The sequence below is a fragment of the Canis lupus genome, chromosome 27, assembly GCF_048164855.1.
Source record: "Canis lupus baileyi chromosome 27, mCanLup2.hap1, whole genome shotgun sequence".
Lineage (NCBI taxonomy): Eukaryota > Metazoa > Chordata > Mammalia > Carnivora > Canidae > Canis > Canis lupus.
In genome coordinates this window covers 31,791,644-31,863,732 of record NC_132864.1, presented here as the reverse complement: position 1 = coordinate 31,863,732, position 72,089 = coordinate 31,791,644, and positions in this window count along the sequence as shown.

The following is a 72,089-nucleotide window of genomic DNA, read 5'->3' as shown; positions in this document are numbered from 1 at the left end:
CAGGGGCCACAGTCAGTGCCAGATGGTGTTCCCAGCTCTGATCAAACCTGACCCCTCATAAATATGCCTCAATCGCCTTCTGGCTTCCTGACACCACCTCACGCTGCATGACATGGGGATCAGTTGGCCATAAGACACAGGTCCTGTCTCCAGAACTCTATCCACTCTCTTCCTATGATCTGGACAAGTCTCCCCGCATGTGGTCTCCCATGAGTGTGGCATAGGTTTTAGGCTACACTCTCATTTCTCAGTGTGAGGGACTCCTGGGTGGCTCAGTGGTTAAGCGACTGTCTTTGGCTCAGGGCATGATCTAGGAGTCCTGGGTTCAAGCCCCCCATCCGGCTCTGTGCAGGGAGCCTGCTTCTCCCTCTGCCTGTGTCTCCGTCTGTTTGTCTCTCTCTCTGTCTGTCTCTACCATGGATCCCTTGGCTTTTTATAGGCCACTCAGGACTGAGGTGGTGTCTCTACACCAATTCGTCTGACATCACTGACACATCCAGAGGAGTGAAGATTCCCCGTGTACAATTGGCCTCTTCTGCGCAGGATGCTGAGACCTTCCTCCTATATGATGACCCTGGTTGCCGCCCTCTCCTTCTCTGAGTTTCCTGAAATACTGAAGACCCAGGGAGTGATATTTTCCAGGTTGTGGGTGGAAGAACTCGTGTGCTTTCCTGGAAAGTTTACACACTGAACATCGTTGTCGTCTCTCACTGTTTTCACCTGTTTTTTTGTTTTGTTTTGTTTTCACCTGTTTTAAACTTAGTTCTCCCCACCCTGTGGGCAGTGACTCCCTCCTAGTGTCTGTCCTCCCCCACATGGATACAGGTACGCAGGAGCCCTGTCACATTTGGTTGTGGGTGTGCCACTGACCTCAGAGCACAAGGGCAGACATGCAAGGGTGTTTTAGCAGGAAGATGTGACAGCTGGAGAATTTCTGCCAAGAATCCAGAGGAAGAGATTGCGTATTGGTCACCCCCTAGACCAACTATGCACATAAATTGGATGAATGTTCTTTTTAAGATAATCTTCTCAATGTGCATTGACTAAGACTCAATGGTGATGTCACTGTGAAGACGCAGGTGGAATTATGTGTATATTGTTCACAGATCTGTGTGGACAGCGTGGAGAATAACGATGGAAGCAGCATTAAAACCTCATTGCAGTTGCACCTGGTGGCTTAGTGATTAAGCATCTGCCTTTGGCTCAGGTCATGATTCCAGGGTGCTGGGATCGAGTCCTGCATCAGGCTCCCAGCGGGGACCCTCTTCACCGTCTGACTGTGTCTCTGCCTCTCTCTCTATGTGTGTCTAATGGATAAATAAATAAAACGTTTAAAAAATGAATGACTTTGGCTTTCATTTAAATAGACATTTATAAACATTTTATAAAATGATTTGTCTCTTTTTTAAACCTCATGATTATATCATGGTTCTGATCATGCACGGAGGAAAACCTGAAGTGGTGCCATGAGCCCCCATGAGGACCCTGTTGTATGAACTTCACAGCCATCTGAGTGCTGGAATTCCCATACACAGACGAGCTTCCAGGATGAGAAATTCAGGGTCCAACTCCTATGTGGGGTGGGCACAGCTGGCGCCCAGGCACCTGTGTCTCTCATGTTCAGGACAGAGCAATTGCTCATTCAGCCACCCATGAGGAGAATGAAGTTCTATGGGAAACAGACACCTGGATCCAGAGTTGTTGTCAAGGTCCCCTGTGAGTGGTGGAGAGTGGAGATGAGGGGCCACGTCCCTGAGGTCACAGACCCTGTGGTCCTGACTTGGAACAGATGATTTAGCAGAGGTCCAGCCTGGCTGGAGGTGCCCCTATTGAGACTGTTGGAGTGACAGCTCAACCCTGAGAGCATAGGGAGGGTGAGTCCCACATCCCCAGGGGCTTTGACCTCCGGTGGATCAGCTCTGAGGCTGGGGTCTCAGAGTCAATGTACTGATTAGCCTCAGGCTCTGATTGGGGCCCAGGATGGTGGGGGACTGAGCTGTCCATGGGAACAGAGACTCTTCCAAGGAATCCTGAGGATCAGCTTTCTCCCAAGGAACAGGTATTCAGAGAATATCCTGGCTGCCCAGGTGAGACGACCACAGTCCCTTGTGTTCCCTGCTACTAGGGATTGTGCCTTCTGGAGATTGTGACATCAAAGACAGCTGCTGAGCACAGAGTAGCATAACTTTTGGAAGGACGGAGAAGCCCAAAAATTGCAGAGTGCAGGACAGTATACAACCAGAGATGAGACAACTGTGAGTGTGAATGTGTGTGTACATGTTTGTTTGTGCACGTGTGACCTAAAATTAGGCCACATGGCCCTCATTCCCTTCTAAGCCTTCTCTACACACTGGGGTATTGCCCTTTATCTCAGGTCCTGGAGCCCAGATTTCAAGGCCCGTGTCTCAAAGCCCTTCTCCCTGAGAGAGGATTGATCCAGGCAGTGAGGACTCATATGAAAGCAGCCCTGTAACAACACCCCTGAATCAGACGTGTAGGTGCTGCTGAGTGACAGAAATGGGAAGGAGAATGCAGGGTTTCACAAGCAGCCCCAATTTCTGGTCATTCTTCTCCTCATAGATTGGCCCGGGTGACTGGAAACTTCAGCAAATTCATTTCTGGTTTTCTCTGAAATCCTGAGGTGGAGACAGAGCTCAGACCTGAAGAACCAGAGGGAGAGACAAGCCTGAGGGACAGGGGAGCAGAGGGCAGAAGGGGAGGGAGGGGGTGGGGGTGTTGTCTGGGAGAGTCTGCAGGACCTGGTCCAAATTCACATGTGTCTGGTTCAGAGAGAGGAGACTGTCTGTGACCAGGGTTATAGACAGTGTATCAGCCGTGGGTACATCAGGAGTGACAAAGGTCACACTTTATGGAATTAGATGATAGAACTGACTGTAGATGAATATTTGCTGGGTGGCAGGTTCAGTTGCAGACACAGTATTTATCCCTATCCATCTTCTCCAGCCCCCAAGGGGTGTGCAGTTGGGCTCTGATTCCTCATCTCTTCCTGTCGTCCTCGGATGTCCTATGAGGTGTCACTTTGCATACATCCCCTTAGTATTTCTCTTTTGTCTTTTGAATTCAGACCTTCTGGGGCACCGGGGTGGCTCAGTTGTTGAGGATCTATCTTCAGCTCAGGTTGTGTTCTCAGGTCCAGGGATGGAGTCCTACATCAGGTTCCCCAGAGAGAGCCTGCTTCTCCCTCTGCCTATGTCTCTGCCTCTCTCTGTGTCTCTCATGAATAAATAAATAAATAAAGTACTTTTTAAAAAAGAAGGAATCCAGACCTTCCCACATATATGTGCCCCCTGCATGTATCTCCAGGTAAGATACTCTGAGAAGTAGTTCCAGACCATGTCTGTGGGGCCAGGGGTCTTTTTCTCACATCCTCCTTATCTGAGATGCTGTGAGTATTGGGAACTGCTCCTACTGCCATGGTCTGTAGCACAGTGACAGTCAGTCTTGTCCTCAGGCTGCAGCCCAGAGATGAGCAGGAGCCCTGCATTGGCCGAGGTATCCTCGGAGCCAGAGAAGCGGCTGGGGACCCCGGGGCCCTGGTGAGTCACCGTAGACCATCAGCAGGTACTCAGGAGGCCTCCTGGCTGCTGGAACCTGCGTATGGACACCGCTGCAGCCGCTGCTAAGGGTGCAGGTGAGTCTGGCTGTTGTTCCCAGGGATGCAGAGAGGGACAGCACTGGGTCAGCACAGGCTAGGACGGGAAACCTGCAGACACATTCACAGGTGATGGAGCAGGGGCCAGACTGAATTTCGTCAAACCTTTAAGCTAGACCAGCTGACATAGGCTGACAGTGGCTCTGTGTCCCTGAGGTCAGTCCTGACCTGTGCCCTGACAGAGTAGAATGAACATTAAAGATCCCAGGCCAGGGTGACACAGTCCCTGGTCCCCTCCATGGGCTGGGCTGCCCCAGGCCTCCTCGTCTCCCCCCTCTGCCACAGGAGGGGCTTTCCATGCACATGGGCTCCACCCACTGACTGCCCAGCCCCTCCCTGGGCCCTGATCCTGGAGCTCTGCTCACACCACACACTGAGGAGGATTGAGGTGGCTTCAGCCCTGGGGAGAACCCAGGGGGGAAGCACCTGCTGAGACCACACACAGGCCCCCAGGGGAGACTGCCAGGCCAGAGGGGACACAGATGCTGAGACCCCATCAGGGATCTCAGAACCCAGTTCTCAGGCCCAGGCACCCTGAGTGAAGGGGTCTCACTGAGCAGCCCTGTAGGGACCACAGGGCAGTCCCTCAGCGCCCCCTCCTGGTCACAGGGCACATACCTCGGCAAGGCCCAAAGCCCTGATAGCCCAGCTGGTTTCCAGGTCTCACCAGTTCCCTCCCCATTGGCATGGCCAGGTCTGACTCTCAGAATGGGTTCCATCCTTGGGCATTAAAAACATGAGTTCCACATGTTCTCACAGAAATGTATTTGTTTTTTAACCTCCCTTTTTTGTTTATTTTTGTGTTTTTTATTGGAGTTTGATTTGCCAACATATTGTATGACACTCAGTGCTCATCCATCAAGTCACCCAGCATCAGAAATTGGTCTTCACACTGCCCCAGCTAGTGGAGACCCCACCCCACACTATTCCCCAAACCCCCTCCTCCTTCCTCTCCTTCCAACTCCCATCCTCAGTCATGGGTTCCTCTAGGTCATAAGGACTCTTGACTTTTGTCCCCATATTCCTCATATCCAGAACTCCTAGTCTGACTGAGACAGAGTCCACAGCCCCTGTTGGGTGTTACCTACACACACACCCTCCTGCCCCAACACTATCTGTGCAGGACTGGAAGGTCATTATGGGACATCAGGTTTGGGGTCCTGTATTAACCCCTCCAAGCTGCAGGTCTGCTCTATCAACCTTCCCTGTATTCCTGGGACACAGTTTTCCTTTATGATATGATTAACTTCTGTATCCTCTCTCTTCCCCCATATATGGTCAGCTCCCTGAGCATGGGGATCCTTTCTATCAGTTCCATCTGTGTCCCATATGCCAAGGCTCACATGGGGCACATACAAGATGTTCAGTAAGTGGTGTGAATGCACAGTGTCTGAACAGTGCTCTTTCCTCAGTCAGAGGCAGATAGAGTCTGTGTCTCTTCTACTGTCCTGACTTAACGGAGTGATACAGGATTGTTGATCCCAGTGGTCAAGAAAGAATCTTTAAGATATTTAAGTTTGGAGAAGGTGATTTTATTATAGCAGAGGGACAGAACCTGCGGGCATAAAACTGCACTGGGATTGTGAGGAGTGACTGATTCTATGCTTTTTAATGAGTGGAGGTTAGGGACCTTATAAGACTCTAAGGAATTTGGAACCAAGGCTGTCAGGACCTTCAGGGCCTACCTGCTGTTCAGGTTACTCTCAGTCTTTAATAAAATGTAAACAATAAGGTACTAAAGCAGCCACTAATTCCTTGAGCAACTCACTCTGCATGTATCAGGTCTCTATCAGTGGGCTGCAGGGTGTAAAGACATTTACTTTAAGCTACATTTCTCTTGCCTTTGTTTCTAATCCACAGACACTGTGATCCAGGCAGCCTGCCACTGGCACCCAGGAACTTCACTCAATAGGTGAAAACTATACAATGTGTTCATGCTGAGGACAGGAGTGAGAAAAAATATTGCTGATAGTATTGTATCTGTGTGTATGAAGAAAAATAATGCTACAGCCTGGTACTTTGTGTACTGTAGAAAAAGTTTCTGTGGTGGGGGATCCCTGGGCGGCTCAGCAGTTTAGCTCCTGCCTTTGGATTAGAGCGTGGTCCTGGAGTCCTGGGATCGAGTCCCGCATCAGGATCCCTGCATGGGTCCTGCTTCTCTCTCTGCCTGTGTCTCTGTCTCTGTCTTTGTCTCTCTCTCTGTCTCTGTGTCTCTCATGAGTTAAATCTTTTTTAAAAAAGTTTCTTTGGTGGATCTGCTGTCCAGAGCATTCATTGAAATGAGAATCTGAGGATAAGAAAAATAATGGCATATCTTAAAATATGCAGAACTTTTGTCCATGGATTTCTCCAAGATTCCCCATGAGTGAGCGCATCAGATAATTGTGAAGCACGTAAAAATCAGTAGATCCCATGTGCGAATACCTACAATAGATTAAAACATGCTTTCAAGGAAAATATAATGACTTTATTTTCATTTTGTATATTTTCAAATTTTCATATTACAGAGAGTGGGGGTGGGCATCTGTTGGGTGCAGTGGCTGAGCATCGACATCTGATTTAGCTCAGGTCCTATTTCCAGGATAGTGATCTGGAGCCCCACATAGAGTTTGCACTGAGCTCAGAGATTCCTAGAATCTCTCTCCCTCTCCATCTACCTCCCACCACTGCATTCTCCCTCTCCCTAAATAGAGAAACCTCTACAAAAATTGAAGACTGACTAGAGGTGTTGAGTACCAAAAAAATGGAGCCTGGGTCTGAGAGCAGAGAGGATAATGTGAGAGGTTGCATGCAATTCTACTTCCGATCATTCTCTTCCATAGAGATGGACTATAGAGACAAGAAAATACAGCAGGATCATTTCCAGTTTTCTCTGGAAACCTGACATGGAGATGGAGCTGAAGAGCCAGAGGGAGAGACCGAAGCCTGAGGGACAGGGGAGCAGAAGGGAGAAGAGGAGGGAGGAGGTGGGGGTGTTTCCAGGGTGAGTCTGCAGGATCTGGTCTAAGGTTCACATGGAGATGATTCAGAGACAGGAAACTGTGACTGACCAGGGTTGTGGTCAATACACCTGCTATGGATGTATCAGTTGTGAAACAAGGTCACACTTTGTGGAATGAGACGATAGAACTGATTGTAGATGAATGTCTGGAGTCCAGAAGTTCAGTTGTAGACAAAATATTTCTTCCTTATCATCTTCTCCACATTGAGTGGTGACGTGCCATGGGGCTCTCGTCCCTCATCTTCTGTATCCTCCTGGGATATATGATTTTCTCTTACTTTATGTACATTACAAGGCTGTTTCTGTTACCTGTGGAGGGATAAGTCATCATGCAGAAGAGACCACCCCACTGTCTCCCCATGTAAGTTTCTTCTGTATCTTTAGGTCCAGAGATTTGTCTCATTCTCTCCTTATCTGAGACTCTGTGAGTATCGGGAGCTGCTCCCACTGCCATGATCTGAATGCAGCACAGTGACTGTCATCCTTGTCCTCTGGCTGCAGCCCAGAGATGAGCAGGAGCCCTGCATTGGCTGAGGCATCTTTGGATACAGAGAAGTGGTTGGGGACACCAAATCCCAACCATGTAGTTGAGTCTGAGTAGTAGTACAGGAAATACCAGGGAGGTCTCCCTGGATTGTCCTTGATGAGTATGTGTAGTAGCTGCCGACACCACTCTGGGTGTAGGTACATCTGCCTGTTATCTCCAGGGATGCAGAGAGGGAGGGCAGCTGGGTCAGCACGGGCTGGGACAGGGAACCTACAGATGCAGACACACATGAGGCAATAGCTAGGTTCAAAGTAAATTTTCTCTAGGTTCCGAACCAGAGGGGTGATACAGGCTGATCCCTGAGGCCTGTCCCGACCTGTGCAGTGACAGAGGAACACGAAGAGGCCATGAGTCCAGACATGGTGACCTGGCTCCTGATCTTCAGAGTGGGCTGGGATAACCCAGGTGCCCTTTCTCCTCCACCTCTGCCACAGGAGAGACTGTCCATGCACATGGGCTCTCCCCACTGTCCAACCCTCCTTGAGCTGTGAGGCTGGAGCTCAGCTCACACTAGACACTGAGGAGGATGGGCAAGGCTTCAGCCCTGGGGAGAGCTCTGGGAGAAATCACCTGCTGAGACAACACACAAGTCCCCTGGGGAATCTCTGCCAGGACAGAGGGGACACAGCTGCTGAGTCCCATCATGGAGCACTGTGCCAGGCCTCAAGGCCCAGGCTGTTTGAATGCTGCTCACTAATGAGCTGCTTAGGGACCACAAGGCGGTCCCACATCATCCCCTGCTGGTCCAGGGCACACACCTCACCATGACCCAAAACTCTGAGAGTGAACTGGTGTCTCCACCTCACTAGGTCTCATTTCTAGGTACTAGGATCCTTTAGGCCTGCCCATAATACTGCTGAGTCTCACTCTCAGAAGGGGTCCTGATCTATGCCAATATCTATGAAATTAATTAAAAGGAAAATCTCTTTGGAAGGGAGTTCAGAGACCAATGGGGGCAGGGGGCTCTCATGCCCACCACTCCTCAATTGCAGACCCAGCTTCCAAAGAAGACATTTATTCACAACCCAAGGAAGTGAAGACAGAACCAAGGTACTTAGGTCCCAATTCCCCACATCTGCTTGTCACCTCTGCAGATATCTCAGCACAACCCGGCACTGAGCTGGCCTCTGCCAACTGCCCTGGGTGATTATCCATCCAGGATTATATAAACCAACATTAAGTACATAATTGCCCTGAAGGCTCTAAGGCCCCAAGTCATTACAGACATTCTCTTACATGTTACTGTGTTCTTTTTGCTGCTTTAGTTGTGTGAGGGTCTCCCGATAGGTTCCCTCACCCACAGGGGACAGGCCCTGGGCTCGCTTGTCTGTCTTTGCCTTGAGAATATAACACCAGTGGGGAAAGGGTATATTTTGCATCCCACTCAGGGTTTTAATTTTCTTATTGTTGTATTTTTGGCAACTCATTATTTTCTTCTGAATCAATGGCATATTTATGACTTTTTAGTCAACTTAATATTTGTATTGCATATGAAGAGAAATATGAAAAGAATGTTAGTGTATATTGACACAGCCTCCCTTTGGTATAGATTGTTCCTCCACTAGTGGAGAAGGGCTCCGATGGCCTATTATTGACAGCATCCTGGGCCCTGACTCATTGCATTGGAAAAGGCTTCATACACTGACCTTGAAAGAGAGAGGGACTTTCTGGAAATTGTCAAAAAATATTGAGATGATTTACAATAGTGGAACTGGAGACCAAGATTTAGGTCAAAAGTAAGTCTTATCCAATGTCATCCCAAATAATAGACTTTAGAGTAATATCAGTTGTGAAGAAAGGTATCAACCCATCTCAGCTAAGGTTCCAGAGCTCAAGGAATTACCAGGAAATCCAGGGACACAGGAGTGGATATCCAAGGGAGTGTTGTGTCCAAGATTGTGAATCCAAGAAAACCACCAAGGAGCCAACACCGATGCAAGTACATGAGGGTTTATTAACAAGCTGGAGCTTGGGTCCAAGTGTACCTGACACAGTGGAGCAGGGATTTGGACCCCGAGGGGGGTTACAGCTGGGTTTTTATGGGCTGGTCTAGGGGATTTTCAGAAGGGGTGGAGGAATTTCTTAAGCTCTGTTTTCATTCTGATATGGGACTCTCTGTCAACGGTGTTCTGCGGTTTTTCCTGTAAAGTTCAGCTCTTATTCACAGGGGCCTGAGATGGCTATACTTGTGCTAATGCTAAACTTGAGGTGGAATGGCATGAATTTTCTCAGCCTCTGCAGGGAGGGCGGCAGGAAACTAACTGGATTGTTGGTGGCACAGGCTGGACTTCTGCTCTTCTTGGCAACCCCTCCTCACTGACCACCTTGAGTGAGCAGCTATTTGCTCCTGCATTCAGACTGACCAGGCCTGTATCAAGAGACAAGTAAGACAGGAAGAGATTGTTGTACAACCTCTACATGGCCTTTAGCAACAGTGTTGGAGGAAGGTAGAACTTGAGATGGTGAGGGACTTAGTTGGGGACAGGTGAGTCAGGAGGGGATGGGAAACATGTATCTTACTTCTCCAAGTAGCAGTAGCTCTTGGGGACAAGGTGGTTCAAGCCAAGTGAGCAACACTGATAATAATTCCTTCTCAACATGGAACCCAGTGTTAAGGAGGCCATGCTGACAATGCCAGTGGCAGAAGAGCAGTCTGTAACCTGGAAGCTCAGTCAAGGCTGTGCTAGCTCACAACTCAGGGCTTCTCCCGGAGAGCTCTTACTATAGTAACATCCATTTCACTGCTTTTCCCTCTGCAAAAGGAAATTCTACATTTGAGTCTTCACAACTGATTCATGAGCACAGGGATTTGCAGCAAATACTCAGATTCCTCCTCCCCAGACATCCAAGCCATCCCCCTCCACCCAATGCTGTTGCAAAGCTCCACTGTGTAAAGGAGGAGAGAAGGCCACAAGCAGGCACTGGGGGATCAGGAACATGCCCTCACGAGGATGCCCATGGTCCTGAGTGGTGTCACCTGTAGGAAGTCACATCCACAGGACTACTTTACCCAGTGTCCCTGGAGCAGGTTCAGGGTTTTACAACTTTTCAGGACCCCAAATTCCCCATGCCTAACCACATCACTGATGTCACAAATGAAGCCTCAAGTACACAGCTCTGTGCCTGGAATTCCTCCTGGACCTGGTTCTCACACAGCATCTCACAACCTAGTACCTCATCCTTGGGACTCAGTGAGCCATGGCCAGTCCTGAGAAAAGAAGCCTCGGAGGGACAAGGAGGTCTCTGCTCTGACGGTTGGAAAGGCAGAGACTAGCTGAGGAGATCTTTCAACCTGCTGGGATGGGCCCAGTGCTCTGACCATTAAGTAGACATGTTTTATTTTTTAAAATAATAAATTTATTTTTTATTGGTGTTCAATTTGCCAACATACAGAATAACACCCAGCGCTCACCCCGTCAAGTGCCCCCCTCAGTGCCCGCCACCCAGTCACCTCCATCCCCCACCCACCTCCCCTTCCACCACCCCTAGTTCTTTTCCCAGAGTTAGGAGTCTTCCATGATCTGTCTCCCTTTCTGTTATTTCCAGTAGACATGCTTTAGGAAGAGAAAAGAACCACTAGGTCACCAGGCTCTAATTTTCAATTTGGCTCATTAGGAATATTTTTGTATCTTCTTTGTCAGTTTTTATTTCTTCTGAGAATTCAAAAAGGTAGAATTATAAATTAGGAGGAAGGACACTGTGATCCAGAATCTACTTCCAGTAAAATCAGCGTGTATTCCCATTCTGTTAAATTGGGAGACAGACATATTCGAAGGCCGTAGGCAGGCTGAGGTGTTGCCCCACATCCTCCTATGTGTGTCCCTGTGACCAGGACCACTGCACCAGATTGTACAGTAAGAGTCAACCTTGTCCTCAGGCTGCAGCTCAGAGATAAGGAGGAGCCTGCATCTGCCTAGGTGTCATTGGATCCAGAGTAGAGCTGGAGACCTCGAAGCCTGGGACATTTAGGGAGCTGCTCAGAGGAGGGCCTTTCACATTCATCTCAAGAGAGGAGTAACCGTGTTCTGCACGGAGTCATAGAAGAAAAAAACAAAAGAGGTTATGAATATCTTCAAATTCAGATGAGAGTCAGTGACTTCACAGGAGTAAGACCACCTGGTGATGATGGGTCAGGGAAATGGGAGGGTGGACAGAACAGGGAAGGACTGAAGAAACTCTGTGCTCAGGGCAGGGCAACTGAGGAAGGAATATAGCAGGTGGCAATGCAGGGGGCTGTGCTCCCAGGATGCCGTCAGGCCTGTGCAAGAGGAGAAAGGGGGAGAGAAGGGAGAAGAGGATGGTGAGAGCAGGGGTCTCTGCTTTGATGGGCCTTACAAAGAGTGCTACTGTCACTGCAGGGGAGCCTCAGGTAGGGAGAGGCTTCTCTGTGCTGAAGGAATGGAAGATTTGGAAAAGGAGAACAAACACAGATTTCCCAGCTCAGCATTGGTGGACCCTGACCACCAATGAGTGCCCATGGCTCGAGGCTGCTGTGCAAGCCTGGTGAGCAGACCCTGGAGTGGATGTGTAGCAGGTCAGGAGCCTGAGACTGAACTTTGGGCCTGAGACTGAACTTTGGGCCCCCTCTCCAGGTGCAGGACGGGGGACAGGAGTCTGGAGGCAGCATCCCTCAGTCCAGGCTGTCTCCCAAGGCTTTCCCTGCAGTGTCCTTGCAGTGTGTTGGGTAGTGGGTCCTGCCATCTGCTGTGGGTTCCGAGGGATAAGCCATGTGTCTGATGAGGTGAGACGTACCCCTCTTTATATCCCCCATGAGCATGTTCCAAGGAGGGCTGAGGACAGTGAGCATGTGTTAGGGGGGTTGTTTGCAAACCTTCACACCCAGTGGGGAGGAGGAGTCATGGACGAGCGTAAGCTGAATGTCCAAGGTCAGACTGCAGTGCCCAGGACATCAGGTGTCATGAATAAGTAGAGGATGGAGACGAACCACAAGCTCAGCACCCACCTGCACACCCCCAGGACCCCAGCCACAGAGAGACAGAACTGGGGGTCTCTCTCATCCCTTCATCCCCTGGGGGAGGAGCACTGCATTCTGGTAACTGCTCAAGACTCCCACTTCCTCTACCTGATGCCTGTCATGGGAAGGACCCCCCCTAAGGTCTGGGAGCCACAGGGGAGCCACGGGCTGATAGCAGGTGGGCCCTGGACCTAGACATACACAGGGGCTGCCTTCCCAGCTGAAAGGATCCAATGGTCCCCAGGGTCAGACTCCCAGTCCCCTGATGTCCAAGTCTTGGTCTGCCCTGAATGAGATGAGTTGACAGGAGTCCAGAGCAGAGCCCCCTGCCTCCAGTGCTGTGGGTCCCTTACCCATTGTGCATGGAGGACAGGCCACACCCAGGTCACAACCAGCCTTTGAGAGGCTATACCTCATGGCCCCAAATGGTTCAGAATCCCCTGCTGTGCCTCCTCTCTAGGGAGTGTCTCCAACTGTCACTACTGTCCTACTTCTTCTCTAGGATTACAGTGAGGTTTGGGGTCAGCATGTCCCCAGGGAACAAAAAAGATGGACCAAGACATCAATGATGCCTCCCCCATGGACTCCACTGTAGGTCCCCAAAGCCTGGTCTCCCTCTGTCTCTCTCTGTCTCTGTCTCTGACCGCAGCCCCTTCCTCTGTCAGCTGAGCCTCTGTACACACTCCTGGTGGGGAGGCCACAGGCTCGCTCTGTCTCTATGATGACCTCTGTGTGTGGCCCCAAGTGTGTTCTGTAATTTACAGGTTTATAATTAATCGACCCTTACTTTTCAAAGTTTTCTGAGTTGCAGCTGAAGGATCTCCTGCAGTCATCACCAGAACCTCAAGGGCAGGGCCTGACCTTGACATTGGTTATGGAGAGGCTGAGACCCTCACAACACAGGACCTTCTGTTCCTTTTTTTTTTTTTTTGGACCTTCTGTTCCTGAAGGGACAACACTGGCTCCCACCCTCTGTGACCATGGAGGTTGTGGTTCAATTCCAGGAAAGGGTCGGACTCATCACAAAGACTGACACCTCAGTCAAGGGGACACACACTGTCATCTGGACAATGAGCTCATGTGCAGTTTATTTGCTCCCTTTTCAAACTGTCTGTTTGATATTTGTCAGGTCCATCCTTCCTAACCTCCCCCTTCAGGGACATAGGGTCGAACCTCCTTGGATCAGTGGATGGGATATTCCCTGCCTGCACAAAGGTGCTGTCGCTCTGGGGTAGTTTGCTGAGCTGTGACAAGACATCAGGGTGGTGTGGCCGTGTAGGAGAGTGACATCACCATGAATACAGTCACCTCACACACTCACCCTTCTCCTCCGTCCCCCCACCCCCGCTGTCAATCCCTGGCCTCCTTCCCGCTTCTAGATTCCCACCTCTTCCAAAATACAATGAAATTCCAGTGATGGGGAATATAGCCTGTGGTATGTTCTTCCCTATGAAATGTGAATTTAATACTCATGCATGTTTTTGAACTTCACATCTTATCTCCTTTAAATATTGACTAATATCACCCTCTATGAATATCCATCATGTTGGAGGAGGTTTTCCTTACCTCTTTCTGGTCATTTTATAAAAAGCTGGTATGGAAAATCAATCTGCAGATTTTTTATTGTTTTCAGTTCTGAAGAATATGAAAAAAGTTTCCTTAAACAAGTACATTGGGATTTTTCTCTAGAAAGCTATTTTTTTTTACCGTTTATAATTTTGAATGTGACATTGATTTATGTGTTCCATGCAAACATCAAGTAATGAGAACTAGACATCTGGTTGAAGCTAAGGGAATAATGATCCCAGCTGCACAGAGCGCTGACATGTGCATCAGCAGAGCAGGGATGGGGCTGAAGGACCATGACGGCTTCATGACTTATGAGTGTTTCATTTACTGAAAAATCAGAAAATGATAAGTGAATGTTCACTAGTCTAGAAGAAACTGTCCCAGTTCATGAGGACAAAACTTTCTGTATCCTTTGAGACTCTGTACAAATGTGGCTACTCTGAGTGACTTTGAGGTCAGAGATGATAAAGGATTCTCCATCCCCAGGTAGGTTCTGAGGATGGACCTTGGATCAGAGCATCAGGCAAAGCATAAGCAGAAACCCAGGGGAAGCCTAAGCAGGCAGCTTCTGGGCGCTCACTCACTTTGCAGACAGATAAGTAGGTTTTTGTCTCACTTCCCCACAGGCCTGGAGCACTGTGGCACCACTGAGACTGCTGTCATATGTTGAGCAATAATAAACAGCCTCGTCCTCAGCCTGGAGTCCAGCAATGGTCAGGGCGGCTGAGTTGCCTGATTTGGAGCCAGAGAATCGATCAGGAACCCCAGAGGGTCGAGTATTGGTATAATAGATGATGGTTCTGGGGACTGTTCCTGGGAGCTGCTGGTACCAGCTCACATAACTGCTATAACCAACATTGGAGCTGCTTCCAGTACAGGAGATGGTGACCCTCTGGCCCAGGGACCCAGACACTGAGGCTGGCTGAGTCAGCACAGACTGGGCCCAAGACCCTGCAAGGGGGAGAGACACAGAGAGAGTGATGCCGGGGTCTGGAGACAAGAGAAAGATGTAGGACCCCCCCACACATCCTCACAGGGCCCTTTCCTCTGTCCCCACATCCAGTCACCTGTGCAGTGAGCGAGGAGTGTGAGGAGGAGAGGGGACCAGACCATGGTGGAAGTCTTCACTGATCCTGCCCTCTGTGGTTCCACAGCTAAGCAGAGCCTCGCCTCATCTCTCCCTTCCCCTCTTCATCCTCTGAGAGAGGGAGGGGCTTTCCATGCAAATGAAACCCAAATTATCTTGTCCTTCAGTGCCCTGGGTCAAGTCCCTCAGCCTAGGGATGTGAAGGATGTGGGCAGGGGAGGGGAGAGGCTGTGTAGAAACCTGAGGTAGGGAGGTCCCAGCTGTGAGCCCTGAGCAGAGGGCACAGGCAGTGCCTGGTGGCAGGTCCCAGCTATAATCATCCTTGACTCTTCAGAAATGGATGCCATCACCCCCTGGTGTCCAATCTCAGATACACTATTGTGTGACTCATTGATCAGAGCCGATCTAAAACAAAGGGTGTCTAACCAGTGCTCTATCCAGTGTTTTAGGGCCAGGTCAGGAGTCCCGTTATGTAACCTCCCATAACCTGAGGGAAAACTTTCTGCTTTACTTAGACCCCTCATGGGTAAATGTGTCCGTAGCCCCTTGGGAATTCTTGAGTCAGGACTGAGGTGGTATCTCTATAGAAACTCCCCTTGGATCAGGATCAAGTCCAGAACAGTGACAGGTCTCTATGGACATTTGGAACCTTCTGTGCAACAGGCTGTGCTTTCTCCTGTTTTCTCCTTATGTGATTCTTCTCTGAGTTCTAGAGGAGTCCTTCCACTGAGGTTTGTACATCAATGATGAGACAGGGACAATTCTTTCCAGGTTGTGTGTAGAAGCCCTTGTGTTCATCCTAGTAGATTACACACTGAGATTCTTTGTCAACTGTCCCTACTTGCATGTTGTTGTCACAATAGTTTCCCACACACTGTGGGCAGGGACTCCCTCCTAGGGACTCCCTTCCCAGCACATAGTCACAAGACTGCAGGAGCCCAGGCAGGTGAGGTTGTGTGTGCCGCTGACATCAGAGCACAGGGGGCAAACCTGCTGGAAGGTCTTGTCAGACAGGAGTGACTGCTGAAGTTGCTGTGACAGAGACCAAGGGACAGAGTGATGTGTGAGTCACCCCTCAGTCAACTGGGCATTTAAAAGGGTTGTGGGCTCCTTCACACAAAATGCCTCTCAGGGAGATTGATTTAAACTCTGTGAAAAAGTAATTGTGAGGCTGCAGGTGGAATCACTATGCACCTTTCCCAGATCTGTGCTTAGTGCAGAGAGAATATGGACGAAAAGTCTGGTTAAGGAATTGGATGCAACAACAACTGTAAAGGAAGGCCTTCTGTTCTTGCTTTAAAAGGAGTCTACAGCTTTTTAATGAAATCAACTTTCTGTTTTTTGGTCATAGCTTTACTATTGTGGGTTTTTTCTACAAGCAGGAAAGTCCAAAGTGATGGCTAAGGAAACTCAAGGAGAGCCTATGGCTACAAATTTCAGAGGCGTGTCAGGCATAGAATCACCAAACACACACAGAGCTTCCAGGGCAGAGAAATCTGAGGTCAGACTTGACTCTGGCTTGGACACAGCTGTAGTCCCTCTGCCTGGTATCCAGCATGTTCAGGACACATTTATTGCACACCCAGCCAACCATGACTACAAGAAGGGATTTCATATACGAAGGCCAGCTGCACCCCAAAGTTTCTGTCAAAAGTCCCACATGTGAGTGGTGGAGACATAGAGATAAGGGAGACTGTGGTCCTGAGTTGGGAAAGAAGGCTTCTCCACAGAGTTCCAGCCTCTTTGAAGATGTCAGGGGGTTGACCCAGGGAGTGACAGTCCAGTCCTGTGAGTACAGGGAGGGTGTGTTCCACGTCACCATGGCCTTTGAGAACCGTGAAAATAGTACTGACGCTGGGGTCCCCGAATCAATGTACTGATTAGCCACGGGTGCTGACTAAGCCCAGGGATGGGCAGGGGATGATCTGCCCATAGGGACAGAGATGCCATTGGGATACCTGATACAGCCTTGTCCCAGGAGAGCAGGTGTTCAGGGCACATTCTGGCTGCCCTGCTGACAGGACCCGAGTCATATATGATGTTGCGGTTTCCTGGTGACTGGGATTCTACATCACAGAGATTGTGACTCTGAGGATGGTGGGTGAGCACAGGCTCACATCCTCTGAATCTGGAAGTACAGAGAAATCTAGAAACTGCAGAGAACTGCAGAGTCAAGGATATTGTACAGAGAAGAGAGAGAAGAGGCCACTTTGCCCCCTGTTCTACCTGGGACTTCTGATGTTTGGTTCTCCATGGAGCTGATTCTAGAAATAAAAGGAAGATGTCTGAAAGATCGTTTCCTAGAGGGGGATTTGGTTCTGGCAGTGAGGACTCACATGAGAGGAGATCTTGCAACAATCCGAAGTCCAGGTCTTGTTGGGTGACATAAATCTGTTTATCTCATCTGTCCTCGATCCAGTGAATGCCATAAGGATTTAGAGCAAAATCCTAGTAATGGAGACTTTGTTATTCCACCCAGTGGATCTCCACGGGGTATTATTTTATTGCCCAGGGTATGTGGAAATTACCTATGCAGTGAGGGAGGAGTGTGAGGAACAGGGTAGAGACAGCCCAACTCTGGATCCTGAGCCCCACATCCAAGCCTGAGCCTACAACCCATTCTCTGTGCTCCCGATACTCAACGTTTTGGGGAGTGGTTTCTCATGCAAACTTTCTTCTTGTCTAAGGTTTTGCAAACTCTTTCTTTGACATAAGCCAGGCTCCAGGTGAGCAAAAGAGAATAAGAGAATATAGGAGTCGGGGGTAGGGTTTCACCCAGGAGTGACACGGGAGCACCTGCAAAAGGCCCAGAGTCACACACACCCAGGCTCTCTGGTGGTTACAAGAGACATGTGGACCTTGGGCTGAGCTGGAGCCCAGGGCTCCTGTCCCTCATTCCTCCATGCTCACTGCTCTAGTCTCTTCAGATTGGCTTTTTCTACTTAGAAATATATTTTTTAAATTTTTTTATAGGAGTTCAATTTGCCAACATATAGCATAACACCCAGTGCTCATCCCTCCACGTGCCCCCCTCAGTGCCCATCACCCAGTCACCACAATCCCCTGCCCCTTCCACAACCCCTTGTTCATTTCCCAGAGTTAGGTATCTTTCATGTTTTGTCACCCTCATTGATATTTTCACTTATTTTCTTTCCTTTATTTTTTATAATAAATTTATTTTTTTATTGTTGTTCAATTTGCCAACATACAGAATAACACCCAGTGCTCATCCTATCAAGTGCCCCCCGCCCAGTCCCCATCACCCAGTCACCCCCACCCCCCACCCTCCTTTTCTTCCACCACCCCCAGTTGGTTTTTCAGACTTAGGAGTCATTATGTTCTGCCTCCCTTTCTGATATTTCCTACCCATTTCCCCTCCCCTCCTTTCTATTCCCTCTCACTATTATTTATATTCCCCAAATGAATGAGAACATACAATGTCTGTCCCACTCCAATTGACTCATTTCACTCAGCATAATACCCTCCAGTTCCATTCACGTTGAAACAAATGGTGGGTATTTGTCATTTTTAATGGCTGAGGAATATTCCATTGTACACATAAACCATATCTTTTTTATCCATTCATCTTTCTTTTTTTTTTTATTTTTTTTTATTTTTTTTTATTTTTTTTTATTGGTGTTCAATTTACTAACATACAGAATAACACCCAGTGCCCGTCACCCATTCACTCCCACCCCCCGCCCTCCTCCCCTTCTACCACCCCTAGTTCGTTTCCCAGAGTTAGCAGTCTTTACGTTCTGTCTCCCTTTCTGATATTTCCCACACATTTCTTCTCCCTTCCCTTATTTTCCCTTTCACTATTATTTATATTTCCCAAATGAACGAGAACATATAATGTTTGTCCTTCTCCGACTGACTTACTTCACTCAGCATAATACCCTCCAGTTCCATCCACGTTGAAGCAAATGGTGGGTATTTGTCATTTCTAATAGCTGAGTAATATTCCATTGTATACATAAACCACATCTTCTTTATCCATTCATCTTTCGTTGGACACCGAGGCTCCTTCCACAGTTTGGCTATCGTGGCCATTGCTGCTAGAAACATCGGGGTGCAGGTGTCCCGGCGTTTCATTGCATTTGTATCTTTGGGGTAAATCCCCAACAGTGCAATTGGTGGGAATGTGAACTGGTCCATTCATCTTTCGATGGACACTGAGGCTCCTTCCACAGTTTGGCTATTGTGGACATGGTTGATAGAAACATCAGGGTGCAGGTGTCTTGGCGTTTCATCGCATCTGTATCTTTGGGGTAAATCCCCAACAGTGCTATTGCTGGGTCTTAGGGCAGATCTATTTTTAACTCTTTGAGGAACCTCCACACAGTTTTCCAGAGTGACTGCACCAGTTCACATTCCCACCAACAGTGTAAGAGGGTTCCCTTTTCTCCACGTCCTCTCCAACATTTGTGGTTTCCTGCCTTGTTAATTTTCCCCATTCACACTGGTGTGAGGTGGTATCTCATTGTGGTTTTGATTTGTATTTCCCTGATGGCAAGTGATGCAGAGCATTTTCTCATGTGCATGTTGGCCATGTCTATGTCTTCCTCTGTGAGATTTCTGTTCATGTCTTTTGCCCATTTCATGATTGGATTGTTTGTTTCTTTGCTGTTGAGTTTATACATGGAAATCTCCCCCATGTCTTCCTCTGCCCTAAAAATTTATGTCTTTGAATTGTTGAATCACATTCCATGTGTGGACATACTAGAACCTTTTACCCATTCACCATTTGCAGGACATATTTGTTGATTTTTAATCTTGACAATCATCACAAAACAGGAATAAACACTTTGGGACATATTTTGGGTGAACATAAGTAATTCATTTATAGCATTATCTAGTAACATGATGTTTGTATTGTATCATTAAGATTTTGTTTAGCTCTACAAGAAACTGCCCAGGCATGTTCCAAAGTGGCTGGGGCATTTGGCATCTCCCCAGCAGTAAAGGAGAGTTCCTGCTGCCCCACATCCTGGGCACCATCTGATGTTGACGTGGTATTGAATTTTACCCATGCTGATGGAAGTCTGGTGCTACCTCACTGTTTCAGTGTGTAATCTCCCAGTGACTTATCATGTGGGAAATCTTTACACAGGTGCAATACTTCTCTGTGTACATTTGTGGTAAGGGGTCTGTTCACATCTGTTCACCCACATCACCCAAATTCACTGATGCACGCGGAGCATCTTCCCAGTAACGGTGCAACACCCCCCAAATCTCATATCCCGTAAAAGGATTCATGGCCAAAGGCCCCAAATTCCCTCTTTGACTGAACCCTTCTCTTTAACTGCACAACTGAAGTCTCAGTTGCTGATGAAAGGATCCCATCCAGCTCTGAGAATGGAATTTCCCAGGGCCTGGGTCCTCACACCATGAACCACTGAACAGGAGAATGTGACCAGGGAGCTTCACTTCCCATAGTGGTGTTGATTCTTTCACATCTCACTTTCTCTCCTGCCTTTAAAGCTGAGCCTTTCTGAGCCACTGAGGAGGTTGTGGCTGCACTTCCTCACAAATTTAAATCACTGTGTAAATGTTACTACCCATATACAATGAACAGTAATAGCCTCGTCCTTAGGCTGGGCAACTGTGATGCTGAGGGCGGCTTTGTTCCCAGAGATGGATCCAGAGAAGCGATCAGGGACCCCAGAGGGTCAGCTGTTTGTCCTGTAGATTATTGTGTGAGGAGCCTGCCCTGGAGTCTGCTGGGACCAGCTAGGGTAGTTACTTATAGTGACTGACCCAGAGCTGAGGCCACATGTGAGTGTGACTGTCCCTCCTGGAGACACTGAGAGTGATGGCTCCTGGGTGACTACAGTCTGAGATTCTGATCCTAAAATCAAAAGGAGAGAAAGGTGTAATATGGGAGACAAGGGTCACATGAGTCCCTGTTTTATGAGCTCCCCACACATGCAAAGTCTTTTCCCTGACCTGAGCCATAGGCAAGGAGCCCAAGAAGAAGTACCGTCCAAGCCATGGTGGAGACCCTCACAGATTGCAGCTTCCTCAGGCTCCTGGGATGGAATGGGGTGTCCCTGGACCTTTTCATGTCTCCTGTCCTATGAGGTTAAGAAGGCACTTCATGCACATCAGCTTCCTCTCTCTCTCTGCCCTAGAGTCACCAGCATGTCCCCTAGGAGACTTTGAAATGATCAGATAATGGGACCTCAAATGCACAAATGATTGCATGGTGACCTGAGACACTGGGTGTCAGGAGGACATCTTTCAGCAAATGACTGCCATACTGTCTCTAGTGACCTCTGTCCCAAGGTTCTTGTCAGGAAAGTCTGAGAGCTGAATGAGGAGATGGACGTGTTTTCACCCCCTGGCCTCATATCTACTTCACCTCAAATCTAACCCATCCCTGGAACATTCTCTTCCCTCCCCAGTGACATCCCCTCATCTGTCCTTGGAAGGTCTTAGCGGTGCCTCTTCCAGCAGTTAGAACACTGGGAATCTCAGGGCCCCAGAGGTAGAGGCACTGGTGACAGAGGTAGAAGCACTGGTCTCCTCTCAGTTAATCATAGACCCTCTTGCAGTAGTCCCCGGGGAGCTGAACAGGGATGTCTCTTTATCAGAAATGAACATGACATTGTGTGAACAGGTGATGCTCATGGAGCATTTTGTTTTGTTTTTGTTTTTGTTTTTCCATGGAGCATTTTGAACTCCATTCCCCTTTGTGTTCTGCTGATGATTGTATTGTATGATTGTCCTGTCCATCCATCATTCCATGAAAATCATGTCTGGACTGGTTACTCCATGACATAGCAGAGGACAAATTATGAGGGCTGTGTGATTCAGAGCTGAGAGCTCTTGTGGCTCCAAGGTCCTAGGTGCAGGAAAGTCACCCACAGGGAGGACCCTGCTTGCTCTAGTGTGCAGGGGCCAGTGATAGATGTTCCTGGTCTTCCTCACCCAGCCCCTGACACCCAGGAGCAGCCCACTCGCGGCCCCTGCTGGCCTCAGACACCATGTCCCCCAGCCTGTATCAACCTTCCCAGTCCCCCTGAAAGGGCCTCTGACCTTTGCAGTTGGACCTCTGATGTCACCACCCAGGACAGTAGAATTAGCAGGTCAGCTCTGTGGGGTTGAGCCATTCATTTTTCCAGGGCATCAACGCCCTCATTTAGACAGCTAACTGAAATACTTATGTCTCAGTATGTTTCATGATTTCCTGACTCTGGAGTTTGTATAGGCCTTGTCCCTGGCATCATTATTGGGATTTAATGCACTTGAAGTGAGCTCAAGATTTAAAGTCTCTAGAGAAGCCCATTGGTTCAACCTGGGTAATATTTCTACTTGGGGTACCCTTATAAGCTGACTTACTTGGTTTTTGTTGTTGTTGGCAGGATCTCCTGTTAGGTTCACCAGCCCTCATGTGCATGTCTTGGCTTTTATCTCTGTCCATGCAATGAGAGTATCATGCATTCAGGGATGACATGTCCTTGGTCCTTGGTTACTTCTGTGGCTTCTCATTTATTCTTGGATATTACCCTTACAACAATTTTTTTGTAAGGACTTGTTGTTATGTTTAAGATATTTTTGGTCTACTTGTGTAATTTTGCTCAGTACAAAGGTTGATATTAAATAACATTGCTCTAAATGGTCTATAAAATTGATATGCAGAGCTTGGCTGGCTCATTAGGTTATGTTTCTTCCTTCAGCTCTGATCATGATCCCAGAAATCTGAGATAGAGGCCAGCATTGGGCTCCTTGCTCAGTAGGGAGTCTGCTTCTCCCTCTCCCTCTGATCCTCATCCTGCTCCTCGTCTCTCACTCACTCATTTTCTCAAATAAATTAATGAAATCTTTTACAAGAATTAATATGATACCAATGCACCCTCAGTTTCGCTGCCACTTACTTCCTGAAGGGATAACTGATAATACTGTCTTAGATTTGCTTTAGTATTTTATATACACACACTCCCATTCGTACACACACCTACACAACACATATATATTACATAACACAATCTTGATTTTTTATGTAGTTCCATTGCTCCTCAGAAAACATAATCACTAGATTTTTAAAAATAGTTTTTTTTTAATTTTTTTATTTATTTATGATAGTCACAGAGAGAGGGAGAGAAAGAGAGACAGGCAGAGGGAGAAGCAGGCTCCATGCACCGGGAGCCCGATGCGGGATTCGATCCCGGATCTCCAGGATCGCGCCCTGGGCCAAAGGCAGGCGCCAAACCGCTGCGCCACCCAGGGACCCCTTAAAAATAGTTTTTAAAGATTTCATTTATTTATTCATGAAAAAGAAACACAGAGAGAGGCAGAGACACAGGAAGAAGGAGAAGAGGCTCCAGCAGTGGGCCCGATGTGGGACTGGATCCCGGGACTCCAGGATCAAGTCCTGGGCCGAAGGCAGGCGCTAACCCGCTGTGTCACCTAGGGATCCCCTAAACATTGATTTTTGACAAGCATTAGGATTCTTGACAAGCTTAGGATGCTCTCATTTTGATTCATAGTTCATCACTTATTCATAGGTTAATTTACCATAATTTCACGACTTTTCCACAGAGAAATATTCAAGTTGGTTTCAATTATTTCTTATTTTAACGTGTCTTAACTATATGTACCTGTATATTTTAACTTGGAGTGTATTAGCTAGATAATTTTCATTAGAGTTGACCTCAAAAATTTGTAATGGTGATGCAGGTCATATATATATATATTTAATATTAAAAATAGTACTTAAAATTTATGTTCCAAAATTGATTTACCAATTCATACTCTCATCATCACAGTATGAGATTTCCTATTTCAGCAGACAATTTCAGTGGAAAAGTCAAACTTAATATCTTCCAATTTTATAATTGAGATAACTTCATTGTTTAGTTGTAATCCACTTATTAGTGATACTACCTAGATCTATAAATTGGTTTTTAGATTATATTATATTTCTAGGGCTGCCATAATAAAGCACCACAAAATCAGTGGCTTAAAACAATAAAAAGGCATTTCTGCTGTTGATACACACCTCCACAGTCTGTAAGGAGGGGCCATGATCTGTTTGGAACCTTCAGAGGAGTCCATCATGCCTCACCATAACTGTAAGAAATTTGAGGACAATTTTTGGGGTTCCCTGTCTGCAGCTGCAGAACCACAATCTCTGTCTCCACCCTCCCATGGATCCCTCCTTGTCTCCATCTGACTGTCATGTTACAAGCACAGGAATCCATTGAATTAGGAGGTCACCCCACCCCCTTCATCATCACATCTGTACGAATTACATCTGCAGCACCCTTTTTCATTTAAGGTCACAATCTTAAGTCCTGAGGTCTACAATTTCAACATATATTCTTTGGTAGGATACAATTTACATGAGGATATTAGGAAAGATTAATCCTTTCCAAAAAGACTGATAATAATCACTATGATTTATTTACTATTTACTGATTGATTGATTGATTTATAAGTTTATATTTATTCATTCAAGGGAGACACACAGAGAGAGGCATGGGCACAGGCTCTGGGAAAAACAGGCTCCATGCAGAGAGCCTGACATGGGATTCCATCCCAGGAATCCAGGATCAAGCCCAGGGCCGAACTCAGGAGTTCAACTGCTGAGCCAAGCACGCATCCTTTTTTTATTTTTAAGATTATTATTACTATTTTTAAATATGCAATGCAGTTGCATTGCACTGAAATACAACTCAATAAAGTGAACATTAAAAAAATAAAAAATTTTTCCATTTTTAATTTTTTATCTGTAAAGGAAGACTTTTAATGTTCCTTTTTTTTCCTAGAGGAGATGTATTTAGCCTCAATCTATAGTTCTGATCCTACACACATTTTGTAATACAAAATACCTGAATTTGTCTCTTTGTGAACTAATGCCTCCTGAGTCACTCATACATTTATTCAATGTTAGGACTCACACAGGGATGGAAATCAGTCCAGAACCTTCCCAATGCTCGTCTCCCCATGGCCAGTCTGCATTTATAGTGCTCTGGGTTCAGGTGTTTGGCCATGAGATGTCAGTAATCACATGATATTTGTATCCACACTGGATGAAACAAAGTATATGTGTCCCTTCCTCATCTGGGTCTCTCACTGGTCCCAGCACCACTATAGTGTAGCCCCCAGGGGTACTCAGTCTCGTCCTCAGGCTGGGCACTAAGAGATCGGTACGTCAGATTTGCTCCCAAGAAGGGAGTCTGAGAAATCAGTATTTGTTGTTTTTATTATAAATAAATGGCCTAGACTTGGCCAATTTTTTCCTGGATCCAGTATGGATAGTGTCCTGTGCTGGAGGCATTGTTGAAAGTGACTGTCCCTCTTGGGGACATGGCCATGAAAGCTCCTGAGTCACCATGACCTGAGAATTGGTCCCTGAAATGAAAATAGACCCTTTTTAGGAATTAAGAAGAAAGGCAGATGGATCCCTCCTAAGGGTGCCTCTCAAATCTCCATGAATTGGTGAAGTGGGTGATGAGGGGGAGGAGAAGGAGAGGAGTCAAGATCATGGTATGGAATTTCCACAGATTCCCTGGCCTTAAAACTGGCCCTGGTCTCTGCTGGGATGTCTCTTTTCTCTTTAAGTTTTTCTTTATATTCCAAATATCTAACACAATGTGTAATAGGAGTGCAACTTAGTAATTCAAGACTTAAATAAATGAGCCCGTGCTCATCACAAGTGCACTTCCTTCATCCCCACCACCTTTGTAACCCATCCCTCAACCCACCTTCCATTTGTTTTTTTAAATAAATTTATTTATTTATTTATTTTTTTAAAATAAATTTATTTTTTATTGGTGTTCAATTTGTCAACATACAGAAAAACACCCAGTGCTCATCCCGTCAAGTGCCCACCTCGGTGTCCGCCATGCAGTCACTCCCACCCCCCGCCCACCTCCCCTTCTACCACCCTTAGTTCGTTTCCCAGAGTTAGGAGTCTTTCATGTTCTGTCTCCCTTTCTGATATTTCCCACTTATTTTTTCTCCTTTCCCCTTTATTCCCTTCCACTATTTTTTATATTCCCCAAATGCACGAGACTATATAATTTTTGTCCTTATCCGATTGACTATTTCACTCAGCATGATACCCTCCAGTTCCATCCAGTTCAAAGCAAATCTACCTTCCATTTGGTAAGCATTAGTCGGTTCTCAAGATTTAAAGGTTTGTTTCTTGTTTTCCTCACTTTTTCCCCTATGATATCTTGTTTCATTTCTTAAGTTCTACATGAGTGAAATTATATATTTGTCTTTCTATGTTTGACTAATTTCACTTAGCATTATACCCTTTAGCTCCACCACGTCTTTGTATATGATAATATTTCATCATTTTTATGGCTGAGTAATAGTCCATCATATATATATATATATATATATATATATATATATAATATTCCATCATCATTATATATAATATAATATAATATGATATAATATAATATAATATAAATATATTATATATATATAATATTCCATCATCTCTCTGTATTCCTTTTCATTTATCAGTTGGGCTCACACTATAATTTGTGTATTGTTGGAAATGCTGCTATGAACCTCAGGATGCATGTATCCCTTTATCCCTTTATTTTTTTTTAATTTTTTAAATTTTTATTTATTTATGATAGTCACAGAAAGAGAAAGAGAGAGAGGCAGAGACATAGGCAGAGGGCGAAGCAGGCTCCATGCACTGGGAGCCTGATGTGGGACTCGATCCTGGGTCTCCAGGATCGTGCCTTGGGCCAAAGGCAGGCGCCAAACCGTTGCGCCACCCAGGGATCCCCTCCCTTTATCCCTTTAAATTAGTATTTTTGTATTATTTGGGTAAATAACTAGGAGGGTAATTGCTGAATCAGAGTATTTCTATTTTTAATGTTTTGAGTGGCCTCCAAACCATTTTCCAAAGGAGCTACACAAGTTTGCACACCCATCAAGAGGACAAGAGGGTTCCCCTTTCTCTGCATCTTTGCCACACCTGCTATTTCCTATGTTGTGTCCATTAGCTGTTATGACTGGTGTGAGGTGATATCTCAGTTTAGTTTTGATTTGTATTTGGGACGTTTCTTTTATCTCCTCCTCGGCTCCAGGGATGAAGAGCATGCTTGGTGGTATATTGTGCAAATAGGAGCCCACAGTGCAGGGCCCAGGCAGGTGGAACCATTTCAGTGGGTTTCAGGCCTGGCCAGCTCTGAGCAGGTGCACAGAGCCCCCTGCTGACAGCCTCAGGAGATCGGTCAAGATGGTGGGAACTGTGCAGAAGGAATGGAGCCCATTTTTGTTTTCAACAAATAAGCCAGAAAACAAACAAATAAGGAGTGTTATCTACTCTTGAGTCCCTCTGGAGAGTTTCTTTTTTTCGATGACTTCTGTTATCTTTTTCAGTTCTAAAATTTCCATTTGGTTTGTTTTGATGATTTCCCTTTCATTTCTGCATTTCTATTTTTTCCATTTGTTTGAAGAGTGTTTGTAATTTTACATCACATGGGTTTTATGATTGTTGCCTAAAACTACCTCTCCAATAATTACAGCATGTGAGTGATCTCAGTGTTGGTGGCAATAGATTCTCCTTTCTCATTCATAATTTTATTTTCCTGGATCTTGGCATATCATATTTTTTTATTGGATCCTGGGTATTATGGTTATCATATAATGAGATGCTTGGTCCTCAGTTATTTTTCTTCAAACAAATGATTCTCTTGCTGAGGTGCAGCAGCAGGTGAAGGGTGTTTGTGTCAGCTTCCCGGTGGCTCAAGTGAAAATGTTTACCACTCTGCTGCTTACTCTCTGCTGGAGAAGGTGGGCAGTGATTGCCACATCCCAGCTCCCATCAGGTGGGGGTGTGGGACAAGCTTTTTGCTGGGCCCTACCAACACCATGGTGGGATGCACAGGACAGAAAGGAGCTGCTTTCCTTCAGGGAGTGGATCCTCTGCTCCCCACTGCATTCCTTGTCCTCACTGACACCAGGGAGTGGAGGATCAAATGCAGGTCCAGCTCCCTTGCCTCCTGCATCAAAATTCAGTATTTTAATGCTCAGGGAGAGCCCAGTCTCAGTTCCCCAGAGTTCAGACAGTCAGCAGCATTGGGTATATGACAACAAATCAGTTTTGCCTTATACCACTGCATTCATTCTCTCTGCTGAGCAATGGGATTCAGATGAGCTACCCAGGACCGCCAAAATCATAGGTGGGAAAACCTGGAGTGCAAACTACTCACCTAGGCCTGCCTTGCCCAGATTTGTTGATGTTCCCATGTGATGGAGGCTCAGTTATCTCCTGAGTCTGACACCGTGGTGGCTGGGTATTGGGGCACTGCCTGCTTCTGCCAGGAGGATATGGACACCATGTCTCTGCTGAGCAATAATGTGAACCCTGCATGAGGCACAGTTTGGGGATTCATTAGTGTGTGTAATTGGTGGGCAGGTTTGTCCAAATATTTCCTCCACTCAGGCCAACTTATCTCCATATCCTCTGCATAAGAGTTGGTGCTTTTGGACTTTTAGTGTTTTCTGGTTTGATTTTTTGGATCTCAGCCTTTGAATGTTTCTTGGTTGGAGGAACCTACAGGATCTTGTCTCTCCTGTGGGGGACCTAATACAAGGAAAGGAACCAGGGTACACACTGTTGTGTTTTCCTCAATTTGTTTGAACTCTTCCTTCCTCCTTCTTCTACCATCTGATATCTTCCTATACTTGTTTGTTGTAGTGTGTCAGAACATCTCAGTTGTAAGAGAGAGGACCTGCATGAGTGGGAGCACTTCCTACTGTGCAGAACTGGGGATCCTCATGGTGCCTGCTCTGAATGCTTTCTTCCAGGGCTAGGATGGTGGGGATCCTGCTGTGCTGCTGTGATTGAGGTGATTTATCTTGACTCTCAAGCTGTGTAAATAAAAGACAAAGAACACGATTATTATTTTTATCTTACTATTTACAGGGTAATAAATAGTCAATACATTGCATAACGAAGAATTCAATGTGAGAAGTTTTACAGGCTGGCTGAAAACCAGTAGATCACAAATGTCTGGCTTTCTCTTCTTAAATGCAGAAGAGTTGAGAGAAGAAAATTTTATTACTTTTCCCTTGTGCATTTTACGTAGAAATTTTGTTCTGTAATAATTTTATATTTACAGCAAAATTGCAAATACAGAATAGAGATCTCTTCGTTTCACCCAGCTTTTCCAAATGATAACATTTTGTGTTGTTATGAATCATTTATAAAAACAAGTACTTACCAGTGTTCTGATCATCTTGCAAAATTGCAGACTTTATCTAGATTTCAAAGTTTATTTATTTATTTATTATTTATTTATTTATTTATTTGCTTACTTATTTTAACACTGTTTTGCCTGTAATCAATCCAACTAACAACATTGCATCTATTCATCAGAACATACTAAAATCCTCCAATATATGAATTTTCCGTCTATCTTTGTTCATGATTTTGGTGATTTGGAGACAGCTGGTGTGGTATTTTGTAAAATGTCCTACAATATGGGTTTGTCTGATGTTTTCTTTTTTTTTAAAGGTCTTATTTATTTATTCATGAGAGACACACAGAGAGAGGGAGAGACAGAGACACAAGCAGAGGGTGAAGCAGGCTCCATGCAGGGATCCTGATGTGGGACTAGATCCCGGGACTCGATCCTGGACCTCCCGGATCAGGCTCTGGGCTGAAGGCAGGTGCTAAACCGCTGAGCCACCGGGGCTGCCCCTATTTGATGTTTTCTCATGATTACGCTAAAGTTATGAATTTGGGGGAAGAATAGCACAGGTGAATTTATGTTCTTAGTGCATCACTGGGAATGCACTAAGTGTTAATATGTCATATTAACATGACATATCATTGAGCATATGGGTGGGAGACAGTGCCCCTTGGTGCTATTTTAAATGATCCTTTTTCTGTACATAATCTATGTGATGACAGTCTATTGGATTTTGGCCATTCTGATAGGTGTGCAATGGTAGCTCATTCATGTTTGCATTTGCTTATCCCTAAAGATATATTAATTGGAACAGAATATCACAGGTTTATATCCCATCTGCCTATCTCCTTCTGTGAAATATCTGGTAATGTCTCTAAGTTACTTTTTAGTGAGTTTTTTTTTCTAGTGCTTTGTTTGAGTTCATTGCATAGCGTCTTTCTTCCCTTCCTTCCTTTTTTCTTTCTTCCTTGTTCTTTCTTTTTTTCTCTCTCGATTCCCTTTCTTTCTTTCCTTCTTATATGGATTTGTATTTGTGTATTTATGACTGCTCAACTCTCCAGAAGTTTGGCAATTTATCTGAAATGCATTCTGCTTCTGGTTTATTGATCTTCTCTGTTAGGTGATATTTTTGTTACTATTCAGGGGAAATGGGACACATCTTCTCTTACAGACATTTAACATCACATTTTCCAGTCAGGCAGGTCATACTAAATGTGGTTCCATGCCAGTCATGGTACCAGCTGCTCTCCATCAGTTCCAGTGTTTCTGAAACCCCAAGTGTCTGTGTTCTGCTGCTATAATCTTTGCCTATGAAGTTGGCCAAATACACCAGTGTTTCTAATGGCTTGGTGAAGAAGAAATAACTCTTCTCTGGAGTGACACCAGGGTTGGTAGTAAAAGTCCTTATGACGATCCCATCTGGAGGCTTGGAGAACACACAGCCTGAATCCATACATGTTGCAAACTAGCTTCCAAACAACAAGCCATTTTGTTCAGGCCCAATGGATTGAGGACAGAACTAAGAAGGTTCGATCTCAATTTCCCACAACTACTTGTCACCTGTACAGCGATTTCAGCATAACCTGGCACTGAGTTGTCCTCTGCCAGCGCCTGGGGTGATTACCAATCTAGGGCCATCTAAATTCAGTGTTAAAGGTTAAACGTCCCCAGAGTATCCCAGAAGTCCACAGGTCATTACACTTCTGCATAGGTTTCCCTCATTACCTTGTGTGTTACTGGGTTCTTCTTTGTTGCTGTTGTTGTGTGAGTCCCCCTGTATCTGATTGTCATTTTTTGCTAACAAGCATTGACTCACATTTTTCTTTTGAGAATCATCATAAGCATTAGATAATAAAGAGGCTAGTTAAAATGTATTTCCTTTGGGGTGCCCGGGTGGCTCAGTTGGTTAATCATCCCACTCTTGGTTTGGGCTCTGGTCGTGATCTCAGGGACCTGAAATCTAGCCCTGTTCAGCTCAGCTGAACTGTTCTCAGCTACCTGTTCAGCTTGGAATCTGCTAAAACTTCGCTCTCCTCTCCCTCTGCCCTTCCCCACACATTCTCTCTCTTCTGCACTAATAATAAATTCTTTAAAAATAATTTCTTATATATTTAACATATGTGTTTATTTTTTATGTGTTTATTCATTTATTCATGAGAGAAACAAAGAGAGGGATGCAGAGACATAGAAAGAGACAGAAGAAGGCTCCATACAGCCTAATGTGGGACTTGATGCTGAGACTCCAGGAACTCACCTGGAGGCGGTGGCAGACCCTTACCTGCTAAGCCACCCAGCCATCCCTTAATATATGTGTTTAATGCTTATATACTTTTTGAAATATAATTTCAAATATATAATATGTATATATATATTGATTACAAATTAGATGCAAGTATGAATATATTTTTTCTCTAAGTGAAAATCAGTTACCACGGATGACAGTATAGCATGTTACAAGTTAGCCCCCTGAAGAAGATCTTGAATCTATGAGGCAACAGGAAGACTGAGGTGATGACAATCCTGTGCAAAGAATGGGAGCCAAGTAATACAAATGACCCCCCTCTGCATCTTTTCCCTCATCACTGAAAGGAACTCCTGTTGATGAGGGAGGAGGTAAAGGAAAGAATCAGGACAGGGCAGAGAAGCCCCAGCACTCTGCTCCCTGAGGACTCACTGTTGACATTCCTATCCTCCCCTCCTCAAGAGTTTTTCACCTTAGACCCAGGTAGCAATACTGGTGATTTTTTTTAACGTGCAAATTTGTCCAGTTATAGTTTATCTCCTCCTGCCTGAACATCATCTCTGAACAGGACTCCATGGGGATTGAGGATGAAATATGACAGGAGAATGTGAGTCAGAACTGAGAACTCATGAGACTCCAGGGACATCTGTGAAGCACAATCACACATCACTGAGGACACTGCCTGCCCCCCTTGCAAGAATTTATTTATTTTCTTAGATGTCTGGCCCAGAAGTCTGTTCTCCCAGACTCATGCAACAGCGCCCCCTGCTGCGCTAACATGCTTAGCCCACCATCCTTTTTACACCACCCAAAACTCCTGGGATGGTGTCCAGACTATGCAACTGACATTTTATGCAATTGACATTTTAAGTCACTGCCCAGAATGGGAGAATCAGGAGGTGCCCCTTGTCGCCTTTGGCCCTGAGACTTTTTTCTCAAATCACTAATGGCCTCCAGATATTAAATACCTGATGTATTGCATGGTGCTCATATTACCAGATATTTCAAAATTATCTGACATTGAGTGCTTCTTCCAGGTGCCTGAGGTCCTTACAATTCTATCATCATCCTGAAACAAGTAAGGGTCATGAGGTCCTCAGGGTACCAAGGTGGTTCACACCTTGAAATAATTCTATGTGAATTCTTCTTTCCTTTGAACGTTGCTGTTGTTTTGTTGTTGCCTATATATTTTCCTGTCTGGGATAGTTCTCAGTGATAAGGCTTTTCAGCCTACATTTGCTATGACAATATAATGCCATCAAGGAAATGTGTCTTCCACTCCTACTGACTTGTGTGAGTTCAAATTTTCCCTTGAATGTTAGTCAGAAATTCTAATTTGTTTGTTTGTCTGATATACTTAGTATTTTTTTTATTTTTTTTTATTGGTGTTCAATTTACTAACATACAGAATAACACCCAGTGCCCGTCACCCATTCACTCCCACCCCCCGCCCTCCTCCCCTTCTACCACCCCTAGTTCGTTTCCCAGAGTTAGCAGTCTTTATGTTCTGTCTCCCTGATATTTCCCACACATTTCTTCTCCCTTCCCTTATTTTCCCTTTCACTATTATTTATATTCCCCAAATGAATGAGAACATATAATGTTTGTCCTTCTCCGACTGACTTACTTCACTCATAAGGCTCATTCTATTACTTACTCAGAATGATGATTCCTATCAAGAGAACACTACTAAAGATGGACTTTTCCTCAATTCTGAGGAGTTCTTCAACCTCCCCTGTACTCAAATCCTCGTGGTCCTGCACTCCACACACATTGGACCCTAAACTAGATGTTTTGTTCAGAATTCCATGGAATTCACTGGGGTTGTGTTTCTAAGATCTGAGTCCAATGAATAGCTATTATCAACATCTTGTCTCACAGTGAACAAGAGGGGATGAACAGTAGACATTAAGGAGTTAAACTGGGGGCAGTGCCCAAATGGCAGGATGGCACCGAGTGTGGAGCTGTATTTGGATGGTGATGGTTGTAGCTTCACTATATTTAAGTCATCCAATCCATTCCCACTGTGTCCTCAAACTTATTTAAAACTGTTGATTTTCTGGCAATCTTTATAGTTTTCAGTTCACACGTCTTATTTTTCCTACTAGTTATATTCCCTCCTAAATGTTTTATTCTTTTTGAGGCTATCCTAAATAGACTAGTTTATTAATGTGTTTTTTTGGGCTTCTTAATTTTTGATATAGACAAAACTACCTGATTGTTATTGGGCATTACCACTTGAACTCCAGTAGAAGATACTAGATAGATTCCATTGAGGGTTGATGATAGAATTTGCTCCCTATTTTGGAACAGTAGGAACAAGAAATGAAACAGGAAAGAATATGCGTAGGAAGCTTTGCACCCATGACCTTAAAATAAGCAATCTCACATGATTGACGGTATGCACAGGAGAAAGTAGATGACAAAATAGAATGGGTGCTGCCTTCACCTCTTACGGGGAAAATAGAAAACCCTAAAGCAGTTCTTCTTTTCCAGTTTGACATACACCTGATTTATGTTTTCTAGAACCTATGTAATCATTTGTGAAACATGTATTTCACAAGGACCAAGAGTTCTCTAATGCAGATGAAGGAGAAATAGGTCGGGTGAGGAAGGAGCTTCACTCTTTGTTCCTCACCTAGTGATTTTGGCAGGACGGAGAGGAGAGAAATGCTTCTAGCACTTTGGTTCCTCAGGATGTAGCCCCTCGGAGAGGACACCAACCTCGCTACAAGCAGCCTTTCTCTGCTGGTTCCCCAGCTCCTACTTCCTCCTCCAGGCTCTAACATCTGGAGGACCTTGATTCCCCTTCTCTGAGAACAATGATATCTAGGGAATACCCCTCAAGATTTGACACACACCTAGGACTGTTGGATTATTTGAAGGTGGAGGGGAAGAAAGCATATTTCACTCCAGTGAAGCATCTTTTTTTCTATTTATGCTGGAATCCTGCAGTTAGTAACTGAGAAGTTTCTGGTTATAAATTATTTTCCAGATAATTATACCTTATTTTATTGATTCATATGTTCCTGTGCTGAAACTTTTTCCATTACAAATCAAGAAGTTACAGAACGTATTCACTATTGTGTTTCTAGAGCAAGAGCCATATATTCATAAAGTACATAATTTTCAAAAATGTGGTGGTATCTGAACTGTATATAAATATCTTAAAAACATAGGTATCAAAACAAACACATAGGTATCAGTGGGATATGATATTTGAATAAAAAAAGGCCAGATTGTGAAAATAAGGGTAATTCATGTTGAGGAGGATGGGGACCATCTAAGTGAGTCCTTATGGAAGGAGGTTGTCAAAGACCAGCAGTCCTCCCCTGAGATGTGTGGGTCTGCCCCACCTCTGAACTCTCCAAGTGAGGAAGGATTTGAATGAGAATTCTGGGGAATGTATATGGACCTTCAACAAAACTAAGGTTCCCTTACAAAGATGCATCTTTCCTATATGAGGTAGTGGCCTACTCCCATACATCGACTCCACATGTTTGCCCATCTCTGCTTCTGGTCTTAGACAAAGGCAAGCATAAGAAGGAGATGTTGGAGACAGAATTATGAAATTCTGTCATAGAAAAACGTGGTGCAGGGGAAGGATTTCTCTGGGCCTGTTAAGGAGTGAGAGAGGCGCTCTTCATGGAATTCCAGATGAAGGGGAGATTTCCACCCTGTCTTCTGAAAATGGAGGAGATAGGTGTTTGAGGAACCAAGTCAATAACAGAGGGACAGAAGCTCAAAAGTTTGAAGATGCCCAGGAGAGGAGAGGAGGTTAAGCAAAAATTGCAGGGTGAGGGAGGACCGTTGAAGGCAAAGGGAATGGACCTCCTATGTTTGGAGTATTGCAGGTTCCTGGGCACAGAGCCCCCACCCCTTCACAGGAGAGCTGTCTGAGGAACCTGCAGAATGTGCTGGAGTGAATGGCTAAGGGCATGAGGAAGCTGGATGGATACAGAGAACCTGGGAGAAGATTGATCCTTTCACAGCTCAGGCTACAGTCAGGTCAGAGAAGCCCCTGTGAACTGAACAACTTGTCATCTGCAAATCATCGTAGACTTCCAATTTGAGGGAGCTCCTCCTCACTCCTCTCAGGAGGCTCCCAGTTCTTCTTCCCATCACAAGGGACCTGTCCTCAGTTGCCCTCTCTGATGTTTGGTCACTTGTACAGGGACCTTAATCATGCTGATTTTGTACTCTTGGTGCTCATGTGTGCAGAGTAGAAACAGGTGGGAGTTCTGGAATCCCACATGGTGGGGGGCATGGAGTTTGGTGGGCACCATGTCCTGTAAGTGAAGGCAAGATCTGCTCTCTGAGCTACACTGGGGTAGCAGGTGGTGTTCTCATGCGCATTTTAGGTCACAATTAGGCATTAAACAATGAAGGAAATATGACAGCACAGCATCTTGGGCACCACCATGACACCTGGGTACAGTCTTGCTCCTTCTTTCCTTTTGCTCTTGGGAATGGAGGTTCTCATGACATATGGGGTCTTATTTCCCCATGACTGTTCTGTACATCATTCTGGACTGGTAATGGCTTTGTCACAGGAAGAAGGAAGAGATGATGTAGGTTTCCATGTGGGTTGAGGGAAAACCACCATCCAGTTTCTATAACCAGAGGGTTATACTCACAGCACAGGAGAGTCTCAAATGGGTGGAGCTATTGTTCCGAGTCTCATTGGAGTAGGCTCAGGCCCTTCTCACATGTGAAGAAATTTAGCATCAGTCCTTCTTTCTTTTCAGCTGCCCAGAGCACCCTGGTGTCCCAACAATCGTGACCTGTATTTATCAAAATGGTACTTCACAGTTGGTTTTTTCAGTGACAGAATAAGATAAACCACTTGAAAACTTTTAAATGAAAATGTATCATACTCAAATATGGAAATAAGTAATGAAATGTGGACAGAAATAAAGAATGAAAAATTTGGGTTAATAATACATAACAGGTACACTTTATTATGAAGAAGAAAATCATCCAAAAATGTTTAAATACACCAATTTCCTTAGAAAAAAATACTCAATATAATTAGAACCTATTCCTCAAAAAGTAATAAGATACAGTCAGCTTTAATATAAAAACTAAAGAAAATGAAGATACAAACATTCAAAATCTTTGGAATACAACAAAAGTAGTCCTAAGAAAGAAATACATCACAATACAAGCATCCCTCGAAAATTTTGGAAAAAAAAAAAACAGATACACCAGACAACCTCACACCTAAAGGACCTGGAGAAGAAGAGTAAATGAAACCTACACCAAGCAGAAGAAGAGAGCAGAGCTCCATGAAATAGAAACCAGAAGAACTTTAGAACAAATTGACAAAACCAGAAGTTGATTCTTTTAAAGAATAAATAAGATAGATAAACCATTAGCCAACCTTAAAAAAAGAAGAGAGAAAAGACTCAAATTAATAAAATCATGAATGAGGAAGGAGAGATCACCCCAACACAAAGGAAATACAAATGATTTACAAATCTTATTATGAGAAGCTATAGGCCAATAAATTAGGCCATCTAGAAGAAATGGACACATTTCTGGAAAACCACAAAATACCAAAACTGGAACAGGAAGAAATAGAAAACCTGAATAGGCTGATAATCATGGAGGAAATTGAAGCAGTCATCAAAAACCTCCCAAGACACAAAAGTCCAGGGGCAGATGGCATCCCTAGGGAATTCTATCAAATGTTAAAAGAAGAAATAATGCCTTTTCTGCTAAAGCTGTTTTGAAGGATAGAAAGGGACAAGATACTTTCAATCTTGTTTTATGAGACACCATCACCTTAATTCCAAAACCAGGAAAAGTCCCAACCAAAAAAGAGAACTATAGACCAGTATCTCTGATGAACACAAATGCAAGGATTCTCAACAAGATACTAGCCAATTGGATCCAGCACTACATAGTGGAAAGGGAGGTGGGGAGGTGACTGGGTGATGGGCACTGAATGGGGCACATGGCAGGATGAGCACTGGGTATTATATTATATGTTGGCCAATTGAACTCCAATAAAAAAATTTTAAAAATTAAATTAAAAAAAGAAAAAATGGATCCAGCAGTACATTAAGATTATTCACCATGATTAAGTGGGATTTATCCTCCAGATGCAGTGTTAGTTAAACATTTGTAAAACAATCAATGTGATACATCACATCAACAAGAGAAAAAGAAAACCAAATGATCTTGTCAATACATGCAGAGAAAGCATTTGAAAAGATACAGCCTCCATTCTTGATCAAAACTCTTCAGAGTGTAGGGGTAGAGGAAATATTCCTCGGTGTCTAAAAAACCATCTATGAAAAGCCTACAGCAAATATCATTCTCAATGGGGAAGCTCTGAGAGCATTTCCCCTAAGATCAGGATCATGACAGGGATATCCACTCTCACCACTGTTACTCAACATAGTACTAGAAGTCCAAGCCTCAGCAATCAGACAACAAAAAGAAATAAAAGGCATTCAAATGGGCAAAGAAGGTCATTGGCAAATATCTTCTCCCATTCTGCAGGTTGTCTTTTAGTTTTGTTGACTGTATCCTTTGCTGTGCAAAAGCTTCTTATCTTGATGAAGTCCCAATAGTTCATTTTTGCTTTTGTTTCTCTTGCCTTCATGGATGTATCTTGCAAGAAGTTACTGTGGCCAAGTTCAAAAAGGGTGTCGCCTGTGTTCTCCTCTAGGATTTTGATGGAATCTTGTCTCACATTTAGATCTTTCATCCATTTTGAGTTTATCTTTGTGTATGGTGTAAGAGAATGGTCTAGTTTCATTCTTCTGCATGTGGATGTCCAATTTTCCCAGCAATGAGATACGATCTCACACCAGTGAGAATGGGGAAAATTAACAAGACAGGAAACAACAAAGGTTAGAGAGGAGGTGGAGAAAGGGGAACCCTCTTGCACTGTTGGTGGGAATGTGACCTGGTGCAGCCACTCTGGCAAACTGTGTGGAGGTTCCTCAAAGAGTTAAAAATAGATCTGCCCTATGACCCAGCAATTGCACTGCTGGGGATTTACCCCAAAGATACGAATGCAGTGAAATTCTGGGACACCTGTGCCCCAATGTTTCTAGCAGCAGTAATAGCCAAACTGTGGAAGGAGCTTCGGTGTCCATTGAAAGATGAATGGATAAAGAAGATGTGGTCTACGTATACAATGGAATACTACTCAGCCATTAGAAATGACAAATACCCACCATTTGCTTCGACATGGATGTAACTGGAGGGTATTGTGCTCAGTGAAATAAGTCAATCGGAGAAGGACAAACATTATGGTTTCATTCATACAAGTAATACAAACACTAGTGAAAGGGTTTATAAGGGAATGGAGAGAAAATGAGTAGGAAATATCAGAGAGTGTGACAAATCATGAGAGTCTCCTAACTCTGGGAAATGAACAAGTTGTAGTGGAAGGGGAGTTTGGCGGGGGGATGGGGTGTCTGGGTGATGGGTACTGAAGGGGCACTTGATGGGATGACACTGGCTGTTATACTATAACATGGATAAACGAACTCCAATAAAAAATACAAAACAAACAAAGAAAGAAAAGAAAGAAAACAAAAGAATCTAAGAAACCTTCAGAGATCATAGTTTGATTTGATTATATATATACATTTTCAGGTGTGTGGGTGCCTCAGCGATTGTCTGATTCTTTTTTCTCCATTTGAAAGCAGTCATTTATTAACTGGCCACATTACAAAAATAATCATGGTAGATACCTTAGTTCATCCTTCTAATAAGCCAATTGATCTGTTCTTCCCAGTTCCCAGCATCTCCAAATTCTTCAAAATGAGTGGTCTTTTTCTTCATTCTGTCACATGGAGAAGATTATTTGAAGGGCCATAAAAAGTTATTTGTTTCTTTGAAATGTTTCCCAACAGTATAGATCGTGTGAATCAGATCCTCCATGCAGATGATGCCATATTTACCACGAGATCGAGCAATCAATGTGTTTCCTATCAGAGCATTTCGCTTCTTGTTGATCTTGCCATAACCATACTTGTAGATCAACTAATTCACTGACTTCAGGTTTGGGTACACCCTACTGTATATGTTTCCACAATCCTCAGGATGTTGACTGAAGCCCTGTTGAGCTTAACAAATGTGCCATTGAAGACCTGGCGAGGCAAAGAAGCTGTAACACCTTTGGAAACTTTGGGTTCACATCATCGATACATCCAATCCTGATGACAAATGTTAATTTGGGTTCTGCAGGCACGTAGAAGTTGCCAGCTTTTCTCACCATCCTCGCCATTCGCATCTCAGTTCTGTACATCTGCCCGGAGTCCTCGTGTTAATGCTTAGCCTTTTCATAGATTAGCTTCCTCCTTATCTTTCAAAGCATCTTTTGGGTGACTTTTTTCTCAGACACTTGATCTTTAACTCTTCAAAATTCCTTCCTTTTTCTTAAGTGTTTCTGGCACAGCAGGAACCCTCTTTTTCTTCGGTTCTGCACCCTCGATGGTTCCAGCCAGGAAAGAGCTTCAGTGTCTGATTCTTGATTTTATCTCAGGTCATGACCTCAGTGTCATGGGATCGAGTCTCACCATGTCAGATTCAGCACTCAGGGGGTAGTCTGCTAGAGATTCCCTCACTCCCTCTCCCCTTGCCTCTCCACAACTCGTTCTCTCCCTTTCTCTATCTCTCTAAAAATAAATGTCATATATATGACTTATATATATTTTAAACATTGAAAACAATAGAAATTTTAAACTCTTACAGAAATAAAGACAATAGGGATACATACACATGACACATAAAATACAGAAAAAGAAAGATTGCAGAATATAGTGAACTAAAAAGAAGAAATACTGTTTCAAATGTTCTAAATAAATTATGAACAGTTAGATTGTGTTATCAGACTAATATATCAGACCCTATAACCATTGTGGATTATTATAGATATGGAGTGGGTTTTCATAAAGATAATTGCTCTTAGAACAGTCATACTAACAAATGAACAGAGTAAAATTACATGATCTCACTAGACCTTGAAAGAAATTTTGACTAATGTGAAAGCAAAGTCCTCATAAAAACCACATGAAGAGAAACAGAGAAATTTTACAATGATGAGTCGCTTTCTTGAACAGACATAGAACTCAGTCTCACACCGAGGAAAATAGTTAATGGGGTGGTGGTGGGAAGACATTTCTACCATTTCAGGAATGTGCAAATGTGACCTAAATACCATTAAATTGAACATTTTGGGGAACCGTGAGTGTCTCGGAGGTTTAGTGCCTGCCTTGGGCCCAGGGCATGATCCTGAAATCTCGGGATAGAGTCCCACATTGGGCTCCATGCATGGAATCTGCTTCTCCCTCTGCCTGAGTCTCTGCCTCTATCTCTTTATGTGTCTCTCATGAATAAATCAGTAAAGTCTTAAAAAATAAATAAATAAATAAACTCAACATCTTTCTTCAAGTATCAGACAATGCAAGTGAACAAGAAAAAATTCCTGGTTAGGCTTCAGCATTGATGGGAATGGAAAGGGAGTTATGTCAAAAGATCCAAATCTATTATTCAGATATAGATACTCTGGAATTGGTGCATCAGTGACAGAAGCAATCACCCAATGAGCAAAAAGAACAGGCATTCATATTGAAGATGAGTCAGAGGATTCCATGCATCTGGAAACTTCCAGAAATAGCTAAATGACCAAGGATGAGATCCTGGATTCCTCAGAGGTCAGGTGGGAGATGAGCACCCTGGCCCTGCCATCCCCATTCCACGTATTAAGTAGAAAGAGACCCTGTGTCACAACCTGATGGGGAAGATGACCTTTCTGTGTCCTATGAGGCCTTTTTTTTTCTTTGAGGCATCTTTTCTCAGAAGATGCTACACGAGTATCTTTGGGGACACAAGGGAAGGAGTAGCACTGAGACCCAGGTGGCAGCCCTGTATAGACCTGAACCCATGTTGGCAACAGGAACTGCAGGCACAGGAGCCACACACTGAGCCTGTGCAGCTTTTGGGACCTCCACCTCCCAGCAGATGACAATGGGTTTCTGGTCTCCATTCTCAAGGACCTGAGATTCTATGTGAGCCTTGAAATGCTGTCACCAGAGGGGCAGTGAAACGTGACCTCATCCTCCAGGCTCGGACCAGCAATAGTTAGAGAGCCAGAGCTGCCAGACATGGAGCCAGAGAATGGACAGGGTCCATAGAAGGTCCAGCAATCATAATACATGAGGATATAGCTGCCCATTCATGGAGCTATGGGTAGCAGGACACATATTGGACACTCCTGATGTGTCCTGATTCAGACAGAGCTAGATTCAGGGTCCCTGATTCTGCCCTGACCTGTTATGGACTCTGTCCTCAGGGCAGCTGAATTTGGCACCCAGGAATCAGTGCTCAATGTAAGAAAATCATACAATATCTTGCTCTCAAGGACAGGCTTCAAGGAGAAGTTTAAGAGAATGTGGAAAGAATTATAGACAAATTCCTTGAGGGGAGTCTCAGACGCCTGTTTATATCAAACAAACAAAGAAGAACTGACTTGGTCAAACTTTCAGGACTGCACCAGCAGCCCTGTCACACTGGGAATGGCAGGTTTGTGTCTCACTTCCCCTCAGGCCTAGAGCACTGTGTGAGCACCAAGTGTGGGATCAAAGGACTGGCAGTAATAATCAGCCTTGTCCTCAGCCTGGAGCCCAGTGATGGTCAGGGCACCTGAGTTGCCAGACTTGGAGCCGGAAAATCAGTCAGGGACCACTGATGGTTGATCCCCATCACTGTCTAGGAGGAGTTTTGAAGCCTTTCCCAGGAGCTGTTGGTACCAGCTCGCACCAAACCTACTGATGTTTGTGCTTCCAGAGCAGGAGATGGTGACTCTTTGGCCCAGGGACCCCGACACTGAGGGCGTCTGATTCAGCACAGACTGAATCATTTCATAGAGGGGGATTTGTTTCTGGTGGTGAGGACTCACATGAGAAGAGACCTTGCAACAAACAAGTCCAGGTTTTGTTGGGTGACATAAATCTGTCCGTTTATCTCATCTATCCTCGATCCAGTGAATCCCATAAGCAGGACTTAGAGCCAAATCTTAGAAATGGAGACTTTGTTATTCCACCCAGTGGATCTCCAGGTGGTTTTATATTGTCACCCGGGGTATCTGGAAGTTACGTATGCAGTGAGGGAGGAGTGTGAGGAATAGGGCAGAGACAGCACAGACTCTGGATCCTGAGCCCCACGTCCAAGCCTGGGCCTACCAACCCATTCTCTGTGCTCTCCTGATACTCACATTTTGGGGGAGGTTTCTCATGCAAACTTTCCCCTTTCCTAAGGTTACACAAGCTCCTCCTTTGACTTTAGCCAGAGCTCCAGCTTAGTATAAGAGAGTATAGGAGTCGGGGGTAGGGTTTCACCCAGGAGTGACACAGGAGCACCTGCAAAAGTCCCAGAGACAGACACTCCCAGGGGATGTACAAGGGAGCACCACTGCTCTCTGGTGGTTGCAAGAGACATGCGGACCTTGGGCTGATCTGGTGTCCAGGGTTCCTGTCCCCCATTCCTCCATGCTCACTAATCTAGTCTCTTCAGATTGGCTTCTTTTACTGAGAAATATACATGGAAGTCTCCCCCATGTCTTCTTCTGCCCTGAAAATGTATGTATTTGAATTGTTGAATCACATTCCATGTATGGACATACTAGACTTTTTTTACCCATTCACCATTTGCAGGGCATATTTGTTGTTTTCTAGGCTTAGCAATCATCAATAAAATAGGAATAAATATTTAGGGACATATTTTGGGTGAACACAAGTAATTGATTTATAGAATTACCTAGGGGCATGGATTTTTATTATATCTCTAAGATTTTGTTTAACTCTGCAATAAACTGCCCAGGCATGTTCCAAAGTGGCTGGGGCATTTGGCATCTCCCCCCAGGAGTGAAGGAGAGTTCCTGCTGCCCCACATCCTGGGCACCATCTGATGTTGATGTTGTATTGAATTTTAGTCATGCTGCTGGGAGTCTGGTGCTACCTCACTGCTTCAGTGTTTAATCCTCCCATGAAACATCATGTGGGAAATCTTTACACATGTGCAATAGTTCTCTGTGTACAATTTTGTAAGGGGTCTGTTCACATCTGCTCAGTGGGAAAACATGACCCAGCCCCCATGAATTCTGGAGCTTGCAAAGCTCCAATATGAAAAGAAAGAGAGAAAATCAATATCACCAAGATTCCAGGACTCAGGGAATTCCACTAAATTCTTAGGAGGGCACCAGGGGATAGGCAGGGCCTGGGCAGAGGGCCACATAGTTCTCCTGGGTCACACAGGTGCCCTTCTTCTCATTCCAGCCCAACAACAGTGGGGGTCATATCGGTTCTGAAATCCATGTAACTATTTTTTCATTGGGAGATGAATATCTTCAAAGGAGGTGTTTTCATTAACCTTTTACACTTAAAAAATTAAAAAATTCTGGACAATCAATCATTCTCTTTCTAGCAAGATATAAAGTATTCATAACCCGATTCTGAGCCTGTGTTGCTCTCAGGCAAGATGATGGAATAAGACGTGGAGGATAGACATTAACACACATCCCCAGGAAAAGAAGTTCTCTGTGTGATAATGGTAGTATGTTGCTCTACAGCAATGATGACCAATCTCTCCTCAGGCGGTAGCCCAAGTTGGTCGAAGGTGTTTTTGTCAACACACCCGGACCTGGAAAATCAGGCTTGAACCCCTGGCTGGTCTCTCAATGCTGTTCTGGGTCACAATGTAGGATCTCTGCCTGGGAGCTGTGGTACCAATGCCAGGGTAACCCCTGTGTTTCTACTGTTCTTGTGCAAGAGAAGGTGGCCTTGGATCTGGGCTCATCAAGAGGTTCCCTAGGGGAGGGACACATGTACACATGGGAGAGTTCTTATTCTTGACGTCCTCAGCCCCCACATCCTTGGATTATGGAAAAGCTACAATGGGACTAAGGAAAGAGGGAGACAGCGCCAGTACTTTTGGGCTTAGGACACCCACTCACAGGAGTCTCAATTAACCTGTTGGCAGCTATAGCAGATGCTCATTCACACACCCACATCACCCAACTTCACTAATGTACGCTGAGCATTTTCCAAGTAATGGTGCAACATCCCCCAAACATCATATCCCATAAAAAGTTCATGGTCCCAAATTCCCTCTTTGACTGAACCCTTCTCTTCAACTGCATAATGGAAGCCTCAGGTGCTGAGCAAACGATCCTGTCCAGCTCTGAGAATGCAATTTCCCAGGGCCTGTGTCCTCACACAACATCCCAGATCCTAGTGCTCAGGCCTAAGACATAGTGAACCTTGGTCACTTCTGAGCACTGGAGCCTGGGAGGGAAGAGAAGGCTCTGCTCTGAACCCTGGAGGTGCTGAATCCATGCTGGGGAGGACGGCACCCTCTGCTTAGATAGTCTAAGACCTCTGAGGGGGATAAAGTCAAAGAAAGGCTCTTTGTCCTCATTTCAGGAAAAAAACACCAGCAGATAATCCGGTTTTATGACATTTGAAAACCAGGTAACATGAATGTTACAACATTGAAGTGTTTTGTTTTATTTTTGTTTTATGTTGTTTTTCTGAGGACTTAGAGACACGGATGAGATAATTGAGAATAAACCCATTATGAACCAGGTGGCACTTGTAAGTACATGGTATATATATACAACTTATTCTACAAGTTTAAATTTTCATGGAAGAAGAATCTGAAGAGATGAAGGATTTTGTCCCATGTCCTGATCTGCCAGTGTCACTGTGAGAAACACTATTGTTTCGGATTAGACAGTGAAGATCAGTCTAGCCCTCAGGCTGTAGCCCAGAGATGAGGGAGCCCTGCCTTGCCTGAGGCATCCTTGGATCAGGAGAAGTGGCTGGGGACCCCAGAGCCCTGGTGCTCATCTGATTCTGAGTAGTAGTACAGGAGATACTGAGGAGGGCTCTGTGGCTTCCACTGGAACCAGTGTATATAGTAGCTGCCAACCCTGGGGCCACTGCTCTGGGTGCAGGTGAGTCTGACTCTTGTTCCAGGAGATGCAGAGAGGGAGGGCACTGGATCAGCAAAGGCTGGGTCAGGGACCTGCAAACACAGACACTGATGGGTAATGGAGCAAAGACCGAAGAAAACTTCCCAGTAGCTGAGCCAGAGGGGCTGTTGGAGCCTAGGAACTAGGACCTGGTATGTGAGGCCTTTCTGTACCTGTGCACTGAGAGAAGTACATCAGGAGACAGGAATCCAGGACATGGTGACCGTCCCCACACCAAGTGGGTGTCCACAGATGCCTCCTTTTACCCCCATTATTTTCTGCCAGAGGGTGTCCATGCAAATGAAGTCCATCTAGTGATTTCCCAGCCCCTCCCTGAGCCCTGGTGCTGGAGTCAGCTCACACCACATTGTGGAGGTTGAGTGTTGGCTTTCCCCCTGGGGAGAGCCCTGGAGGAAACATCTGCTGAGACCACACGAAGTCCCTGCTCAGGGGACTCCTCCAGGCCTGAGAGGACACAGCTGTTGAGACCCCATCCGTGAGCAGACGGCCCAGCAGACAGACCCAGGCTTCCTTGAGTGAAGGGTCCTCACTGAACACTGATGTAGGGCCCAGAGGCCCACACCTCCCTCTGTTGGTCACAGGCACCCATCCCATCTGGGATCAAAGCCCTGGGAGCCCAGCGGGTTTCACCAGCTCACCACGGCCCTGTCCACACCCCCATGTCTGATCTCTAGATACCATGATTCATTTACACTGCACACGATTACTCTGGTCTCATTCTCTGAAGTGATGCTTCCCTATCTAAAGGACAACCATGTGCACAAATAGCGAATTATCATTTGGGGAATATAAATAATAGTGAAAGGGAATATAGGGCAAGGGATAAAAATGTGTGGGAAATATCAGAAAGGGAGACAGAACATAAAGACTCCTAACTCTGGGAAACGAACTGGGGGTGGTGGAAGGGGAGGAGGGCGGGGAGTGGGGGTGAGTGTGTGATGGGCACTGAGGGGGACACTTGACGGGATGAGCACTGGGTGTTTTATTCTGTATGTTGGTAAATTGAACATCAATAAGAATTATTTTATTTAAAAAAAAAAGATCTCTTATGAGAAAAGAAAAAAAAATGTGTCACCAGAGAAGTTACCACAAAGGTGAAAGTTAAGTGTGTATCATGTCAAGCATCACTGATCAGAGGACAGTGGAGCTGGTTTGAAGGGCTGGTAGGTGCACAGTACACATTCATAGATCAATATTTAACAAGTATTCTGAGAGAAATTTATGGAAGTTAGTGTTTAATAAGCATCTATTACAATATTTTATTTTTAAATTTTTTATTGGAGTTCAATTTGCCAACATATAGCATAACACCCTGTGCTCATCCCGCCAAATACCCCCCTCAGTGCCTGCCACCCAGTCACCCACACCCCCCACCCACCTCCCTTCCACTACCCCTTGTTCATTTCCCATAGTTAGATGTCCCTCATGTTTTGTCACCCTCACTGATATTTTCACTCATTTTCTCTCCTTTCCCTTTATTCCCTTTCACTATTATGTATATTCCCCAAATGAATGAGACCATACAATGTTTGTCCTTCTCCAATTGACTTATTTCACTAAGCATAATACCTTCCAGTTCCATCCACGTCGAAGCAAATGGTGGGTATGTGTCGTTTCTAATGGCTGAGGAATATTCCATTTGTATACATAGACACATCTTCTTTATCCATTCATCTTTCAATGGACACCGAGGCTCCTTCCAGTTTGGCTACTGTGGATATTGCTGATATAAACATCGGGGTACAGGTATCACCGCGTTTCACTGCATCTGTACCTTTGGGGTAAATCCCCAGCAGTGCAATTGCTGGGATGTACGGCAGATCTACTTTAACTCTTTGAGGAACCTCCACACAGTTTTCCATAATGGCTGCACCAGTTCCCATTCCCAGCAACCGTGCAAAAGGGTTCCCCTTTCTCCACATCCTCTCCAACATTTGTTTTTTCCTGTCTTGTTAATTTTCCCCATTCTCAATGGTGTGAGGTGGTATCTCATTGTGGGTTTTTTTTAATAATAAATTTATTTTTTATTGGTATTCAATTTGCCAACATACAGAATAACACCCAGCCCTCATCCCGTCAAGTGCCCCCCTCAGTGCCCGTCACCCATTCACCCCCACCTCCCGCCCTCCTCCCCTTCCACCACCCCTAGTTCATTTCCCAGAGTTAGGAGTCTTTATGTTCTGTCTCCCTTTCTCATATTTCCTACCCATTTCTTCTCCCTTCCCTTCTATTCCCTTTCACTATTATTTTTGATTTGTATTTTCCTGATGGCAAGTGATGTGGAGCATTTCCTCATGTGCTTTTTGGCCATGTCTATGCATTTCTGCTGTTCATACACTGCTCCCCACTTTGTAGGGAGTGGCCATGATCTGTCTGGAACCTGCAGAGGAGTCCATCTTGCTTCTCCATAAGTGTAAGAAATTCGAGGACAAATTTTTGGGTTCCCTCACTGCAGCTGCAGAACCACATTCTTTGTCTCCACCTTCCTACGGATCCCTCCTTGTCTCCATCTCTCTGTCATGGTACAAGCACAGGAATCAATTGAATTAGGAGGCCACCCCACCCCCTTAATCACTGCATCTGTACTAATTACATCTGCAGTACCCCTTTTCCATATAAGGTCACATTTTAAGTCCTGAGCTCTACAATTTCAACATATGTTCTTTGGTAGGATAGAATTTAAATGAGGATGTTAGGAAAGAAGAATTCTTTCCCAAAAGATTTATAAGTATCACTATTCTGTTTGTTTATTTATTTATTTATTTATTTACATTTATTTTAAAGTTTTTATTTATTCATTCAAGAAAGACAAACAGAGAGAGAGAGGCAGGGACACAAGAGGGAGAAACAGGCTCCATTCAGGAAGCCCAACATGGGACTCGATCCCAGTACTCCAGAATCAAGGCCAGGGCTGAAGGTATGAGTTCAATCCCTGAACTAAGCAGGCCTCCGTTTAAAAAAATTTTATTACTATTTTTAAGCATGCAACACAGTTTCATTGCACTGAAATGCAACCTAATAAAGTAAACATCAAGAAAATACTAAATGAACACTTCTTCAATTTTTCATTTTTTATCTCTAACGGAAGACTTTTAATGTTCCTTTTTTTTTTTTTTATTTTTAAACCCATCATTTTATTTTATTTTATTTTTTTTTTATCTTTTTTTTTTAATTTATTATTTTTTTTTATTGGTGTTCAATTTACTAACATACAGAATAATACCCAGTGCCCGTCACCCATTCACTCCCACCCCCCGCCCTCCTCCCCTTCTACCACCCCTAGTTCGTTTCCCAGAGTTAGCAGTCTTTACGTTCTGTCTCCTTTTCTGATATTTCCCACACATTTCTTCTCCCTTCCCTTATTTTCCTTTTTTATAGAGGATATGTATTTAGCCTCAATCTATAGTCTTGATCCAACAGACATTTTGTAATACGAAATATCTGATTTTGTGTTTTGTGAACTAATTCTTCCTGAGTCACTCATATACTTTTCAATGTTAGGATTCACCCAGGGATGGAAATCAGTCCAGACCCTTCCCAATGCCCATCTCCCCATGGCCGGTCTGCCTTTATAGTGCTATGGGCTCAGGTGTTTGGCCATGAGATGTCAGTAATCACAAGATATTTGTATCCACACTGGATGAAACAAAGTGTATGTGTCCCTTCCTCATCTTGGTTTCTCACTGGGCCCAGCACCACTACAGTGTAGCCCCCAGGGGTACTCATCCTCGTCCTCAGGCTGGACACTAAGAGATGGTCAAGTCAGATTTGTTTTTGTTCCCAAGAAGGGAGCCTGAGAAATCAATATTTATTGTTTTTGTTATAAATAAATGCTCCAGACTTGACCAATCTTTTCCTAGATCCATTATGGATAGCGTCCTGTGCTGGAGGCATTCCTGAAAGTGATTGTCCCTCCTGGGGACACTGCCATGAAGTCTCCTGAGTCACCAGGATCTAAGAATTGGTCCCTGAAATGAAAATAGACACATGTTAGGAATGAAGAAGAAAGGCAGATGGATCCCTCCTAAGGATGCCTCTGAGATCCCCATGAACAGGGGAAGTGGCTGAGGAGGGGGCGAAAAAGGAGAGGAGTCAAGATCATGGTGTGGAATTTCCAGATTCCCTGGCCTTAAAACTGGCTCTGGTTTCTGGGATGTCTCTTTTTTATTTAAGTGTTTCTTTACATTACAATTATTAACACAATGTGTAATAGGAGTACAATTTAGTAAATCAAGACTTAAATAAAAAAAAAGACTTAAATAAATGAGCTTGTGCTCATCACAAGTGCACTCCTTAAGCCCCAAGACCTTTGTAACCCATCCCTCCACCTACCTTCCATTTAGTCACCATTAGTTAGTTCTCTAGAGTTAAGGGTTTGTTCTTGTTTTCCTCTCTTTTTCCCCTATGATGCATTGTTTCATTTCTTAAATTCTCCATGAGGGAAACTATATGGTATTTGTCTTCCTATGATTGACATATTTCACTTAGCATTATACTCCCTAGCTCCATCCACATCTTTGCAAATGATAAAATGTGATTCTTTTTATGATTCAGTAATATTCCATTATATATATATATATATAGAACCTCTTTAACCATTTATCAGTTGGCCTCACTCTGGTATTGCTCAAAATGCCACTATGAACTTCGGGGAGAAAGTATCCCTTTGAGTTAATATATTTGGATTCTTTGGGTAAATAACAGGAGGGTAATTGCTGAATCACAGAGTATTTCTATTTTTAACGCTTTGAGTATCCTTCAAACTGTGTTCCAAAGGATCTACATAAGTTTGCACACCCATCAACAGAGCAAGGCATTTCCCCTTTCTCCACATCATTGCCCACACCTGCTGTTTCCTATGTTGTGTCTGTTAGCAGTTATGACTGGTGTGAGGTCATATCTCAGTTTAACTTTGATTTGTATTTGGGATGTTTCTTTACCTCCTCCTCAGCTCCAGGGATGAAGGGCATCCTTGGTGGTATATTGTGCAAATAGGAGCCCACAATTCTATCTGATTCTGGATCCTCAGCCAAGCTAGTAGCTTCCATCCAGGGAAGAGTTCTGGGGTGGGTGAGAACTATGGCTTTGTCCCCTGGGAGGAGACAGCTGCTGTCATCTCTCCCTCTGGCAGTGAGCACCAGTGCAGGGCCCAGGCAGATGGAACCATTTCAGTGGGTTTCAGGCCTGGCCAGCTCTGAGCAGGTGCACAGCGCCCTCTGCAGACAGCCTCAGCAGATTAGTCAAGGTGGTGGGAACTGTGCGGAAGGAATGGAGCTCAGTTTTGGTTTCAACAAATAAGCAAGAAAACAAACAAATAAGGAGTGTTATCTACTCTTGAGTCCCTCTGGAGAGTTTCCTTTTTTTCAATGACTTCTGTTATCTTTTTCAGGTGTAAAATTTCCATTTGGTTTGTTTTGATGATTTCTCTTTAATTTCTGCATTTCTATTTTTTCCATTTGTTTAAGAGTGTTTGTAATTTTACAGCACATGGATTTTATGATAGTTGCCTAAAACTACCTGTCCAATAGTTACAGCATGTGAGTGATCTCATTACTGGTGGCAGTTGATTCTCCTTTCTTATTCAGGATTTTATCTTCCTGGTTCTTGACATGTCATATTTTTTTTTATTGGATCCTGGGTATTATGGCTAGTATATAATGAGATGGTTGGTCCTCAGTTATATTTCTTCAAACAAGTGATCCTCCCACTGAGGTGCAGCTGCAAGGGGAAGGGTGTTCGTGTCAGCTTCCAGGTGGCTCAAGTGAAAATGTTTACCACTCTGTTGATTACTCTCTGCTGGAGAAGGTGGGGCAGTGATTGCCACTTCCCAGCTCTTATCAGGTGGGGGTGTGGGACAAGCTCTTTGTTGGGCCCTGTCAGTACCGTGGTGGGATGCACAGGACTTAACGGAGCTGCTTTCCTTCAGGGATTGGATCCTCTGCTCCCCACTGCATTCCTTGCCTAACTGACACCAGAGAGGGGATGGTCAAATGCAGTGCCAGCCCCCTTGCCTCCTGCATCATACTTCAGTGTTTTCAGGCCCAGAGAGTGCCCAGTCTCAGTTCCCCAGTGTTCAGACCCCCACCAGCAATGGGTTATGGCAACAAACCAGCTTTGCCATGTACCAATGCATTCATTCCCCCTCCTGAGTGATGGAGTTCATATGATCTCCCCAGTATCTGCCAAAATCATGGGTGACAAATCATGGAGTGCAAACTAGTCAACTAGGTCTGCCTTGCTCAGAATTGTTGATGTTCCCATGCAATGGAGGCTCAGCTATCTCCTGAGTCGCTGACACCATGGCTGGTGGGTATTGGGACACTGCCTGCTTCTGCCAGGAGGATATGGACACCATGTCTCTGCTGAGCAATAATGTGAACCCTGCATGAGGACACAGTTTGGGGATTCATGAGTGTGTGCAAGTCATGGGCAGGTTTGTCCAAATATTTCCTCCACTCAGGCAACTTATCTCCATATTCTCTGACCAGAGGAGTTGCTGCTTTTGGAGTTACAGTGTTTTCTGGTTTGATTTTCTGGATCTCAGCCTTTGAATGTTTCTTGGTTGGAGGAACCTACAGGATCTTGTCTTACATGTGGGGGACCTAATACAAGAAAAAGAACCAGGGTACGCACAGTTGCATTTTCCTCAATTTGTTTGAAGTCTACTTATTCCTCTTTCTACCTTCAAAAGTCTTCCAATACTTGTTTGTTGTAGTGTGTCAGGACATTTCAGTTGTAAGAGAGAGGACCTGCATGAATAAGAGCACTTCCTACAGTCCAATTCTGGGGATCCTCATGGTGCCCGTTCTGAGTTCTTTTTTCCAGGGCTAGGATGGCGGGTATCCTGCTGACCTGTTGGAAGGGAGGAGATTTACCTTGACTCTCAAGCTGTGTAAATAAAAGACAAAGAACCTGATTGTTATTTTTACATTACTCTTTACAGTGTAAAGAAAAGCAAATACATTCCATAACCAAGAACTCAATGTGAAAAGTTTTACAGGCTGGCTGGAAACCAGTAGAGCACAAATGTCTGTCTTTCTGTTCTTAAATGCAGAGGAGTGGAGAGAAGAAATTTTTATTCCTTTTTTCTTTTATTTATTTGTGTGTAGAAATTTTATTTTGTAATAAGTTTATATTTACAGAAATAAATACAAATATGGGATAGAGATCTCTAGGTTTCACCCAGCCTTTTCTAATGATAACATTTTGTGTTGTTATGATATGTTTATAAAAACAAGTATTTACCAGTGGTCTGATAATCCTGAAAAAATTGCTGACTCAATCTGGATTTCAAAATTTGTTTGTTTGTTTATTTATTTATTTACTTATTTTAACACTGTTTTGCCTAAAATCAATCCAAGTAATAACATTGCATTTATTCATAAGGACATAATAAAATCCTCCAATGTATGAGTTTTCAGGTTTTCTCTGTTCTTCATTTTGGGAATTTGGAGACAGCTGGTGTGCTATATTGTAGAATGTCACAGAACACGGTTTATCTGATTTTTCTCATGATTACATTAATTTTATGGATTTGGGGAAAAATAGCACAGAGGTGAATTGATGTTCTTAAAGCATCTGGGACGATGTTTCATACAAACGATATATCATTGAGAGTATGGGTGGGGACAATGCACATTCAGTGCTATTTAATTAATTAATTATTTAATTAATTAATTTTATTTTTTGAAGATTTTATTTTTATTCATGAGAGACACAGAGAGAGAGAGAGAGATAGAGAGAGAGAGAGAGAGAGGCAGAGACACAGGCAGAGGGAGAAGCAGTCTCCATGCTGGGTGCCTGACACAGGACTCCATCCCTGGTCTCCAGGATCACACCCTGGGCTGAAGGTGCTGCTAAACTGCTGAACCACCGGGGCTGCCCCATTTGGTGCTATTTTAAGTGATTCTTTTTCTGTTCATAATCCATCTGATGTCAGTCTACTGGATTTTGGCCATTCTGATAAGTGTGCAATGGTAGCTCATTCATATTTGCATTTGCTTTTCCAATGGTATATAGTATGGAACAGAATATCACATGCTTATATCAAATATCCCTATCTCCTTCTGTGAAATATCTGGTAATGTCTTTAACTTAATTTTTAGCCACTTTTTTTTCTTGTGCTTTTTTTGAGAAATACATTGTAAACCATCTTTCTTTCCTTCCTTCCTTTTTCTTTCTTCCCTTTTCTTTCTTTCTCTCTCTTTATATCCTTTCTTTATTTCCTTCTTTTTTTATTTATGATAGTCACACAGAGAGAGAGAGGCAGAGACACAGGCAGAGGGAGAAGCAGGCTCCATGCACCGGGAGCCCGACGTGGAATTCGATCCCGGGTCTCCAGGATCACGCCCTGGGCCAAAGGCAGGCGCTAAACCACTGCGCCACCCAGGGATACCATCTTTCTTTCCTTCTGATATATGTTTGTATCTGTATATTTATGACTGCTCAATTCTCCAGAAGTTTGGCAATTTATCAGAAATATATTCTGTTTCTGGTTTATTGATTTTCTCTGTTAGGTTTTATTTTTGTTATTATTCAGGGGAAATGGGACACATCTTCTCTAAGAGACATTTCACATCACATTTTCCAGTCATCCAGATCATACTAGAAGTGGAACCATACCAGTCATGGCACCAGTTGCTCTTCATTGGCTCCCGTGTTCCTGAAACCCCAAGTATCTGTGTTCTGCTGCTATAATCTTCACCTATGAAGTTGGCCAAATATGCCAGTGTTTCTAATGACTTGGTGAAGAGGAAATAACTATGCTCTGGGGTGACACCAGGGATGGTAGTAAAAGTCCTTATGACGATCCCATCTCAAGGCCTAGAGAACACACAGTCTGAATCCATACATGCTACAAACGAACTTCCAAACAACAAGCAATTTTGTTCAGGCCCAATGGATGGAGAACAGAACTCAGGAGGTTCGTCCGGTCTCAATTCCCCACATCTGCCTGTCACCTCTACAGTGGAATCTGCTAAAATTTCTCACTCCTCCCCTCTGCCCTTCCCCACACATTATCTCTCTCTCATTCGACTAATAATCCTGATAAATAATACATTATATATTTATCATATGTTTAATGCTTACATATTTTATACAATATAATTTCAAGTATATAATATGTATAAACATATAGATTAGAAATTAGATGCAAATATGAATTTTTTTTCTAAGAGAAAAAAATATCTGTTACCACAGATGATAGGATAGCATGTTCCAGTTTAGCCCCCTGAAGAAGAGCTTGAAGCATAAGGCAACAGGACGACTGGGGTGATGACCATCCTGTGTAAATAAAGGGAATACAAATGACCGCCCTCTGCATCTTTTCCCTCATCACTGAAAGAACTCCTTGTTGATGAGGGAGGAGGTAAAGGGAAGAATAAGGACAGGACAGAGAAGCCCCAGCACTCTGATCCCTGAGGACTCACTGGTGGCATTCCCATCTGCCCCTCATCAAAGGTCTCTCACCTTAGACACAGGTAGCAATACTGGTTTTTTCAAGATGCAAATTTTATCAGGTATGGGATTGTCTCTGCCTGCCTGAACATCAGCTCTGAAAATGACTCCATGGGGATTGAGGATGAAATGTGACTGGAGAAAGTGAGTCAGAACTGAGAACTCATGAGACTCCAAGTACTCCTGTGCAGCACAACACTTCACTGAGGACACTGCCTGCCCAGTTTGCAAGAATTTGTGTATTTTCTTAGACACCTGGCCCAGAAGTCTGGTCTCACAGGACTCATGAGACAGAGCCCCCTGCTGCGCTAACATGCTTAGCCCACCATCTCCTCTGACTCCACCCAACACTCCTGGAATGGTGTCCAGACTGTGCAACTGGATCATTTTAATGTCACTGCCCAGGAAAGGAGAATGAGGAGTTGCCTTTGTCAACTTTGGACGTGACACTTATTTTCAAAAAACTAATGGTCTCCAGACAGTTAAATAGATGATAAATTGCATTGTGCTCATATTACCAGATATTTCAGAATTATCTGTCATTCAGTTTGCTTCTTCCAGGTGCCTCAGGTCCATACCACTCTATCATCTTCTTGAAACAAGTAAAGGTCATAAGGTTCTCAGGGTACCAAGGTGGTTCACACCTTGTAATAATTCTATGTGAATTCTTCCTTCGTTTGAACGTTGTTGTTGTTTTCTTGTTACTATATAGATTCCCTATGAAGTCCGCATCCCTCACTGCTAAGGCTTTTCAGCCTATATTTGCTATGACAATATAATGCCATCAAGGGAAATGTGTCTTCCACTCCACTGATTTGTCTGAGATCAATTTTTCCCTTGAATGTTAGCCAGAAATTCTAATTTGTTTGTCCCTCTAATATACTTTGTATTTCTAGGCTCATTCTGTTATTTACTCAGCATGATGATTCCTATTAAGAGAACCTTACTATAAATGGACCTCTCCTTACTTCGGATGGGTTCTTCAACCTCCCCTGCACTGAAACCCTCATGGTCCTGCACTCTAATTACATTGGACCCTAACCTAGAAATACTGTTCAGAGTTTCATGGAATTCACTGGAGCTGTGTGTCTAAGATCTGAGTCCAATAAACAGCTATTATCTAACATCTTGCCTAACAGGGAACCAGAGGGGATGAGCAGTAGACAGTGTAGGATTAAACCGGGGCAGTGTCCAAATGGTAGGATGACACCAAGTGTGTAGATGTATTTGGATGATGGTGGTTGAAGCTTCACTATGTTAAGTCATCCAATCCATTGCCACCATGTCTTCTCACTTACTTAAATCTGTTTAATTTTTGGCAATCTTTTGTAGTTTTCAGTTTACAATTTTTCCTACTCGTTATATTCCCTCCTAAATGTTTTATTTTTTTTAAGCTATCCTAAATAGAATTGTTTATTAGTATCTTTTTTGGGCTTCTTCATTTTGGATATAGACAACACTACCTGGTTGTGATAGGGCTTTACCACTTGAACTCCTGTGGGAGATGCTAGATAGATCTCATTGAGGATTTATAATAGAGTTTGTTCCCTATTTTGGAAGAGTAGGAAGAAGTAATGAAACAGGAAAGAATATGAGAAGGAAGCTCTGAAGCTCTGCTTCCGTGAGCTTAAAATAAACAATCTCACATGATTGATGGTATGCACAGGAGAAAGTAGATGACTAAATAAAATGGCTGTTGCCTTGATTCCTTATTGGGAAAATAGAAAACCCTAAAACTTTTTCTTCTTTTCCAGTTTGACATACATCTAATTTATGTTTTCTAGAACCTATGTAATCATTTGTGAAACATGTATTTCACAAGGACCAAGAATTCTTCGGTTGATGCAGTCGAAGTTGTAATAGATAGGGTGAGGAAGGAGCTTCCCTCTTTGTTCCTGACCCAGTGATTTTGGCAGGAAGGAGAGGAGAGATATGCTTCCAGCTCTTTGCTTCCTCAGGATGTGGCCCCTGGGAGAGGACACCCTCCTCCCTACAAGCAGCCTTTCTCTGCTGGTTCCCCAGCTTCCACTCCCTCTTCCAAGCTCTAACATCTCCTTCATCTCCTCACTGGACCATGATTCCCCTTCTCTGAGAACGATGATGTCTAAGTAATAACCCTCAAGATTTGACGCACACCTACAACTGCTGGATTATTTGAAGGATGATTAAAAAAAGGTATATTTTATTCCAATGAGGCGTCCTTATTTTCTATTTATGCTGGAATTGTGCAGTGAATAACTATAAGTTTCTGGTTATAAATTATTTCCCAGATAATGATACCTTGTTTAATTGATTCATATGTTCCACTTCTGAGACTTCTTCAGTTACAAATAAAGAAATTATAGAAATTATTCAGTTTTGAATCTCTAAGACACAGATATTCATAAAGTACATAATTTTAAAATATGCTGTAATATCTGAAATGTATATAAATATCTAGAATACATAGATATAGATGGGATATGACATATGTATAACAAAAAGGTCAGATTGTGAAAATAAGGGTAATTCGTGTTGAGGAGTATGGGGACCATCTAAGTGAGTCCTTAGGGGAGGAGGTTGTCAAAGACCAGCAGTTCTCTCCTGAGATGTGTGGGTCTGCCTCACCTCTGACCTCCAAGTGAGGAAGGATCTGAATGAGGATTATAGGTAAGATTCATGGACCTTCAACAAAATTAAGGTTCCCTTGCAAAGATGCATCTTCTCTATATAAGGCAGTGGCCTATCCCCATACATCTACTCCACATGTTTGTCCATCTCTGCTTCTGGTCTTAGACAAAGGGAGGTATAAGACGGAGAAGTTGGAGACAGAATTATGAAACTCTGTCATAGAAAATCGTGGTTTAGGGAAAGGCCCTCTATGGGCCTGTTGAAGTATGAGAGAGTCGTTTTTCATGGAATCCCAGATGAAGGGGAGATTTTCACCCTGTACTCTGAAAATGGAGGTGATTCGCATTTGGAGAACCAAATCAATAACAGAGGGATAGGAAGTCAAAAGTTACAAGATGTCCAGGAGAGGAGAGAAGGTTAAGCAAAAAGTGCAGGGCGAGGGAGGACCATCTAAGGCAAAGGGAAATGACCTCCTCTGCCTGGATCATTGAGAGTTCTCCAGCATAGAGTCCCTGCCCCTCCAAAGGAGAGCTATCTGAGAAACCTATGGAATGTGTTGGAGTGAATGGCTGAGGGCATGAGGAACCTAGATGGATACAGAAAACCAAGGAGAAGATTGATCTTTTCAAAGCTCAGACTACTGTCAGGTCAGAGAAGCCCCTGTGAACTGAAAAACTTGTTATCTGCCACTCACCTTAATCTTCCAGTTTGAGGGAACTCCCCCGCACTCCTCTCAGGACACCCCCCAGTTATTCTTCCCATCACAAGGGTCCTACCCTCAGTTGCCCTCTCTGACATTTGGTCACCTGAACAAGGACCTTAGTCATGCTAACTTTGTAGTTCCTGGAGCTCATGTGTGCAGAATAGAAACAGGTGGGTATTCTGGAATCCCACACTGTGGTGGGGTGGCACGGTGGGCACCACGTCCTGTAAGTGAGGGCAGGATCTGCTCTCTGAGCTACATTGGGTAGCAGGTGGTGTTCTCATGTGCATTTTAGGTCGCAATTGGGCATTGAACCATGAAGAAAATATGACAGTGCAGCCTCCTTGGCACCACCATGAGATCTGCAGAAAGAGTCTTACTCCTTCTTTCCTTTTGCTCTTGTGAATGGAGTCACTCATGACATATGGGGTCACATTCCCCATGACTGTTCCCTACATGATTCTGGACTGCTGATGCCTTTGGTCACAGGAAGAAGGAAGAGATGACATAGGTTTCCATGTGGGTTGAGAAATGTCACCTTCCAGTTTCATCAGGGGGTTATAGAGTCACAGTAGAGGAGAGCCTCAAAGGGTTGGAGTCCTGCTCCAAGGACCACTGAAGCAGGTGCAGGCCCTTCTCACATGTGAAGAAGGTGGGCATCAGTCCTTCTAACTTGTCAGTCGCAATGACCCAGAGCCTCCTGGTGTCCACACAATCATGACCTGTATTTAAATCAAAATAGTGCTTCACAGTCAGGTTTTTCAATGACAGAATAAGATAAACCTCTTGAAAACTTTTAAATGAAAATGTATGATATGCAAATATGGAAATAAGTACTGAAATGTGGACAAAAATAAAGAATGATAAATATGGGTTAATAATAAATAACAGGTACACTTTATTAAGAAGAAGAAAAAAGTCCAAAAATGCTTAAATAGATCAATTTCCTTAGAAAAAATACACAATGTTATTAGGAACTATTCCTAAAAAGACTTAAGATACAGGGAGCTTCAAAAGAGAAACTAATGAAAATAAAGATACAACCATTCTAAATCTTTGGGAAATGGCATAGCAGTCCTAAGAGGGAAATACATCACAATAGAAATATCCCTCAAAAATTTTGAAAAAAAAAAAAACAAATACACAAGATAACCTCGCACACCTAAAGAAACTGGAGAAGAACAGCAAATAAAACATACACCAAGCAGAAGAAGAAATCAAAACTCAATGAAGTAGAGACCAGAAGAACTGTAGAGCAGATCAACAAAACAAGATGTTGGTTCTTTGAAAGAATTAATAAGAAGAAAAAAAAAGAATAAGAAGAATAAACCATTAGCCATCCTTATTTAAAAGAAGAGAGAAATGACTCGAATTATAAAATCATGAATGAAAAATGAGAGATCACAACCAATACCAAGGAAATACAAACGATTTTAAAAACATATTATAAGGGATCCCTGGGTGGCGCAGCAGTTTAGCGCCTGCCTTTGGCCCAGGGCGCGATCCTGGAGATCCGGGATCGAATCCCACGTCGGGCTTCCAGTGCATGGAGCCTGCTTCTCCCTCTGCCTGTGTCTCTGCCTCTCTCTCTGTGTGTGACTATCATAAATAAATAAAAATTAAAAAAAACACAACATATTATGAGCAGCTATACTCCAATAAATTAGGCAATCTAGAAGAAATGAAAGCATTTCTGGAAAAATCCAAAATTTTATTATAAAAATGCAAAACTATAACAGGAAGAAATAGATAACCTGAACAGGCCAATATCCAGGGGGGCAATTGAAGCAGTCATCAGAAACCTCCCAAGACACAAGAGTCCAGAGGTAGACGGCTACCCAAAGGAATTCTATCAAATGTTTAAAGAAAAAATAATGCCGTTTCTACTAAAAATGTTCCAAAGAATAGAAAGGGATGGGAAACTGCCAAACTCATTCTATTAGGCCACCATCACCTTAATCCCAAAATCAAACAAACCCCACTAAAAAGGAGAAATATACATCAATATCCCTGATGAACACAGATGCAAAAATTCTCAACAAGATATTAGCCAATAGGATCCAATAGTACATTAAGATTATTCACCATGACCAAGTGGGATTTAATCGGGGAATTCAAGGTTGGTTCAACAATCATACAACAATAAACGTGATACATCACATCAACAATAGATAAATCAAGTATCATATGATCCTCTCAATAGATGCAGAGAAAGCATTTGACAAAATACAGCATCCATTCCTGATCCAAACTCTTCAGAGTGTAGGGATGGAGGGAACATTCCTCAACATCTTAAATGCCATCTATGAAAAGCCCACAGCAAATATCATTGTCAATGGGGAAACACGGAGAGCCTTTCCTCTAAGATCAGAAACAAGACAGGGATGTCCGCTCTCACCACTGCTCTTTCAGATAGTACTAGAAGTCCTAGACTCAGCAATCAAGCAACAAAAAGAAATAAAACGCATTCAAATTGGCAAAGAATACGTCAAACACTCCCTCTTTGCAGATGACATAATACTGTACGTAAAAACCCAAATGATTCCACCCCAAGATTGCAAAACTCATACAGCAATTTGACAGTGTGGCAGGATACAAAATTAATGCCCAGAAATCAGTGGCATTTCTATACACTAACAATGAGGCTGAAGAAAGAGAAATTAAGGAGTCATTCTCTTCAGAGAGTTGGAAAAAATATCTTAAGATTTTTGTGGAATCAGAAAAGACCCCAAATAGCCAGGGGAATTTTTAAAAAGAAAACCATAGCGGGGGCCATCACAATGCCAGATTTCAGGTGGTAATTCAAGGCTGTGGTCATCAAGACAGTGTTGTACTGGCACAGAAACGGACACATAGATCAATGGAGAAGAATAGAGAATCCAGGAAAGAACCCTCAACTCTATGGTCAACTAATATTTGACAAAGCAGGAAAGACTATCCACTGGAAGAAAGACAGTCTCCTCAATAAATGGTGCTGGGAAAATTGGACCTCCACATGCAGAAGAATGAAACTGGACCACTCTCTTACACCACACACAAAGACAAACTCAAAATGGATAAAAGATCTAAATGTGAGACAAGATTCCAGCAAAACCCTAGAGGAGAACACAGGCAACCCGCTTTTGGGACTTGGCCACAGCAACCTCTCGCAAGATACACGTAAGAAAGCGAGGGGGGATCCCTGGGTGGCTCAGCGGTTTAGCGCCTGCCTTTGGCCCAGGGCACGATCCTCGAGACCCGGGATCGAATCCCACGTCGGGCTCCCAGTGCATGGAGCCTGCTTCTCCCTCTGCCTGTGTCTCTGCCTCTCTCTCTCTCTATGTGACTATCATAAATAAAAAAAAATTAATTTCTAAAAAAAAAGAAAGCAAGGGAAACAAAAGCAAAAATGAATTATTGGGACTTCATCAAGATAAAAACATCAGCGCAGCAACATTAACAGTCAACAAAACTAAAAGACAGCCTACAGAATGTGGGAAGATATTTGCCAATGACATATAAGATAAAGGGCTAATATCCAAGATCTATAAAGAATTTAAAGTCAACACCCAAGAAGAAATAATCCATCATGAAATGGACAGAAGCCATGAACAGACTTTTCTTCAAAGACCTGCATGCGACCCAACAAGCACATGAGAAAATGCTCCACGTCACTTGTTGTCAAGGAAACACAAATCCAAATCACAATGAGATACCACGTTACACCAGTGAGAATGGCTAACATTAACAAGACTGGAAGCAACAAATGTTGGAAATAATGTGGAGAAAGGAGAACTCTCTTGCACTGTTGGTGGGAATTCAAGCTGTTACAGCCACTGTGGGAAACAGTCCAGAGGATTCTCAAGAAGGTAAAAATAGAGGTACCCTACTTCCCAGTAAATACACTACTGGGTATTGGGGGCAACCACTGGGGGCAACCCAGAGATCCAGATGTAGTGGAATGATGGGATGCCTGCACCCCAGTGTTCATAGCAGCAATGTCCACAATAGCCAAACTGTGGAAAGAGCCACCATACCCTTTGACAGATGAATGGACAAAGTGGATATATACAATGCAATATTACTCAGCCATCAGAAAGGATGAATTACCTACAATTTATGTTGACCTGATGGAATTGGAAGGTATTTTGCTGAGTGAAATAAGTCGATTGGAGAAAGACAATCATCAAATGGTTTCATTCATATGTGGAATATAAGAAATAGCAAAAAGGACTATAAGGGAAAGGAGCAAAACTGGGTGGTGGAAAGTTTGGGAGGAAGACAAACCATAAGACATTCCTGACTCTGGGAAACAAAGGGTTTCAGAAGGGGAGGAGAGTAGTGGACAGGGTGACTGGGTGAGAGGCACTAAGGAGGGCATTGATGGGATGGGAACCGGTGTTATATGTTGACAAGTTGAGTTTAAATAAATAATTAAAAAATTATTATGGCTGAGTGGCTCAGGTGGTAAATGATATGCTTTCAGCTCAAGACATGATGCTGGGATCCTGATATCCAGCCCAGCATAGGGCTACCAGCTGAGCAAGGAATCCTTTGTCCCTCTCCCTCAGCTCCCCTTTATCTCATGCCATCTTTCTCTTTCAGATAAATACATAAATATTTTCTCTGTTGAAAGTACACATTTAGGGATGCTTAGGTGGTTCATAGTTTGAGCGTCTGCCTTTGGCTCAGGGCATGATCCTAGAGTCCCGAGATGGAGTCCCACATTAGGCTCCCTACAGTGGGTTTGCTTCTCCCTCTGCCTATGTCTCTGTCTCTCTCTGTGTAGCACTCATGAATAAATAAATAAAATTTTTGAAAAAAATAAATATGCATCTATAGGGGCTCCTTGCTAGCTCACTCACTGGAGGGTGGGACCTTGATCTCGGTTGTAGGTTTGAGCCCAATGCTGGATGTAGAGGTTCCTGAAAAATAAAATCTTAGAAAAAAATAAATATAAGTGTAATATTACTGAAAACATAGTATGCTGGTGTGTGCTGTTGTCTGTATGGATTTCATCTATTCTACACATTTTATGAGCAAGAAAGTATTAGTGATGTTAAGATTTTACTATTAATAAACATTTTATCTAACAGTTTACAGGGTCTATGGATATTGTCTTTAAGAAAGCAAAGAGTTACAGGGAGGCACCTTTTCATGCCAGCATACCTGAAGAATATGCTCTACTGTGGTCACCAGTAAAGGGATTTACTACCTTAGGGCCTGTGTCCTTGCTTGGGAGCTATGGCCCCAGGACTGTTGCCCACCCCCTCATCTATCTCTGTCACTATGCTTAGCATCACTGTCATACACCTGATTGTAAGCTCCACAGAAGCTTCTCAATGAAGAGGACCAGATAAAATGACCCAGGGGTTTTTGTTTCACTTCCTCCTTATCTGAGATGTTGTGGGTTAATGAGGCTCCTCCTACTGCCATGTTGGATACCACAGTAGTAGTCAGCCTTGTCCTCAGGCTGGGTTCCTGTGATGGTGAGGGTGGCTTTGTTCCCACAGATGGATCCTGAGAAGTGATCAGGGACCCCAGAGGGGCGGCTGTTTTTGTCATAGATAATTGTGTGAGGAGCCTGCCCTGGGGTCTGCTGGGATCAGCTGGGGTAGTTATTGTAGTGATTGACTCAGAGCTGAGGCCACAAGTGAGTGTGACTGTCCCTCCTCTAGACACTGAGAGTGATGGCTCCTGGGTCACCACAATCTGAGAATCAGCTCCTAAAACCAAAAAGAGAGAAAGGTGCTATTATGGGAGACAAGGGTCACATGAATCCCTGCTTCTCTGTGCCCCCAGCAGATGCACAGTCCATTTCCCTGACCTGAGCCATAAGCAAGGAGCCCGGGAAGAAGCACCATCCAGGCCATGGTGGGGACCCTCACTGGAGGTGGGATCCACAGTTTCTTTGGCTGGAGAAGGGTGTCCTAGGACCTTTCCATGACTCCAGACCTATGAGAATAAGCCAGTGCTTTATGCAAATCAGCTTCCTCTCTCTCCCTACTCCAGGGTCACCCGCAAGTCACCTGGGAGATCTTGAAAGGGACAGGTGCTGGTACCTCACACACACAAATGTCTGCAGAATGAACTGGGACACAGACTGGCAGGAAGACATCTTTCTCTAAATCCACGACCTATGACCCTGGTGACCTCCATCCCAAAGTTCCTCTCTGAGAATCCTGACAGCTGTATGAGGAGATGGATACATTCTCCAACTCCTGGACCAGCCTCTAAATCACCTCAACTCTAACCCCTCTCTGGAACATTTTCTGCCCTCCCCAGGGACATTGCTTCCTGTCTCTTTGGAGGATCCTAGCAGTCACTCCTCCAGCCATGAGTATACTGGGAATCTCAGAGTCCATGTGACAGATATAACGATGGTGCCCTCCTCTTCATTAATCAGGGACCATGTCTGCAGTAGTCCAGGGCGAGCTGACCAAGGATGTCTCTTTATCAGAAATGAACCCAACACTCTGTGAACAAGTGATCCTCATGGACCATTTTGAACTCCATTTCCCATTGTGTTATGCTGAGGATCAGATGGTCCTGAAGGCTGTGGAAGGAACCTAGAGAAGGAGGACTGGCAGGAGCATAAGGAGTCTTCAGGAACAGGGGAAGATGAAGCTCAGGCCTTGTGTTTGCCCAAGTGTTAGATACCAAAATGCCTGCCATTCATTTTGCAACTACTTGCAAATTGCTGGTTTGATAAATCATGCATGTTCCTTTTTTCTTTCTCTTCATGTTTGAGAGCCTGAACTCATATCAGAGAAAAACAATCATACTCATGATCTTCCAATTAAACTAAGGCATCCCTGACATTTAAGAAAACAATAGGTAATTTCACACCTATCAAATTTTGAGATGAGGAATGATATTCATACAAAGAAAAAAGAAAGAATGGGGAAAGCTAAAAACACAAACACTATCTATTTCCATAGATAACTATAAATTAGTGACATAAAAGAGAAAGTCCAGTAAGAAATAACAACTGAAATGATGGCAGACAAAGTACTCAGGCACTTAGTCCTTATTTCATCAAGAGCACAATTGGAAGTCATAGTTCAAGCACGGGTCCCTGGGGGTGTCCACCTGGACATATTACCCCCGGCCTTCCCCAGACACCAGCGTCCTATTGACTTTCCGGTGGGCGGATGGGGGTGGGGATCTGCAGCCAGAGCTGAATGGAGGGTTCTTTTTTAATAATAAATTTATTTTTTATTGGTGTTCAATTTGCCAACATACAGAACAACACCCAGTGCTCATCCCGTCAAGTGCCCCCTCAGTGTCCGTCACCCAGTCACCCCCACCCCCCATCCTCCTTCCCTTCCACCACTCCTAGTTCACTTCCCAGAGTTAGGAGTCTTTATATTCTGTCTCCCTTTCTGACATTTCCCGCCCATTTCCTCCCCCTTCCCTTCTATTCCCTTTCACTATTATATTATGCTGAGTGAAATGAGTCAATCGGAAAAGGACAAACATTATATGTTCTCATTCATTTGGGGAATATAAATATAAGTAATGAATGGAGGGATTGATAGACTGGAGACAGAATCACCCAAGTCCCCAGGAGTCCTCACAGGCAGGAAAGTGATAGAGCAGTGCCCCCTGTGGGTCCTGACTGATCCTACAAGAGTCATGCAGGAGCATCCTCTGGGCTGTCTGGTACCTCTGAGAGGTCATACTGATGCAAGCTGACCAGGGCGCTTTAGAGATCACTGTGTCCCCTGTGGTACGTCCTGTCACATCACTGTTCTCTCCCACAGGGCATGAAATATAGTTCATCTTAGATTAACTGGGGAGTCACAGTAATCAGCCAGCCTCCCTCACCTTGAAGGGAGACCTGAGCCACCCCTAGAACCTGTGTCAGGCATCCTCAAGGCTTCCCAGGTCAGAGGAGTCCTTTCCTACTGGGAAGGTCTGAAGCCACTGGTGAGCACCAGGATTGGAAACTGGGTGTGGAGAACCCAGGGCCCAGGAGCCCCTCCCAAAGTTGGAAGATGCAGACAGAAACCCTGTTCCCCGCTGGCTCTAGGGTGATGCAGGCTGTCCCCAGGGAGAGCTGTCTTTGGGCTCTGCTGCTCATCTCGGAAGGACCATGCTGATGCACTCCATTAATGAGGGTCTATGGTACCCAGGAGTCCCATCAGTGGGACAAAATGTGAGCAGACAAAGCTACAGGGTGCCCAGGATGTAAACAACAACAAAAACAGTGAGATATAGCTTTCCTGACAGAAGAGAAGTCATTTTAGTCCCCAGCTGTATTCTGGGATCTCTGTCCTAGTGTCTCTCGGTTCCCAGCTCACATCTTGCAGATCTACCTAAGATTTAAAAAGAAATACAAAACAAACAAACAACCAAAACCAAATCAGTACTTGAGGATTTTAACAGCACAAAGAGAATGGGGACCTGACATTCTCTACCAGGCCAGGAGAGATCCTGACCACATCAGAGAACACAAATCAGTAGTGAACCCGCCAGTGCTGATTCAAAGGAAGCCAGGCCCTGCATTCCTTACCCCAAATAAAGAGCCCAAACCCTTTCTTGTTTACACTGGCTCTGAGAGCAGGTCCTCAGTGCCTTTCCCCTGCGGGACAGTGACCTCTGCTTCACTCCTGAACAAAAGAAACTATTTGGGCAGCCCTGGATGGCTCAGCTGTTTAACACTGCCTGCAGCCTGGGGCATGATCCTGGACCCCAGGATGGAGTCCCAAGTTGGGTCCCTGTATGGAGCCTGCTTCTCCCTCTCCCTGTGTCTCTGCCTCTCTCTGTCTCTCTCTTTGTCTCTCTCTGTGTGTCTCTCATGATTAAATAAACAAAATCTTTTAAAAAAAATAATCTATTTAACTTTTCTCCATACCTGATCCCTGCAAAACTCACAATCTGTCATTGAGCACTCATATTTTATGACAGTATATTTATTAGCACAAGGTTTTAAGATTCTGTTTTTTTATAAGAAGATATAACTGGAAACATCGGTTATATTACCAAGATTTTTTTAATTTAATTTTTAATAGACTATTTTTAGAACTGTTTTATTTTCACAAAAATACTGAGTAAAAGGCACCAAGATTTCCCATATTCTCCCTGTCTCACACATGCATAACCCCTCCTTGCCATTGACATCCCCCATAAGAATGGTATATTTGTTACAATTGATGAACCTACACTAACACATTATTATCACCCATGGCCCATAGTTTTCATTAGGGCTGACTCTTCATGAGTGAACATTCCATGAATTTGGACAAATGTAGAATGACAGGTACCCATCATTATTTTATCCTACAAAGCATTTTCATTGCCCTAGAAATACTCTATACCTTCCCCCCTCTAACCTTGGCCACCACTGATCTTTTTATTATCTCCATAGTTTTGCCTTTACTAAAATGTCATATAGTTGGAATCACATAGTATGTAGCCTTCTCAGATTGGCTTCTTTCACTTAGTAATATGCATTTAAGCTTTCTTCACAACTTTTCATGGCTTCATAGCTCATTTATTTTTAGTACCGAAAAATACTCCATTATCTGGATGTACCACAGTTCATTTATCCATTCATCTACTAAAGGACATCTTGGTTACTTTCAAGTTTTGACAATAATTTTTTAATAATAAATTTATTTTTTATTGGTGTTAAATTTGCCAACATACAGAATAACACCCAGTGCTCATCATGTCAAGTGCCCACCTGAGTGCCCATCACCCACTCACCCCCAACCCCCACTCTCCTCCCCTTCCACCACCCCTAGTTCAATTCCCAGAGTTAGGAGTCTCTCATGTTCTCCCTTTCTGATATTTCCTACCCATTTATTCTCCTTTCCCTTCTATTCCCTTTCACTATTTTTCATATTTCCCAAATGAATGAGACCATATAATGTTTGTCCTTCTCCGATTGACTTATTTCACTCAGCATAATACCCTCCAGTTCCATGCACATTGAAGCAAATGGTGGGTATTTGTCATTTCTAATGGCTGAGGAATATTCTATTGTATACATAGACCACAGCTTCTTTATCCATTCATCTTTCGATGGACACCGAGACTCCTTCCACAGTTTGGCTATTGTGGACATTGCTGCTAGATACATCGGGGTGCAGGTGACGGCGTTTCATTGCATCTGTATCTTTGGGGTAAATTCCCAGCAGTGCGATTGCTGGGTCATAGGGCAGGTCTATTTTTAACTCCTTGAGGAGCCTCCACACAGTTTTCCAGAGTGACTGCACGATTTTACATTCCCACCAACAGTATAAGAGGGTTCCCTTTTCTCCGCATCCTCTCCCAACATTTGTTGTTTCCTGCCTTGTTAATTTTCCCCATTCTCACTGGCGTGAGGTGGTATCTCATGGTGGTTTTGATTTGTATTTCCCTGATGGCAAGTGATGCAGAGCATTTTCTCATGTGTGTGTTGGCCATGTCTTCACTAGAATGTCATACTGGTTTTATATATATGTAAATTTTCTTTTATTTGTAATATATTTATAAATATATATATTTCATTGGCGTTCGAATTGCCAACATATACTGTAACACCCAGTGCTCATCCCATCAAGTGCCCCCCTCAGTGCCCATCACCCAGTCACCTCATTTCCCCTTCCACCACCCCTTAGGGGAAAAGGAGAGAAAATGAGTGGGATAAATTAGAGACGGTGACAAACTTTGAGAGACTCCTAACTCTAGGAAATGAACAAGGGGTACAATGTCATATTTGAATGAGATATATGCATCTGTATACATCTATACATAAATAATCAGATATGACCAGTCAGATTTAGGAAAGTAGCATTGACTTTATGGATCCAGTAAAACCTCTTGGAAATATCATCCTACTACCTTTTTACAGAGTTTCCAACAGCTTTACCAAGCTAGTCAGGAGGTCGTATCCTGGCAGGGTGGGAATCTTGGGATATTTGGGTACCTCAAGAACAGACAATGCAACCAAGTGTATACGTGTTGCAGGGTATGTCTGATGACAAGGTTTGGCACAAGTTTTGGCTTGGCTTCTATATGGGGGAGTTGTTAAACATTTCATCCAGAGGTTTTTCACAAAAGTTGCAGAAAATCACATTTTAACAAGAGCCTATATGTTCAAGTGCCATGCTTGCTGCAACTATACTTAGTAGAAATGAGGCTGGTTGTTGAGAAAACATGTATTTCAATGACACATCTGAGAAAATACTTGATGCGATTCCTGTTCATTTTAACCTGAACTTGATCCAGATTTTCTCTAGCTTCCTAAAATCTCTGGCTACAAGTCTGAAAACTAGCATGTTGATTTTTCTCCCACCTTTGGAAGTGCATTCAAACTGTCCTATATCCTAAAGTCCTGAAAGGTAACTGTGCATCCAGTGATAAAACCTTCAGGAAAGTCACCACAGTGGCTCATGTACAGGTGGTCTTCATGCCAGTGGCTCTCTGGGACAGAGATCACCAGACACATTTGAAGTACAAACCAGGAAAGTCTGTCAGGTTGTCACAGCCTTCTGTCACTCTACCTGAAGACGACATGAGCTTGACATCAAGAAACCTTCTCCGCTGGTTACCCTCAGAACTCAGCAACTGCTTACAATTTCATTCGATCATTTACCATCCTTTTTTCCCCATACAACTGCCTCTTGTTTAATACCTGATTTCTTGAACCACAAGCCTGACTTTGAGAATGCACCTCCATCAACCTCTCCTGAAATGGGTTTAAATAAACTGGCCTATTGTCAGGAGAGGGTCCACAAAATGAACAATCTGCTAGCACAAGTTTTAACACATGTATCTTTGGGAAATTTCAGAGAAGGGAGGGAACTGGCTAAAGATAGGCTGCCCGAGTTGGATCCCATTGGCATGAATATTATTTTTACTTTAAACAAATGAAACTCAGCAGATTTAGGAAAAGCTCTATAATCCCCCCAAATTGCCAGCTTGGACCAGGAAGAGAGCTATTATCAGGCTCGCTCTTTACCTAAGATATCTATATACACAGCAGGACAACCTCTTTTTTTTCCAAACAACTCTCACCTTCCCTCTAATGCACTTTCTCCTCTTTGGTCAGCGGATTACTGCCCTTCTCCTTCACTCATATAAGTATCATGGTGCCTGACTGTCTTTGGAATTCTCCACGTCTGTGTGGATACCCATTATGTAGGCTATGAAACTTGATTTTCTCCTGTTAATCTGACAAATTAGATTTATAAATTCTTTATTAATTCTTTAATAAGAATTAGATTCTTATGAAAACAAGGGACCTGAAGAGCACAGAAAATACTTAACTCCACAGCAACAGACACTGGTGAAGTTTCATCAAGGTCAGTCAAGAGTAAGCAGAGATGTGCATTGCTTGGACTCCTGATCAACAGTCCCCTGGAACAGGGGCTGATCCTATATCCCGGAAACATGAGGTAGATGCCATCCTGCATCAGAAATGGATCCTCACACTGTCCTAGCTGGTGGAGACTCCTCCCCACACCGTTTCGAGGTTGTCATCAGAGGACTGGCAGTAATAATCAGCCTCGTCCTCAGTCTGGAGCCTAGTGATGGTCAGGGTGGCTGAATTGTGAGACTTGGAGCCAGAGAATTGATCTGGGACCCCCGAGGGTCAATTGCTATTACCATATACGATAGTTTGAGGGGACTTTCCTGGGAGCTGCTGGTACCATTGTACATCATAACCACTGCCGATGTTGGTGCTGCTTCCAGTGCAGGAGATGGTGACCGTCTGTCCCAGGGCCTCAGACACTGAGGGTGGCTGAGTCAGCAAAGCCTGGGCCCAGGACCCTACAAGAGGGAGAGACACAGAGAGGATGATGCTGGGGTTTGGAAACAAGAAGAGGAAGCAGAACCTCACATGTCCTCCTAGGGTCCCTTCCCCTGTCCCCACATCCAGTCACCTGTGCAGTGAGCGAGGAGGGTGAGGAGGAGGGGGGACCAGGCCATGGTGGAGGTCATCACTGATCCTGCCTTCAGTGGTCCCACAGCTGAGCAGAGCCTCCCCTAGTCTCTCTCTTCCCTTCTTCATCCTCTCTGAGAGGGAAGGCCCATCCATGCAAATGAGATTCCAGGTTTCTTACACCCACCTGGCCTTGGGTCAGGTCCCTCTGCCGGAGATGACAGGGGCATGGACAAGGGAGGGGCTGTGTAAGGCCAGGGGGTGGGGAGGTCCCAGCTGCGATCTCTGAGCAGGGGGCACAAGCAGTGCCAAGGGGCAGGTCCCAACTCTGATCACACTGACTCTTCAGAAATGGAACCAGAATGCCCCCTGGTGTCCAGACCCAGAGGCACCACTGTGTGACAAGGTGACCAGGGCCCACATCTCCTGCTTCCCCAACTCTTTGCTCACTGTTCCATGCATTAAGGCCGCATTCGGGCCAGGCCAGTCCCTGTATGCCAGCTCACATTACTTCGGGGCTCACTATTTGCTCCAGTGAGAATCTTCAGAAAGAGGTGTCCACAGCTCCCTTGACTGTTCCTGTTCAGGGCTAAGGTGGTATCTCTTATACAAATTCCTCTTAGAGTTCAGGATCCAGTCCAGAGCATAACACATCCCCATGGACACATGGCCCCTGCTATGCAGGATGCTGGGACTTTCCTCACATGAGGCTTCTCTGATTTCCAGAGTTATCTTCCCCTGAGTTGCGCACAGCACTGAGGACATGGGGACAAAATTACCAAACAGACAGAGCTTCTTGGATAAAGGGATTTGGAGACAGACCACTCTCTGGGTTGGGCACAGCTCGAGTCTCTACAACTTGTGTCCAGCATGTTCAGGATAGAACATTAGTGTTTAACCCCCCATGACTACAGCGATGGGTTTATCCTGCCCAAAGCCCCCTGGACCCAGAAGATTCTGTCAAACATCCCACATGTGATTGGAGGAGAGTTGGTGCTGAGGGGAATTATGCCCCTGAGCTCACAGGTCCTGTGGCCCTTTGTTGGGACACAAAACTTTCCATTAGAGAGAGAGAGAGAGAGAGAGAGAGAGATTGAGAGAGAGAGAGAATGCAAGATGAAGAATGAGGCTATGTGACCCTTCTCCCTCTAAAGACTTTGAAACATGCTGAGG